The 70,903-nt window shown below is 33.8% G+C and overlaps 15 protein-coding genes across 15 annotated transcripts in view; 9 read left to right on the top strand and 6 right to left on the bottom strand.

The window, feature by feature from the left end:
- Positions 1 to 6: 6 nt before the first annotated feature.
- On the bottom strand, positions 7 to 2,810 carry HELRODRAFT_178771 (hypothetical protein; the record flags this gene model as incomplete). The annotated part of the gene is made up of 5 exons (XM_009026840.1): positions 7 to 678; positions 885 to 1,090; positions 1,218 to 1,386; positions 1,566 to 1,814; positions 2,034 to 2,810. 5 exons carry the CDS (start codon positions 2,808 to 2,810, stop codon positions 7 to 9), a joined length of 2,073 nt encoding a protein of 690 aa, XP_009025088.1.
- A 4,117-nt stretch (positions 2,811 to 6,927) lies between these two features.
- Positions 6,928 to 9,367, top strand: HELRODRAFT_178772 (hypothetical protein; the record flags this gene model as incomplete). The annotated part of the gene is made up of 4 exons (XM_009026841.1): positions 6,928 to 7,327; positions 7,390 to 7,583; positions 8,567 to 8,792; positions 9,318 to 9,367. 4 exons carry the CDS (start codon positions 6,928 to 6,930, stop codon positions 9,365 to 9,367), a joined length of 870 nt encoding a protein of 289 aa, XP_009025089.1.
- Positions 9,368 to 11,348: 1,981 nt separating this feature from the next.
- On the top strand, positions 11,349 to 11,603 carry HELRODRAFT_86099 (hypothetical protein; the record flags this gene model as incomplete). The annotated part of the gene is made up of 1 exon (XM_009026701.1): positions 11,349 to 11,603. The coding sequence occupies one exon, from the start codon at positions 11,349 to 11,351 to the stop codon at positions 11,601 to 11,603; it is 255 nt and encodes an 84-aa protein (XP_009024949.1).
- A 2,292-nt stretch (positions 11,604 to 13,895) lies between these two features.
- HELRODRAFT_85956 (hypothetical protein) lies at positions 13,896 to 14,520 on the top strand (the record flags this gene model as incomplete). Its single annotated transcript, XM_009026678.1, has 4 exons — positions 13,896 to 13,977; positions 14,088 to 14,174; positions 14,285 to 14,304; positions 14,440 to 14,520. Coding segments are annotated over 4 exons (270 nt in total), but the record flags the coding sequence as incomplete, so codon positions are not given.
- A 2,986-nt stretch (positions 14,521 to 17,506) lies between these two features.
- On the top strand, positions 17,507 to 17,959 carry HELRODRAFT_178775 (hypothetical protein; the record flags this gene model as incomplete). Its single annotated transcript, XM_009026842.1, has 2 exons — positions 17,507 to 17,582; positions 17,667 to 17,959. 2 exons carry the CDS (start codon positions 17,507 to 17,509, stop codon positions 17,957 to 17,959), a joined length of 369 nt encoding a protein of 122 aa, XP_009025090.1.
- A 1,439-nt stretch (positions 17,960 to 19,398) lies between these two features.
- On the top strand, positions 19,399 to 19,602 carry HELRODRAFT_127558 (hypothetical protein; the record flags this gene model as incomplete). The annotated part of the gene is made up of 1 exon (XM_009026843.1): positions 19,399 to 19,602. A coding segment is annotated over one exon (204 nt), but the record flags the coding sequence as incomplete, so codon positions are not given.
- A 2,170-nt stretch (positions 19,603 to 21,772) lies between these two features.
- Positions 21,773 to 25,986, bottom strand: HELRODRAFT_178777 (hypothetical protein; the record flags this gene model as incomplete). The annotated part of the gene is made up of 8 exons (XM_009026844.1): positions 21,773 to 21,914; positions 22,058 to 22,151; positions 22,892 to 23,053; positions 23,235 to 23,387; positions 23,768 to 24,007; positions 24,178 to 24,381; positions 24,437 to 24,697; positions 25,758 to 25,986. The coding sequence occupies 8 exons, from the start codon at positions 25,984 to 25,986 to the stop codon at positions 21,773 to 21,775; spliced, it is 1,485 nt and encodes a 494-aa protein (XP_009025092.1).
- A 963-nt stretch (positions 25,987 to 26,949) lies between these two features.
- HELRODRAFT_102358 (hypothetical protein) lies at positions 26,950 to 32,701 on the bottom strand. The gene is made up of 13 exons (XM_009026845.1): positions 32,439 to 32,701; positions 32,143 to 32,264; positions 31,759 to 31,805; positions 31,553 to 31,594; positions 31,224 to 31,353; positions 30,651 to 30,799; positions 30,302 to 30,394; positions 29,887 to 29,987; positions 29,081 to 29,215; positions 28,640 to 28,705; positions 28,050 to 28,375; positions 27,706 to 27,785; positions 26,950 to 27,283 (listed from the first exon to the last, which is right to left on the bottom strand). The coding sequence occupies exons 1-13, from the start codon at positions 32,573 to 32,575 to the stop codon at positions 27,110 to 27,112; spliced, it is 1,602 nt and encodes a 533-aa protein (XP_009025093.1). The 5' UTR covers positions 32,576 to 32,701; the 3' UTR covers positions 26,950 to 27,109.
- A 686-nt stretch (positions 32,702 to 33,387) lies between these two features.
- HELRODRAFT_178780 (hypothetical protein) lies at positions 33,388 to 36,975 on the top strand (the record flags this gene model as incomplete). The annotated part of the gene is made up of 5 exons (XM_009026846.1): positions 33,388 to 33,466; positions 34,014 to 34,175; positions 34,558 to 34,610; positions 35,945 to 35,985; positions 36,834 to 36,975. 5 exons carry the CDS (start codon positions 33,388 to 33,390, stop codon positions 36,973 to 36,975), a joined length of 477 nt encoding a protein of 158 aa, XP_009025094.1.
- A 257-nt stretch (positions 36,976 to 37,232) lies between these two features.
- On the bottom strand, positions 37,233 to 39,350 carry HELRODRAFT_178781 (hypothetical protein; the record flags this gene model as incomplete). Its single annotated transcript, XM_009026847.1, has 3 exons — positions 37,233 to 38,115; positions 38,918 to 38,990; positions 39,338 to 39,350. The coding sequence occupies 3 exons, from the start codon at positions 39,348 to 39,350 to the stop codon at positions 37,233 to 37,235; spliced, it is 969 nt and encodes a 322-aa protein (XP_009025095.1).
- A 340-nt stretch (positions 39,351 to 39,690) lies between these two features.
- HELRODRAFT_102359 (hypothetical protein) lies at positions 39,691 to 48,988 on the top strand. Its single transcript, XM_009026848.1, has 15 exons — positions 39,691 to 39,723; positions 40,559 to 40,702; positions 41,196 to 41,346; positions 41,982 to 42,082; positions 43,109 to 43,223; positions 43,520 to 43,631; positions 44,021 to 44,119; positions 44,572 to 44,666; positions 45,092 to 45,130; positions 45,754 to 45,824; positions 46,295 to 46,736; positions 47,078 to 47,112; positions 47,637 to 47,717; positions 48,523 to 48,637; positions 48,969 to 48,988. The coding sequence occupies exons 2-11, from the start codon at positions 40,601 to 40,603 to the stop codon at positions 46,391 to 46,393; spliced, it is 984 nt and encodes a 327-aa protein (XP_009025096.1). The 5' UTR covers positions 39,691 to 39,723; positions 40,559 to 40,600; the 3' UTR covers positions 46,394 to 46,736; positions 47,078 to 47,112; positions 47,637 to 47,717; positions 48,523 to 48,637; positions 48,969 to 48,988.
- Positions 48,989 to 55,362: 6,374 nt separating this feature from the next.
- Positions 55,363 to 58,428, top strand: HELRODRAFT_178784 (hypothetical protein; the record flags this gene model as incomplete). The annotated part of the gene is made up of 5 exons (XM_009026849.1): positions 55,363 to 56,136; positions 56,471 to 56,710; positions 56,881 to 57,055; positions 57,125 to 57,330; positions 57,541 to 58,428. 5 exons carry the CDS (start codon positions 55,363 to 55,365, stop codon positions 58,426 to 58,428), a joined length of 2,283 nt encoding a protein of 760 aa, XP_009025097.1.
- Positions 58,429 to 59,207: 779 nt separating this feature from the next.
- HELRODRAFT_178785 (hypothetical protein) lies at positions 59,208 to 59,813 on the top strand (the record flags this gene model as incomplete). Its single annotated transcript, XM_009026850.1, has 2 exons — positions 59,208 to 59,241; positions 59,431 to 59,813. The coding sequence occupies 2 exons, from the start codon at positions 59,208 to 59,210 to the stop codon at positions 59,811 to 59,813; spliced, it is 417 nt and encodes a 138-aa protein (XP_009025098.1).
- Positions 59,814 to 60,277: 464 nt separating this feature from the next.
- HELRODRAFT_178786 (hypothetical protein) lies at positions 60,278 to 62,129 on the bottom strand (the record flags this gene model as incomplete). Its single annotated transcript, XM_009026851.1, has 4 exons — positions 60,278 to 60,380; positions 60,646 to 60,748; positions 61,105 to 61,588; positions 61,983 to 62,129. 4 exons carry the CDS (start codon positions 62,127 to 62,129, stop codon positions 60,278 to 60,280), a joined length of 837 nt encoding a protein of 278 aa, XP_009025099.1.
- A 353-nt stretch (positions 62,130 to 62,482) lies between these two features.
- The window catches only part of HELRODRAFT_193420 (hypothetical protein), a gene marked incomplete at both ends in the record, with an annotated part of 14,672 nt that continues 6,251 nt past the window's right edge, over positions 62,483 to 70,903 (bottom strand). The window contains 12 exons of the mRNA XM_009026852.1: positions 62,483 to 62,596; positions 62,865 to 62,877; positions 62,990 to 63,234; positions 64,366 to 64,653; positions 65,074 to 65,180; positions 65,637 to 65,781; positions 67,813 to 67,925; positions 68,350 to 68,469; positions 68,807 to 68,894; positions 69,469 to 69,535; positions 70,126 to 70,254; positions 70,676 to 70,721. Of these exons, the coding sequence (XP_009025100.1) occupies positions 62,483 to 62,596; positions 62,865 to 62,877; positions 62,990 to 63,234; positions 64,366 to 64,653; positions 65,074 to 65,180; positions 65,637 to 65,781; positions 67,813 to 67,925; positions 68,350 to 68,469; positions 68,807 to 68,894; positions 69,469 to 69,535; positions 70,126 to 70,254; positions 70,676 to 70,721 (1,475 nt within the window). The remainder of the gene's footprint in view (positions 62,597 to 62,864; positions 62,878 to 62,989; positions 63,235 to 64,365; positions 64,654 to 65,073; positions 65,181 to 65,636; positions 65,782 to 67,812; positions 67,926 to 68,349; positions 68,470 to 68,806; positions 68,895 to 69,468; positions 69,536 to 70,125; positions 70,255 to 70,675; positions 70,722 to 70,903) is intronic.

Consider the following 70,903-nt stretch of genomic DNA (forward strand, 5'->3'; position numbering starts at 1 on the left):
ATTATTTCAAACATCTGTTGACGTGTTGACGATGCCGATATAAGCAACGTTTGAACACACGCTACCCGTTTTGCACTTGAAAATTTGACAATCACCGTCATCATCGTCGTTAATAAAAGCATTGGTAAAGTCGAATGTAGCCAGAATATAATCATCATCGTCGTTTTCAAAAATGACATCATCCTCATCTTCTGCAGCATCGACAACAACATCATCAGTTTCTTCATCAATATTTGCTTTGTCGTCATTTTTATCAACGTTATCATCAAACTTATAATGAAAATAATTTATGACGTCACCATCTTTCTTTTCCTCATCACTGGTAGTATCAAAAACATCATCCATGTCCTCAAAACCATCAACTCTATCATTAAAATTGTCAGATGTTAAATTCTTCCGTCTATTATTTGTTGCATAATCATCAGCTCTGATATCTTGACGAGGCAACGCGTGCGATGCATTTGATGATGATGATGTTGATAATGAACTCTTATCATTCAGATACTTGCTCAAGTTGATTCTTTGTAAATAAATTTCATCAGTACCGGATTCAGTATAATGCTGTGCTACAGTATAAAGGCAGTTGCTGAAGAGGAAGGATGGAGAATGAATCACAGGCAACTTTAACTTCATCACAATGGACCACTGGCCAGTAGCAAAATCATACATCTCTCCTTTCTGCGTATAAATTTTTATAAAAATTGTATAATTAATTATTTTGGCACATCTAACCGTCAAATGAAATAAGTAAACAGTGAAAATTTAAAATTAAAAAAAACCAAAGCATCATCAACAAACGCAAACCCGGCATTACCAGACGTCATTATCTACAACAACCATTCAGCTACACAAACAAAGATGACAAATACAGTCAAGATGCTAACCGTTGAAGCTCTTTCGTTCGCGCCGCCAACTGCAAAGAGCGCGTTTCCAACGCTGGCCAAAACGTGGCCATAACGCTTCTTCAACATTGAAGGTTGTTCATTCCAACTGTCTGATGCAGGATCGTACTGCCACATCCGCTTTTCTCTTTTATCAGTAAAAGTATGGATTCCGCCACTGACATATAACTTCCCATTATATACACAACCTAAAAATGTAATGATTGCACATTATTCATATGAGATGATATAATAAAAATGTAATGATTGCACATTATTATGATTATTATTATTATTATGAGGTGATATAATAAATTAAAACAAAACTTAACCAACCTGCCAGGTTAGAAACGGGAACTGGCAATCGAGCCAACATGTACCACCTGTTTTCCTCTGGGATGTACTTTTCAACTGCTCCCGAACTTAGTGAACCAGCAACTACGTACAACTGACCGTTTACATTACCAAAATAAAAGTCATTTCTTCCGACCATCATGTCAGACAACTGGATGAAAATTGATTTGGAAAAATGTTTTTTGTTAAAATATTGAAAATTTTTTTACGCATTAACGATTTTAAATGAAAAAACCAGTTAACAATTCTAATGCCTTGCGTTCTGGTGTTAGGTATTCTTAAAAGACTGCATTAAAACGTTAGTTAAATGAAACATTGAAAATAACTAACCCTTGACCATTTGGAAGATGTCAAATCGTAAGCAAAAGTTTTCTTATATTGCCACTTTTCATATTTCTCTCCAATCATATACAAGACATTATTGAGAAAACATAATTGACAATCTTCGTAATCAACAGGGGGACCTCTCTCGTCGGTCAGTTTGAACCTGACATCAGGTGGTGTTGTGCTGTTTCTATTGCCACAACTTTTAACGAAATCGAACAGGGATAGTGAGTACCCTTCCATATATCTTTGACCCTGTAAAATAAGTTTGTGTTTTGGTATTTTAAATTAGATGACGGCAACAATTTTATAAATTACAAAAAATAATGTACGGCGAAAGTGACAGCAGTACTAATAAGAACTATTCTCTTATTAGGACCAGATCATCCATATCGGAATCAAAACATGAAAATGAATGAATCAGAAAATATTTTCAAAATATGTGATAATCAATATTAAGAATGAACAGCCTACCAAATTTTCTGGATCCAACACGAATGCAAATAACGTGCCAGAAGTGTGGTAACGATTTGCACTTTTTCCTGTTAAAGAAACATTTAATTCCATTTTATTGAGCAGGTCAGCACTTTTTTGTTTTTCTGTAGTCGACATCAAGTTGAATCTGATTTCTTTTAATAACATTTCTGCACACGGTCTTCTTGAGTCTTCAGCAAAAATCCAATCAATGATTAATTTAAAAATATCAAACTCGCCGTCCGCATTGACAATCTCTGATTTAACCAAATGGTGCAAAACGTCAAATGGCATTATTTCGGGACACTTTGCAATTTTTTTGAAATTTTTCAAAGCAAAGTCATAAATTTTTTCGATCACCTCTACAAGAGCGTACGTTTGTGAAAAATCGAAAAGACGTGTATACGAAGAGTCATTCAAATGTTTCAAAAGATATTCTATATATGAACTCGTCATGCCCATAATTTGCAAATAGGACGCACCTTTCAAACCCTCCTCTACATTTTTCAATTGTTTCCTCTTTGGGAGCTTGATTTTAATTTTTTCTTTGTTGCATTGAAATTTTGATACAAAATCTCTAACTTCTTTCAAGCAGACATTGGAAAGGTATCCCAATGGAAGTTCATTGAGGTGTGCATCTTTCATTCCACTATTGACCAGGGCTTGGTAATAATCGCTGGTCTGCAGAAATGAGGCCCTGGGAACCACGTTTCGCCCACCTGATTTTGAGATCAATACGATTGTTCGCAAATCGTCCTCAGCGTGATCCTTCTCCATTTCGATGTTGTTTTTTTCGATATAAGTTTTAAATTTTATTTTAAATTTCAACACAAATCTTGGTATTCCAAGTTATCTTTTAACTGATCCACGCGTGCTTCAATAGTTAAGAGCCGGGTGCAGTGAGATTATTTATATAATCATTCACAAAGAAAGGATTGTAAATACTTAACTTTGGCTCGCTTCATCCATAGATACAAATCGACTTTGCTCATTTTTTACAAGGTATTTACAACTCTCTCTGTGTGCAAAGTGCTTTTATTCTACTTTGTCCTGTGCATAGTATTTATATTCTGCTTTATCTTGTTCGTTTATTATATCTTGGCTCTGTCCATTTATTATATGTCTTTGCTCTGTTCATTTTCTTGGCTTGTAAAGTCTTTCAATAATATTCGTCTCGTCGGTAATGATGTTGCTATTCTCTGCTGCTTGTTAATTTGCGGTTTTCTTTGGTCAATGAAGATCGCTTCAGAAATTCTTAGATGGTTGTGGTTTTTGTTACTGCATATTATACCAGTAAATGTAGATGACTTGTAGTAGTTGTTGTTGGCTAAAAATTTGATGATTCTAATTAATTCTGCTTATTGAAGTAGAGTGTGTATGAATGCTCTATTTACAAATGCTTTTATTGTGCTGCGTTTGTATTTCTTTGTGCACTCATATTTTCCATTAAAACATATCCCTTCGTTTGTATCCTTCATGAATGTTTAGCGCATCCAAAAATGGTAAGATTTTGTTGTTTTTGTATTCTATAGTAAATTTCATTTTAGATTTATTATGAGTAAAAGAAAGATTTGTAAGTTGGTCAGGGTTGTTATACGCAACATATCTTGCCTAAATTTAGGGTTTTAGTTCGGGATTCCTTGAGGAAAGTTTGTTTTTCTATTTTCAAAGAATACTCCGAGTGGGAAGGAAACCTACGGCGATTCCGTATTTTTTAAAAATGTGCAAACGAATAGGTTATATCAGCGGTGGGCAAACCTTTTGCTTTGAGGGCCGCATTGAAAACTGTTTTACCTTTGGAGGGCCGCATATGTACATTCTTCGACCGTTGACAGGGGAGGGAGAATTTTTTAACAACATATGATCATTTATGTGGCTTACAACCTTTTCATTTTTGGTCATGATATTTTGCCTATGATATTTTTTGTGAATTTAATTGATTATTTCTTTTTTTTCTGGGTTTTATAATATATGTATTATATATTTATTTGAATACAGATTTAAAATTTATACATTTGAAATGTATTTTAATGTGTGTAAATTTAGTTATTAATGCAAAATATTTAGAGATACGTAATATAATTATGAGTAACACCTCACTTAGTGAGACATGCTTAATATTCCGTAGTTGAATTATCTTTTTATTTTTTTGGGTTATAGTATTACTCTCAAACTTCTTGCAACTTATTAAAGAAATGTCTATACACTCCAAAAAATATTATATGACATTTATAACTTATCATTAACACAACACAACAGCGTATTGCATAAATGGACACAATTTGCTATCGTGTTAAATATCTCAGAGCACATTTTGTATAAGTTGCAGATTCATAACTTGGAATTAGATAAAAAAATTTAAATTTCAAATGAAATATGTTAAATATGCAAAGTTAATAAAAAAAATGAGCTGGTCTCGTAAGCTTGACACTGAATTGCATTCGTAACATTCATAAGCTGAACAGGACGAGTGATATGCAGCAGATGGCGCAGTTTAGTCGGATCACTGTCATCAATGGATATGTAGTTGAATGCGTTGCAGGTTAGATTGCCGTTAGCTGGAGAGACATGATGAGAACATTTAGTAAAACATTCAAGTAATAATCTCACGTTGTGGTATACATGGATCGGGTTGGAATTGTAACGTCGGGGATTGCTTAAGTGTCGCACGATTCGAAACTGCTAGTCGACCGACACAACAACATGCTTCACCAGCGGTGACAATAAACTGATTACAAACAGGATTATTGCAAATTGCATTCTTATTGTCTTTAATCATAAAATTCTGCAAAAAATTATCTTTTAAATTTTGATTATCGCACTTTTTTCAAATTAATCAAATAAAATTTTTTTCTGCCGTTGAAAGAAAAATATCACGTATTACGGGCTTATCTGCAAATAGCTTTAATATAACAAGCAGGTAACTTAGAATTCACGCCGCTAAAAATTCATTTGAAAAGTTGATATTCCAAGATTAGTGAAATTAGTGACAGAAATATACTAATGCGTCTTCCTATCCAACGTTCTTCCGGAGATTTTAGTGGATCTTTGTGACAGTTTTGTTGTTGGATGTAAAAATATTCATTCATTTTACTGTACATAAGTAAAAATTGTTGCTCATAGATAATTTTTTTTTGTTTTTTGCTATTTTCACATTTACATTAATTTCATTTGCTGTTGGGGTGTAATAACTTATTTTACCAAACACATTTTTATAATAGCAAAAACTTGCATAACTCCTTTTCTAACGGTTTCAAAATAGCTGCTGGTGAAGTGCACTGAACTTCAGTTTCACTCCCCTGAACTTCAGTTTCACTCCCCTCTATTCATCAATAACATTTCCACTCTTATAAAATTGTTGCAAGTTTCATAATTTATAGTTGGCGAGAAACTTTTGATGGGTGGAAGAGGTACTAGGATATTTTTATATACTAGGATATTTTTATATACTAGGATTTAAAAGTTGACAACAAGTTTCAAGCAAAATTTGTTAAATGTATGTATATATTTTTATTTTTTATTTATTTATTTTTTCATTATAGAGGACCAAATAAATTTAAAATAAACTTGTGGAGAGGCCATTCTTAACTAAGTCATAAATAAACATGAAAGTTCAAAAGTTAGAAATTAAGAAAATCCATTTCAGCGTTCAAATGCATTCAAATACTATATCAGAATTTTATAAAAATGTTTACTAGAATGAAATACATTCAGATAATACTTATGAAGGAGTCAAATAATCATAATAAGAGCGAACAGACAAAAACACACACGCACCACACACACCTATTCATATTTAAACAACAGCTATATATTAATGTATTTAAATCGTTAGATGGTTGTGTCGGGGTGAAGTAAGTAAAACTTAGATCGCAACCTTTTTTTAAAGAGTTGCTTGTTTGTTATGTTATGAATGGCGTGGGAAACAAATTATTTCTAAATTTTAGGGCCAGTTGTTTTTAAACTTGTAGAGATGAGTTTAAGACGAGTTTTTACTGAGTAAAAGATAGTAGTGTGTCTAGTTTTGAGAGTTTGAACAGATTCACTGAGTGTATTAAAGTTAGAAAAAATTGAGAAAAGTAAACTATTTAAAAACTTTAAAACAAAAATAGATGTAAAATAAGTAATATATATATATATATATATATATATATATATATATATATATATATATATATTGATAAATTTAATCTTTACCCCAACAAAAATGTTTATTGTTGGAGAGGGCTTCTCGATAACTGTTAATTTGGTTATATATATACACACGCACGCAGTTCTTATGTCTGGAGGCTTATAATTATCATTAAAATTAAATAAAAAAAAGCACGCCTGCACCTTGGATCCGAATTCAGATTCGTATTTGTCCAAAATCCAGATATTACGAATCTCCATTTTTGGATCGGTCCCATCCCTAATATAAACATACATGCAAAACGTACAAAAAATTTAACAAATGAATTTATTACTAAAAATATTTCTGATGCATTTGCATTGATTTTATATCCATTGTTCTGGTTGCACCACTAATTTCAGTTCTGTTGTCCCAAACAAATTTGATTGATTGATGCTTTTTATTTTATTTTGCCTTGCTGAATAAAATTTTTTGCATTACTATATATACATTTGCAATTATTTTTCAAATTTTAGAACAATGTAGATATTATGTACTGTTGGCAAAAGTGTTTTCTTTAATAAAGCACAATTCTTTCTCGCATTTTGTTGACAGTTGCGAAAGTTTTTAAAAAAAATTACCTGAATATTATACATAATATTATTATATTATATCAGATATCTAATTTGAAAAATTGCTTAGCCAGCAAGTTTGTTAACTGCAAAACAACTAATTTGCGAAATAAAATATAAGTTTAATAGAATAAAATTTAAAAAAATTGAGATGGTTCTCATGCTAAAATTAACGGCGGTCTCTATAATCATCCTGGCTAACATCTCATCATTAAAAGCAACAGCGGCACTGAAATCATCAGCGGGCAGAACGTACAGCAAACTAACGAGGAACAACTTGACCATCTGTTCAAACTCATCCAACGGAACACTGGTTTTCAGCGAGGGTGGTTTGACTGTAGAGCAAGTTAGGAGCGGAAAAGTTGTCAAACAGTGCAGCATTGTTCAAACGTTGGGCGAACTTTGTTACGCCTTTCAAACGAATGTGATGAAGTCCGTGAGTGTTGTTGATGCGTACGATGTGGAGTGCAGTCATTTCTTCCATGGTCTTCCTGCCAACCTGCATGCAAGCATCAATGACAACTCGTGCGCTTTTTACATGATGGCTGAGAGTACGTTAACTGAAATTTACGTTAATTTATTTGAAAAAACACATTTCAATATTTTCTATTAGACCCTGTTTATTTGAACGTTTCCTCGTGGGGGCTCGATGAAACTTCAGGTGGTTCACAATTCGATTGTAATAGTCAGAACAGAGGAGTTAACTTGTACAAGTTGGACATGCAGAGTCACCTGCTGTATGACTTTCAAATCTTCGATATCATTGGTTCGGTTGACAACGCATATAATATGAAAAACTATCTAGAGGTGACACTTTATATTTGCCTTGTAATTTAGTTAATGAATTTGCGTTGTCACACATTTTAATGTTTATGATTTTCTAAAGGTCAACCAAAATAATTTTAATGCGATCCATGTTGATTGTAATGATGCATTTTCATTGTGTTATTGTTTGCATCAATACACGCAGCTCAATAAAACACATATTATTGATAACATTGCGTTGCTAGAAAAGAAATACTATCTGCATTGTTCGCGGCAGCAGATGCCACCGATGTTTCTGTACATGCACTCTTGGACATAAGCGCGGCCTTTGACTGTCTCGACCACTATATTCTGTTAGAGCGGTCAGATAAATCTAAAAGTTTTTTTTAGGATTCTTTAAAGTCGAATTAAACAAACTGAACGCAGCAAGTGATGTTCGAAAACAGTTTGTCAGAGAAAGAGGTGGTCGTTTCGTGGGTTCCCGTTCTTGGACCAATTTCGATTCTACTCTATTAAGCTGATAATTTTAATGCAATAAATTTGTTCGGGTTTTGTGGACATGCCTACGTTGATGATGTTCAGATTATTGTCAGTGGTTCACCTAGTGACTCCTCAGTTATGTCAGATAAATTTGTTGACTGTTTGTCCGGGATAGATATTTGGATGGCGGTAACCGATTGCAGCTGAATCAATGCAGATGCTTATGAAGTTAACATTAACATACCTTTTCGTACAACAAACATACACATACATGTTAGGACATATTTCTGCACAATAACGATTTACCAATGATTGATTTCTATTATATGTACTTTTACTTACGTAATATTTTGTGTTTAAGTTATATGACACTAACACTACCTAAGAGTGCTTTTGTGGGACTAATTTAGAGGGCAATACATAAATAATACCAAGATGATAATATTATTGAAAATATGATATCCTAATCATCCTCATCATCTTATTCGACATAATCATTTTCATCATCATCATCGCTATCACCACAATCACCACCAACCAATCAGAGCACACCAGCCGGGACGATAGTTGTAGGTCGGACATGTGACGATGCACACCAAAACATGGATGTGATATCAACTTACTTGGAAAACATCAACTTGGATGTCACTAACTTGCAATACAGGAAGAAATGGCTGTTTGTTTGGCAGCAGGGTGCCTACGAAAAAACAATTTCTTTTCTTGACAATTCCGCAGTTCCTTTAACGAAACAGTTCATTGTTTACAATTCAGGTGTGTTCTTATTTATTCATGTCAGACTTCAATATTTGATTGTTCGAAAAAATGAGTTTACAATTCTTTTAATTATTAAAAAATTAAATCAATCTTTTTACTTCTGATAAATGATAAAGCAACATATCTTGCATTTTATCCGAGAAATCAATCATCATTTGGTAAATAATTACCTAATTGTGATGAGTGGTTACGAAATAGCTCACTCACACGCTTCCAGGACAGCTTTAAGTTCAAGTTCTAACTTTCAATTCCTATTGCAACATAATGCAAATTTATTTACTTTCATTTAATCCTTCCTCTTCTTCTTATCTTCTTCTTCCTCCTCCTTCTTCTCCTTCTTATCTTTTTCTTCTTCCTCCTACTTCTCCTTCTTCTTATCTTCTTCTTCCTCCTACTTCTTCTTCTTCTCCAGTATTACGGCGTTTTAGCTCTGATAGGCTATTTTTACGCCTTTAGTCTTTGTTTGGAATCTTTTTGAGCACCGGGGCAATTAATCCAAAATATTTATATTTAATATATCAGGTGTGGACAAGTCCAACTGGACAGCAGTGAAGATGCAGCTGATAAACTGAAAGATGTCGTCAGTACTAACAACCGACAATTTTGTGTTTGACAAAATTATATTTTATTATATATGATAATTATTCTATAGTTATTTAAATTATGAATTATTTCATATATTGTATTTTATTTAAATTTATACGATAAATTACTTACAATTAATATTTAATATAGCTTTAATTATAAAAAATATATTAATTATAGAACAATTTTTAATTTATATATTATTTCCTGTTATTCATTTTAATACATATTATAAATTCATATTACATACTACTTATAAAATAATATTTAATATAGCAATAATTTCTTGCCAACTTTTTACGTAGAATAAGCTATTTATTTTAGATTAGAAGAATTGATAATTTTTAATTTATAAATGTGATATTGAATATTTGTTAATTTTTTAATTAATTAATTATTAATTAATTAATTAACAATTTATTTATTAATGTGATTGTGATATAAGTTAAAAATTTATTTAAGAATTGTCGTTACATCATTCCCATTAATTATTCCTTAAAATAACAGACGAGTTTATCTACCTAGATCAGTCTATAGATACATTATTATTTTAATTAATAAAATAAAATAAATAAAAAATATTGATTGTGCAATTAATAACGTTTTAACATGATTTCTCAAATAATTGAATGCTTTGGACAAATCCGCAAGATTTTGTAGCATTTTTTACCATTTTTTAGACCCAATTGAATTTTGTGACACGGGCTTCACATCTGTAGCAGAAGACACGCACGTGCAAGCATTGTGCCACACGCCGAGAATGTATGATAATTTTTGAGTTTCGGACAGATTGCATTCGAAACAGGTCGTTCGACAACAGTAACAGCACCAGACATGGCACTTCTACAGTCCGAGCTACCCTCGTCAGCCATCTTGAAAAAAGTCATGCAAAAAATTAGGATTGTGAAGAGAATGTGGAACTTTCTTTCTTTTCGCGACCTTCGTTCGTCATTTTTGGCAGGACTCCTGTAAATGTCCATTTTTGAATGTGGTGATCAGTCAGTCGTTTAAGACTTAAAAATATTACTTAAATTCGAATTATGTTGAAATGGAAAAGTAAAAGAAACAACAAATTTTTTATCAGATAACATTCTATAACTCGACTTTTAAAAAATTCTAGAAGATGTGAATCAGTTATAGTTAAAATTTTTAATCTGAACATGTTAAAAAATTGTGGTATTATTTAACTAATAAAGTCCAAACGCAATTTTTTGTCCAATATACCGTGGACTACATGTTAAAAGTCTCAGAAACGTTTTAAAATTAAAAGAAATTATTAATATTTTGTGTTAATTTAGGTTTAAAAAACTTTATTGTTACTTTACGATGTGTTAAATTCACTTTGAATAGAATTCAAACTTTGCCGACTTCACTTTGCCTCCTTTACTTTGTCCACATCACTTTGTTCATTTTACTTCGTCTATTTCACTTTGTTCACAGCCCTATATATTAGGTCATTTCCACGTACTATGAACCATTCAAACATCTTCTCGATTTAATGCTATACTAATTTTATTCTTAAATACCTGAGGCACAACATTCAAAAATGAACAATTCAAATAATGAAATAGAAACACGTATTGATGAACTAGTCACAAAATATGTGAAAAGTTTTGATGAAGAAGAAACCTTGAAAGAAATCGAAATTATCAACAGCTATTTAAAGGACAACAACAGCAACAACTTGTTCTCTGATGAAGACATTGATCACCTATCCAAATTTCTGTCTTCATGCAACGATGAGACCTCTGACAATGAGAAAGAATGGCTGAGTCGATTCCACAGCCTCACCAAAAGTCAACAGTACAATCTCGTAAAGGAGAGCCAGAACACTTATCTCTCAAAAACGTCAGAGCATTTAATTAGAGAAAAACATTTTGAAGATCCTCTATTACTTGCTGAAATCGTGCATAGGGATTATTTCTATGTTTCTGATTCTGGACATATAAGCTGCCGTATGTTGATGGGATGTTTTTGAATGAGGAATGCCCAATCTGTTTGGAGAGGTTTGAAGAAAGCTGCTTCGTGTGTGAGTTGTTCTGTCGTCACACCTATCATCTCAACTGCCTTGAAGAGTGGCTGCACGAGAGGCCAGCCTGTCCACTGTGCCAGAAGGAAATTAAAATAAGCCTTGAAAGTAGTTACGATTATGAGGAGGAGATGATGGGGGATGGTCGTTTGAAGGTCACCATCAACCTGGTCACCAATGCTTCATCAAATTAATGCTTTTCAATATCAGGATTCAATATTCCATAAAAAATTGTTTTTCATTGGATCATTTTCTACATAAACTTCATGTTTTATTTTCAATATGTTTTGACTTTTCGGATGATTTCAAATATTGTTGATAAATTTTTCATACAATTTTTGATGTCAGTAGTCAAATCTTTGTCTGGATGAGCACTATCATCTTAATTTGCTTAGATAGTTTAATTTACCCAATTTAAATAAACTAAATAATAGTTTGAAAATGATATAATTCTAAAGAATAAATATTTAATGAAAAAATAGGCAAACTTAACTAAAAAATAAACGAATTTAGCAAAACGACCCGGAAGCCAAAAAGTAATAATTGCTTACGTCAGCCTTGAATTATCAAACAAATTTTAAAAGTTCATAAGTAAAGTTGTTCTAGTAAAGTTCATATGCAATATATTTTCATATTAACAATTTAGGTTTCATGCCTCATCTTAGACCGCTTCCACTAAGGATATATAATATATATAAATATAATAATTATAATATAATATAATTATAAATATGACATTACATATCCATAATTTCCACATTAAGCAGTAAAGAAGTAACACATTAAGTGTCGTGTTTCGTGGTTTGAAGAGTTGAAACTAATCTAGACAACAAAAAGCGTAATGCACGTATACTATTTTATTACGGTTAAATAAATATAACGAGTAACAAGTTCTATAATTAACGAATACAATAAGGCATGTTCACAATTAAAGTCACGTTAACAATCAATTGTCGCCAATCAACAATAGAATAATAATTATCTATGTGTCCTGCGCATAACATTAAAAAAATTTTGAATTACTCTGAATAAAATTTAGCAATAAGGTTAACCAGGGGTGAGCACATTTTTGCTGTGAGGGCCTCATTGAGAGCTATTTTACCTTTGAAGGGCCGCATATGTACTTGAATAGCAATTTTTTTCGACCCGGGAAAGAATTGTTTTAAGATTTTTGGCTTTTATTGATGTCATAATGTTTGGCTGATGACCTTTTTAAGCGAACAAGGCCTAGCGGGCCGCAAAAATAGCTCCACTGTGGTTTATCTACCCCTAAAGTAAACGGGTTGGCATAAAAAGGTCGCCAATTTTAAAGGTTTAAAAAGTTATAAAATCATCTCTTCCAACCACAAAAATCTGGAGCCGCTAATGTTTCGTTCCTGTCAGTTTCAAAATTTCCCACCCTAAATTTAATGTGAGGAGCAAATATTTCGAACCTAAAATTGCGCTAAAATGACCTATAATGATAAATTCTACAAATAATATGAAAACATCAAACAAACAAATCATATAAACGGCGTGAATGTGGTGAACAAGTTGAAGTCATTTCAGTTTTTAAAGGTTGTCACAAAAATTCATATCCGAAATTGATGTTGTATCAATAAAAAAGTGAAAAGAAAGAATGTAATCTTCAGTTATATAAACATGATCGCTGTTATCATTTGACTTTAGAAGTAAAAGGTAAAAACTTTTAATTTCGTCTGCGCGAGTGTTAAAATTTGTGTGATTTAATTGAAATAATAAAGTCCAAACGCAATTTTTAGTTCAACGTACCGTGGACTACAATGTTAAAGTCTCGGAATCGTTTCAAAGTTTACAAAATTATTAATAAAATTGGTCTGCCGAACGTCGCATTATAAATTTTAATTATTTATAAGCAATATTCGAAAAAAATTTTGATTAAGAATAAAGAATAATAATTTGACGAAGATGGGAATGAGAACTCTGTTTTGCCTACTCACTTTTGGCGTGGCAGTTTTTGCCGCAGGTTGGTTGTTCGTAGGTCGTTAAATAGTATATCGATTTAAAAATGCTAAAACAAAACAAATTCACTAAATTGAGTTGGCATTAAACTATTCATAAACGAAATGTTTTTATTGGCTACTATCGTTAAAAAAAATTGTATGTAAGCAATGAAACCTAGTCTTTGAGTGAAACTCTTTTTGTGATTTTTAAATTTAAAATTTGTTTAAAAATTCCATTCAGATCTGAACGAATATTGCGATGTAAGAAAATTTTCAATTAATTTATAATTTAAAGCAAATTGAAAAATTAGTTTTGTATAATAAATAATCAACATTCACATGCACGAGATCGATCACATGCAAACATTAACTTTCAGGCCGATACAAGCTGTGGATGGAATTTGAAATGCGACTACGAAAAATCAAAATGCGGTCAGTCAGCTGTTTGAATATTAAATAAATTACAACATTCAAATTTCTATGAAAGTTCTCTAGAACATCGAGAAATTTTGAAACAATTCAGTGTGTGACGACAGTATCTGTGCTAGAGGATGCCCGAGCGAATATGAATACGATCATAATGGGTGCAGGAAATGCTTGTGCAAAGGTTTCGTTGTGCTGATTTGTTTCATTTTTAATGCAAAAACAGACATCACCTTCTATGTTAAAGAAGTTTTTTATTAGGACTCATGATGATAAATTGCAACTAACAAACAGGCTGCAGTGGAAGGCAATGTAGGATGCGTTGTCCACTCGGGTTCACAACTGACGAGCAGGGATGCCAGTCTTTCTGCACGTGCAACAGTTAGCCTCGCATTCAATTGTGCATTATCAAACAGAAACAACTATCTAGTTAAATTAATTAAACGCTAATTATTATTGTTAATTAATTATATTTTTTGTATGTTATTCAGCTGAAGAAACAGTTTGCAAGGTTTGTTAACTATTTGACAAAGTTTAAATTTGTTTTTAACATAAACGTGCCGATATTGCTACGTTCAAATTTCATACTTCCTGCAAAAAAACAACTGTAAATGAGATAAAACAACCGCCTCCACCTTCATGACAGAACATCTGGTGCACTGCCCCTCGTGTGTGCAACCCTCGCAATGGCAGATGTGGTGAGTACAGTCATTTTAATTCTGCATAACTGCGCCTGAATCATTAATTTAAGCCCGTTTTTTTAACTGAAAACATAATTTTTCAAAAATTTCCATATCATACTATGAAATGTTGGTGTTAGGGGTGTTTTACGTCAAAGTCTGCCTTTACGCGTGAAATTTTAGCCATAAATTTACTCAATGATGTCTGTTCGAATTTTCAAAATTGAAATCAACCAAGTAGTATTGAAATTAATTTTTAATGTGATTAAATACAAGTTTTTATATTAGTTTTTCATAATTTATGAATATTCAAATTTAATTTCAACTGTATGGACTTTTATTTTATGAAATGTCTTAAATGTTTTTTGGGTTGTCGATGACAGATTTTTTGAAAACACTTGTAAAAACAAATTTATTTCCAGAAATGCCTCTTACGGGCTAGGATCCACCTCGTTTGAAGTACTTATCAACACATCTTGAATGTCACTCGTTTATTTTGTTGATACTTACAAACTTTTCAAATAAAATTTGAACCAAAGTTATAAATACATTTTTGATAATCTAATAAACAACTTTGGTAGTAAAAAAAGCTGACTTTACAACTTCTATTAATAATAACTTAACATAAAAACTTTTTCTACATAACTAAAACACGTGCAGACGAAATAAATTATGTTAATCAAACGTGCAAACGAAATATATTATGTTAATCAACTCAACGTTGAAATGATTTATTTATCATAAATAAAAAAGGTAACCTTTAAGCCCATTCACTTCTTCTCAAAAACTTTTTAAATTGAGTCGACGTTCATGTGGGATCAGACATCATTGCATTGTATTGTACGTTGAATAGCAAACAAAAGTTAGATAAACTATTTTATTAATAACTGTCACACGGTTTTGTCTTGGTAGTAAAGAAAATGACATCGGTTTCTTATCAGAGGAGGCTTTGATGTGATTCAGACAGAAGAAACCACAATGAGAAAGCTGCATGGCTTGTGTCAGTTACTTGAGCAGGACCAAGATTTGCTCTCTGCGACCACATGTCTCTCCGTTGGAACAGGTTATGAAGAATTTGACATTGAATTTATTCGAAAATATTTGCCAGAGTTGAAAACATTTGTTGCTGTTGAAATAAACGGCGAATGTTTAGCTGAACTGAAGAGGAATCTTCAAAATTAGTTTGGTGGTAGGTTGCAAGTTAAAATTTTTGAGATGTCTATGGAGAGTTTTCTTGAAATTTTTGGAAAAAGCAATAAAGACATTTCACAGGAAAGCTTAATACTTGAAAAAAATTTAAGAGTAAAAAACTTTAAAAATATATTTCACCAAAAAATTGATCTTGTACTCTCACTGCATGAAAAGAAACCAAACCGAACAGAGAACTGTCCTACAGACTCTGTTTTGATCAGTGGCTCAAACCCGAAAAAGGACAGTTAATCTAGGCCATGGCCAATGAAAACAGTTAGTTCACTCTTTTTCGTAAAGGAGATTTTGAAATCCATCTCATTAGGTTTTATTTCCTAAATAATAAAAGAAGAACTTTATAATGCAGGAGTTTCCGTGTTAAAAGAAATTCAATACAAAAGTCCGTTGAAAATGACGCATTTAGAGGATGGCTTCCGAATAATTTTTGGTGAATTTGAAGCAGATGATGCCAGCGATGAAGACTATTTCTCCAGATGGAGTGGAGGGGAACGACTGCGATTTGTGCGTTTGCGTGTAGATCAATGAGACGTAAAATAATTAATTTTAATGGTTCAAATAAAACTGTCAAAATGTTGTGACCTTAATTCGTATTTGGAAATTTTCAGAAATATGATTCGAAATTATTTTTCGGCAAATTTCCAATATTTTATTTGCTTGCCTGTTCAACATTCATGAACTTATTGTCTATCATAAATCTCATTTACGTGTGCGGTGCATACAAACTAAACAGATTGGAATTTTTTTTAATGTAAATATTTAAAATATGCACCACCTAAACAAAATTGACTGGAATCTCTTTGCTTAACTTTCAAAAAAATTCAACCAAATAAATATAAACGATTGAAATAGTTTGCCTGAAGTAAAATTTGAAAAAGAGAAGAGAAGTGTTTGGAAAAAACTAAAACATTGTTGTTTCAGCCATCTGCTTTTCAAACAGCACCTCTGAGATATGATGGAATACACTCATTGTTACTAATCTACCCAATATACTAAGAATTCAACTTTTAACCCCAGATCTTCTGTCAATCACAGCACAATCAAAATAAAAATATTAGTCGTCAAATTCACATCAACTCTCTACCCAACTCTTCAATTTTACGCAATAAACAGGCTGCCCCGTGATGACCAGGATTCTCAGAAAACAACAAACACAGCCGGCAATGTTAACAAATCAATCAGACCAATTAGTCATTCACCATTTTTATATCCGTCACACATTTTACATTCCCTTATTTGGAAAATAGAATTCAACCTCAATCGTATCATACACTCATTGTTACTAACAATCAAAAACACGTCCCATACCCTGCGTCTGGGCAAACACGACTACAGTATAGCCAAACAATATAGCGCCATCTCCTCCAAATTTTCAACGTACCAAAACAGTTTAATTTCAAGTCACCATAACTCTACCAATCCCCGAACGTGGCTGAGTCTCTATAAGAAATATAATTATATTTCAAATAAATTGATTAATTAATCGATAAAAAAATCTGAAAAACCTTTCAAAAAAGTTAGGATACAACAATTTGAATGGAATATAAACTTTACTTTATAATTCATATTTACTCTGGGAACAATAAAAAATAAGGCACATTCATTCCGCTTGTTTAAATTGTTTAACTTGAATTCATCGCAAAGTTCTTCAGACGATTCATCATTTAAAGTTTAAGCTTACTTGTTGTTAATAGAAACAAAAACGTGCAAAGTTCGAAGTGTAATATGCGTTTAATGTATAAAATTCATTCCAAACATAAGGTAGCAACAGATTGGTACGACACAACAACCATCATTCAACGGTCTGAAAGTGAAGATTTCACAAAGATGGACATGAAGATGATTGCAATTCTTTCGGCATTTTTTGTGGTTTGTTTGGCGTCAAGTTGCTCAGCTGCCACCGGTAAGTTCAGTTTGTTAGTTAGTTTAGGATCAATATATAAATTATTTAAATAAATCAATGTACATTTATGATTTATATCTCCAGGATCAAATTTGCCTACTTTGGATTTGATGGAGTTTCTCGAGAAAAAAAGGTTGTACGGAGAATCAAAAGAGTTTAAAATTTTTGATTTCATTAAATCGTACAAATTCTTGTGGGAATTTGAACGAGATAAAGATTTGAAGCTGACGACATTGGAACGTTACATGGTCAGCAATCAGCCTGAGAAACCACTCTACTTAATGGACTACGACGACTCCAGACTATTCAGGTTGAGTCAGGATGAACGCAAGGAATTATTCGACCTAATCAAACAAAGAGTAATTAAACTGGCCTGATTGTCTAAAGAACAACAAAATATTTTCTGTCATGAATCAGTCAAAATATAAACAAAACAATATTTGCTCTTAATTTTGTAAAAGATAGTTAAAACTATTTATTTATTTTTTGTCATTTATCTGCTCGTGTAAAGGACTAATAGTTAAACTGCCTGAGACGGTCCTCTGTTGTCTTGATCTGGTTCTCATGCAAAAAGAGGTTTAGCGTATGATACTCAGTAGATATGATGCTTAGTATGATACTCAGTAGGTAATGATACTCAGTAGGTATGATACTCAGTAGGTATGATACTTAGTATGATACTCAGTAGGTATGATTGCTAGTATGATACTGAGATACATTCACACAAATGTATAATCTTTGACGGTGTTGTATTATCATACTACGCATCAAGTAAAAAACGTACATGCGGCTTTTAATCAAGTGTAAACATTGTCATGATTGTTATCGTTGTCGCCATTTTATTTTGATACGCGCCAAGTAGAGTTGTCTACATAACTCAAAAACCGTATTGCCAATATTTATAGCCGTTTTAAAATGTATCGCCAAGACCATCACCGATATTCATTTCCGAAAGTACCTATTGCCAGTCCAAACCAATAACGGTACTTTTGTTTTTCACGCGTTGGTACACAAAAGCAGAACATTTTTCCCCATAAATAATGCATTTAGTAATTTGTATGTGGTATGAAAATGATTGAGTAACGAATGTTTGAATCATGAAATATAAAGCAAGTTAAAATATAAATTTAAGTTTATGACCGGATTTTGAGCAATGAAAGCTCAGGCAATAAAGGGAAAAGGCATGATTATGTGGATGCAAAGGACGGCAGATTCAATGTTCACTAAGTAATTTTTCATTAGATTATATAGGGTTTTAAATGTAGCAGCAGTTTTCTTATTTTCAATATTTTTTTATTTTTCAGACTTTTTTGGAGATTTTAAATAAAATTTTTTAAAAGATTACCTCATCAGTATGATTTCGTCTACAAATTCGAACGGTTTAAACCGCATGGTGGAAGAAGCCAATAACTATCCAACTGAATGAACGAACGAAAATGATAGGTTCATGTTAGAGAGCTACCAAAAATTTTTTAGTGAAAATAAGCAAAAGCTATCAGAGCTGGAAACTGAAAACTTTATCAATAACATGGATCAGATGAAAATTTCAATGGAAATGGATGACAAGAAACCCAGTACGGCTTCCAACAGATTTTACGGCAAGATGAGTTATGACTTGTCAGTGAAAGTGCAGGACTTCTACTTTGAAGAGTTGAGTGCCAGAAATGTTACAATACGCAAAACTCGTTTGAATCTGGTCGTCAGCGGTGTTTCCATGAATTGTACAATTCGTCATCACGATTCATTCATCGATGCTTTGTCAAACTACCGCCACCGTATATATCACCTTCCGTACCACAAAAAAAGATTTCATTACAGTGAATGTGTAATCTGTAAGGAACAATTAATGGAGAGTTCCTGCGTGAAAGAGTTTCCATGCTACCACGTCTTCCACGATGATTGTATCAACAGTTGGCTGGACGTAAAACCATTTTGTCCAATTTGTCGTGACTTCATAGCGGTCGATCCGATAGATCACAGAAGATACAGCAGAGAGGAGCAAGAAGATGGCACAACGCAACTCTTCATCAATATAGTCACACCATTCCTCGAGGATTTGAAGAATTCGAAGTTAACATAGCTATAACATCATTGAATAATGGATGATAGCAAAATTTTGAAACTTGAAATAATCTGAACCAGTACATATTTTAATAACGATATACATATTATAAAATTATGTCGATATAGTGCATATTACTAGAATAGAATCATGGAGATAATAGTTTGAAATTTAAACAATCCTTTGTCTTGCATACCGAATTAATTTTTCATTTTTCGAGTTTTTGAATGTGCAAAGTTGTATAATAATATAATTTGTCAATTGAATGAATAACTGGCCTAGATAAATATTTAAAAAATTGTTTTATATAACCTGACGATACCAATTGAGATTGAATGTTAATTCTTTTGAAGTTTTGTTAATATGTATTAAAAATTCATACGTATTATAAGTTTATACGTTTATAGATATTTCAAACTCTAGCGAACAATTTAGTTAATCGATTGTTCTCAATGATTTATTTTTTCGACCCGCGGAGAATAGTTTTAAGACTTGCGGCTCCTTTTATTTGGTCATTATGTCAGGCTTAAGACTTTTTTTGGCGAACAAGGCTTCGCGGGCCACATAAAATAGCTTCGCGGGCCCAATCAATCAATCAATCAATCAATCAATCAATCAATCAATCAATCAACCAATCAACCAATCAATCAATCAACCAATCAACCAACCAACCAATCAATTAACCAACCAACCAATCAATCAACCAACTAACCAACCAACCAACTAACCAACCAATCAACAAACCAACCAATCAATCAACCAACCAACCAACCAACCAATCAATCAACCAACCAATAAATCAACCAACCAACCATCCAACCAACCAACCAACCAACCAGCCAATCAATCAACCAACCAACCAACCATCCAACCAACCAACCAACCAGCCAATCAATCAACCAACCAATTAACCAGCCAACCAATCAACCAACCAACCAACCAACCAATCAACCAACCAATCAATCAACCAACCAACCAATTAATCAACCAACCAATAAATCAACCAACCAACCATCCAACCAACCAACCAACCAACCAGCCAATCAATCAACCAACCAATTAACCAGCCAACCAATCAATCAACCAACCAATCAATCAATCAGCTTGTAAAGCGCCATTTCCGCGATGTTCAACAGCGCTCCTCAAAGAATTTTACAAAGAGATGGGTCGTGATCCATTTTGAGCTTCGCAAGTGATGGAGAAGTAATCAGAGGAGGTAAAAACATCTAGAGAAAAGGGACAGAAGAAGCAAACGCAGATTTAGCAAAAGAGTTAAAACGAGTTAAGTAAAAGTGAGAATAAGAAGAAATTACAAAGTCTTTGATAGTTCATTAAAAATTAAATTAAAAACTGTCGAAACCTGAATTTGTTAAAGAGTAAAACGATAGCTGATTTAAACTTCGGGCCTCACGAATGAATGAAGCAGTCAACTTCCTCAACATAAAGTCCAATTTCAATGAAACTGAGTTTCACCAAGTGTAACAACATGCCAGGCATCAGTTGGAAATACAACGGCAGTTGCGTCATTTCGAGCGGTCTAAAATAGTGTAAGAGCAAAATAAACTGATAAAATATGAAAACTTTCCCAACTTTTTCTTTGAAAAAATTGGGATTGGAAAAATAACTTTTTTTTAAATAAATTGGGATTTAATTTTTTTTGAAAAATTAACACCAGAGAAACCAACAAAAATTTACTAAAAGATGTGGGTTACAGATATTATTCAAAAACTTTTAAGACAAAGAATTTCAGAATTTCACCCCAGGTATTATCAAACAATTTTTTGTCAAACAATTTTTTGTTTTTTTTTTCTTTTTTTGTTCTGCGAGATGTTGTTTTCGGAAATTAAAATTTGTGCAATTTATTATCAGTTAATTCATGCGTAAATTTGATTTTAAAAATGTACTAGTTATTGTAATATTTATTTGAGCTGCAAATAACAAGACACAGGGTGACCAAAAAGAGTCCAAAAGGACCCACCCAGCAGGGCCATCTTAACAACAAACTCATAAATTTCATAAAATTAAATTAACTTGAAAGAACGTTGGAATGAAATTTTCTCAACATGAAAAGTCCGCTCAATGTAGAATTCATTAAGTCTCAAATACTGGACGTCAAGAAATTATATTACTAAGCCCGGCCCTGACTAGGAGATAAAGAGATATATGGATTCTCGTCATTAACAGCGTTGTTCTTGTTGAATTTCGTAAAGAACTCCGGGGTGACCTCTTCATAGGATGGGTCAACTTGCATCTTAAGACCTGTCAGTCTTCTGAATAGTATAAAAATATATATCGTTTATTCCGCTTCAAACGCGTTTTATGGAAGTTTTTTTATCACAAACATTTGTTTTGTTATTGTTTATCTAGTTTAAATTATCTAAAATGACAAAATTTCACAAAATCCAATAAATACTTGGACTGTTTTTTAAGTTTCACCAGCATGGATGCTAAAATAACGATAGCCATTATCAAGGAAGGCAATATAATTCCGAAACTGATGGCTAAACCTGTGCAAATGTCGACAATTTTATAAAATAAGAAAAAATTGAAATCAAATTACGATGTTAATTATTAACTTAAACAAAAACTGATGCACCCGCAGAATATTTTATTTGTGAAAGTTTAAATGTTTAACTTCTGGTTTGCTTGTTTGTTCTTATTTTTATAATTCGCAATAAATTTCAAAACTTTTCAAATTTTTTTGATTTCTTTCATTCTACAGGACACTAGAAGTTTATTTCGGCTTATAAACTATTTTGGGTTTGAGATGCTCGGTAACTAAGGCAACAATTACTTTTAAAAACTTTTCGTTCAAAATTTAATTAGCGAATTGAATTTCAATGCTTGAGGTGGCGAATTGGGGAAGACAGCGTGGAAGGGCAGTTCTCACGTTTATCTTAATGACCTTAAACTTTTATACGTTGATTAAAGCATTGATAACAAGTGCATTCTAAAAAAACCAGACATGAGCAAATTTTTGCATATAAAAAGTCATTTTTTTCTTCTCATTTTTTGACACAAACCCATCAATAAAAGCATATAAGCCCATTTCATTGGCCAAATATGGAATTTGGATCAACGGTGAAAATGAAACAAGCACGAGTGCTTCTAAAATATGAATTTTTCAGTCAAAAATTATCAGGAGAGGGAGCTAAATGACACCTTGCCTCTTTGAAGAAGTTGGGTGGGGCCTACGGTTAGTAACATTTTTAACAGCTGGCAATTAAAAAGCGATATTCGTACAAACTTTGAGTGAATGCATCATCGTTAGACGTGTATGAAGTGTTTGCGTTGGGATCTTGGGGGTCGAAAATGCCGGAAGCTGAAACTATCGAACTCTTCGACGATGGTTTCATCAAGTCCGTTGTTGTCGTTGGTGATGGAGGTGTTGTGGCGAAGTTTTTATTTTCTTGATGATTAATTATAAATTAAAGTGTTTTACGTTATTTAATAAGCATTTTTTTTTTCAATACGTGACAAATTTTTTAGTTTATTATTAATTTATTAAAATCGAACCGCTAATTTATTGATCGGTGGTGATTAAATAACAGTGAAATATTAAATTTCAACCCAAAAACGTTTAGTTTAACCTTGCATGCAAATGACGTTAAATATAGGTGGTCTAATACTGCAATCGTTCATAATAGGGTTGTTTTCTATAAACGTTGTTAAAAATATGCGATAATTGTACAGCAAATCATTTGGAAAACCATCTAACCAATTGGGGTTGTTTAGAGGCTGTTCTATTGTTTGGAAATTGAAAAGTTAAAATTTAAAAAGCTAAATTTTTATCGAATCCATTTTGTTTTTGTTAGAAATGAAAATTTGAAACCTATAAATATGAACCGTACAAATGTTAAATTACAAATTTAAACCATAATCATGTGCATTTATTTACCTAACATTACATTTGTTTGCTCATCTGCTAGAATTATTTTTTATTTAAAAAAATGTTCAAGTTGTCGGTAATTGTAAAACAAAATGGAGCATCTGCCTGCTCGCACGAATACATTCAACACTGCTTTGAAAAAATACACAAGCGGTAGGTACGTCGTCAATATTTCTCAGTCCAGTAAACAAAGACAAATAATTTTCTGACAAACTTTTTGTAACATTTTCCAACCTGTTTTTTTCCACGTTAACAACGTTCTCGATAGACCGATCCAATATCTATCATTAGTTAGATCCAGCTGATTCCACATTTGCTTGATATCATCCGCGCTCAACTCATCCAAAACAGCCAAACCTCCACCCAACTTGGCACACATGTAATGGCCTTTGTACCAGCTTAACCTTCCGTCTAAAGGAAAATAACATGTTTTTCCACGAGACCAAACCCGAGCTGCAAGACAACTAGTGACATCTGGATATTTATGAAATTATTTTGAAAGCCATCATGGTAGGATTGGATGCCAAAGTAAGTGGAGCTCTTAATTGAAAGTACCGTTTGTTATAATGTTCAATACCGTGCAACGCATGAAAATATTTCAATAAGAAAATAATCAAACTTGCTTTTTGTAGAACACAAAATACTGTTCAAGCTTCTTGGATTATCAGCCACGTATCTCAGAGTTTCTTCACTATCCACACTCGGATGTGCTTTGATTAGGCACACCATGGTATTTAAGTTGTCCTCTTGGTTGGCAACTTCACCGGTAACTGAAAATTTCCATAAAACAAATCGAATGTTTATTTCACAACCTCCACCATGAAATACATGAACACAATTTAGCAAACCTAAAAATTTTTTGCGAGATTTAACGAAATAATTTTGAAATTTAAACAAACTAACACGAAGCACCATTGACCCACATCATCTTATTTGGAGACATTTCTGTCCCCAGGAGGAAAATTTTACGCTGTAAGCCTTTACAAGCAACAAACTGATCAACCAGTTGTTGAACATCGTCGTCGTAAATCTCCAACAGCCATCCATCGCGGTTATTTTTAGAGCACAAATTGGTTGAAACCTCGTTGTAATGATGCCATTCATCATCAGCCAGGTACAAGCAGTACTTGGAAGTGGAACTGCAAGTTAAATCAGAACAGCTCACTAGGGACGACAATAAAATAGTTGAAAAAACAATCACTAAAATCTTAGAGGCCGGCATTTTATAATTATCTGTGAGAGAAACACACTACTTCTTCTGAAATATGTTCACACACTGGCCAAGTTTTCAAGAAATCAAATATACGAACATCTTGATGATACATGTGTGCTGGTATGGCAGTGATGATCTATTCTGGGTGATGTATGATTGCGCGTATGAGTGTGCGTGCTGTATGTTTGTGCTTTTGTTAGTAAGCTTATGTTCCTTACAATACATTATATAATATTTTACAACTTATTACCCGATATAAAGGAATTCTACTCCTGTTTTATCAGCATATTAACATTGTTTTGTTACTCAACAGTTGTTATCCTGCTGTTATTGTCTACTGGTGGTCTCCCTGAAATAATTTTTCATGGTTTTTGAGTCTTACAATCTATCAAGCAGGTGTGTAAATAAACGAAATCAACTCATGTTGCATCGTGATGGTATTTTTTCTGACAACTTTCGTTATCAAGTTCATAAATTTGTATATTGTACGATATACATATAACAGTTGAAATGATTCTTAAATCTTATCAACATTTTATTATTATTATTTATATTGTTATATATATATATATATATATATATGTGTGTGTGTGTGTGTGTGTGCGTGTGTACATGAGTGTAAGTATGTATATGTGCATATACAATACAGAAGTGGTAATAACAAAAATGCACAAAGACCACATTAAAGCTTAATCTTTATAATGAAGGCATTTGGCTCGAAAATATATATTATATTGTATATTTTATCTATGTTATATTGTATATTATATCTATATGTATATAGAAAAAGAAAGATAGATAGAGAAAAAGAGAGAGAGAAAGAGAGAGATTCATATCCTGCTTCATCTTAAAGCAACAATTATTTTAATTATCCTTAATCACCTGTTCGACTACTCAGTTATCTTCAACGAATCAAAATTTTCTCAGACTTTAAACTCGAGGTAGAGGTGGACGAAATAAGTTTCCACTACAATTTCCTTTCATCTAAATTTTTAATTCCCCCCTATTTACCATGCTCTGACTTAACACATTCCCATTTCCTTTCCATTCCCGAAAAGACATTCCTCATGTTATTAAGCTGACAAACGAGGTAGCAAGTGTGCACATAATTAGACAAACAACTCCGTATAAGTAATAGATAAACTGTCTTTTTCCCCTCCAAAATGATACTATGTCTGTGCCTCTGTTGACCTTTAATAAGAGAATTCTCCTCTACAGTGTGTCGAATCATCCGAACCATGCATCCGAACCTCTCGAATCGGCAACGTCATCAATTCTGAATTTGTTCGCAATTGTTAATAAACATCCCCGTATTTTCAGCCTTATTGAGTTGGTTGCAATTCAACTTCCTGTGCAGTTCTGTAATTTTACAATAAAATTACGACACCTAGAATGGGGAAATTAATTAAAAACCAATTAACGCTGAAGCGCAGATGTTTAACAATCGCACGTATGGCAGTAGACATTAATATAAAAAAAATGGCTTTAATATTTTTGTATATCTTCTTGTTTAATGTTACCCCGCCTGCCACACGAGATCAGTAAAAATGAAAATTTTGTAGAAAGAAAGGTCATCAGCTTGACATTTTGAGAATCATCCCCCGCCGAAACGGGAATTAGCCAAATGACATCATTTTAGAGCCTTGAAAATCATTACCTCTCACCGTGAAGTTATGGATCCGCCACTGGATCCCACTTCGAGTTATTGGCTAAGGCAAAATGCCTGATACTCTTATTCGTTTACTGGGTAAGAATATGCCGTCGTTTTACTGTTAAACTTAAGATGCCGCATACATTTTTTTCCTCCTACATAACCCGACAGGACCTTGCTAGTTGTCGAATTGTCCAGTTATTTAACAAGGTCCAACTAGCGAAAAAGCACTTTTAACATGGGCAATTCACAAGCACATTCTTGTCATAAACGTAGGGCTGCGTGATGGTCTAGTGGTTAGGGTCGCCTGGTGCTTTCGCAGTGCCTGCAGTGACCGGGTTCGCACGCTAAAAAATCCCCGCTTATCACATGCTTCGAGTGGGGCGCGTCGTTTAGCATGTATTCATGTATTTCGTTGGTGTGTTGTGGATCTCTCTGAGCCCAGAAAGTGAGAAAGAGAGAGAGAGAGAGAGAGAGGAGATAGAGACCTTTTGTCGTAGCTTACCGTTCCATCAAAGATATGCAAATGCAAAATTAGGCGATAGCCTAAGTCAATTAATAAAGAGCTTTTTTTGTAGAAAATATTATAAATATTATAAATTATTTCATTTTGAAAATAACTTTATCAAGTTCACAATTTATTTACAGATACCATTAAACAAGAAGATATACAATGGAAACAAGACACAATATTTAAGAGGTTAACGTCAAATCAAGTAATCTTTCTCTTCAGTTGGTTGTCTCGCTTGCGAAGTTCAACAACGCAAATGGAATTTTTAACGTTTTTCAGAGGTTTGAACCACCGGCCCAGCCTGTGTTCTTGTCCCACGCCAACCACCAAGTAACTGCCATCGTCAGAAAATTGTAACGAATTTATAAAGCCGTCCTGAAAGTTATAAATGTTTTAATTTCAAATTTATTTAACGAACATTTTCTGGAAATTGCGTTGAAAGAGTTAACATACAGTTATAAATTTTTAACATAACAATTGAAAATTGGAGCTTTTAAAAATTATAAGTAAAAATTAACTGTTAAAAAGAACCTTCTTCATAAGCCCTTAAAATAAAACTTATCAATTTCTTAAAGTCAGAGTGAATGTTTATTGTTTATTTCGATCTAAATACAAAGACAAATGAAGAAAATTGTTTGAAATTTTACAAAAGAAATTATTTACAAATTACTATTTAAGTAGAGAAAAGATTGATGAAATTACTTCAAAACAATAATTCGTCACGTGTCAGTGATGAATGATTCAACGACCGAACGGAAATAAAATAATTGCATAAAATAATGCAAACGCTATCCTACCAGACGCAGTGTGAACAACCTCTCCAGCGATTTGAATCCAGACGAAACCTTCCAGAACCTCAGCTGTCCATCTCTACTTCCTGCTGGTCATTTTTTTTATAAATTTAGATTATCATTATCAATCCAAGAGTTGCCTACAATTTATTTCATTTCTAGAAGATACTAAATAAGCCAAAGATATAAGATATATCAAGTTCGCCGTGCCTCTAAAAACGCAAAACTTATCCAAAAAAAACTGTTTATTGGTTGCTTAACGTTTGTTACTTGACGTTAAGTTATAAAAAGAAGATGTTCTCCGAAATGACCCAGCAACGTTTTAAGAATGTGCCTTCCCCACCGCCAACCTGAGACGATGAGGTCAGACTGCTTGAAGGCAGCCAGGGAAGATATCCACTGCTCGGATGGATTGTTGCTCTTCAAAACTATTTTATGCCCATTCCCAGCGGATTTCATTTTCCAGATGTTTCTTCCGCTGTCCTTCTCATCCTCTGGCCCACTCATCTCCTCACCATCATCGCCACCACTACCACCAGCAGCAGCAGCGGCGCTACAATCACCATTGACGACGACTAGATGGAGGTTGTTGTTGTTGTTGTCATCTGTGTTGTTGTGGGCGTTCTTCACTGTGAACACTGGCTTCTTCCTGTCCATTGTCCAGAGTGATAGCGAACTGAGAGTATTTTGATATTTGCGTAACAATAAGATGAGATTGAATAGATGAAAATCAAATGATGAATATGAAATAACGGATGAGAGGTAAGTCATTTATTTCATTTGCGAATTGTATTGTAATCAGTGATAACAAAAAATATGATGAATTTGACGTTGTCAACATTTGGTAATCAATGATCATGAAATACATCATCAACTCAACAGCAACAAAGAGAATACACTTCCAATCTCTAGACATCTAAGATAACAAATGCTAACTAACTTGTCATCAGCAGCCGAAACAAAATGATGATTGTCGATGAGTGTTATGCAGTCAATACAGCAGCCTCTGTTTAATGGATTTTTTATTTTGAGCGTGTTTTACGAGATAATATACAATTTACACAAAAATACAAATCGGTCATCTTCATCATTATCGGTCACCCTCATCAATTACCACCACAGACATTCTCATCAGTAATACCAAATCACCATCATCAAATGTTACTACACTAATCACCACTCTTTAATTTTATTATTTGAATAAATACGCCGTAGTTTCAGCACTGTGCAGAAAGCGTATTCGAACCATGTCAGTGCCAGTAACAACACAGCACACCTACTGCCTGAGCTACGATAACTTGTTATCATCGTCTCTACCAGTTACCATTACCATTTCACTAACACCTATCCCAATCCCATCATCATCATCATCACCACTAACTGTTGGCCCCGGAACACGAGATGTGATTCTTCCGGAACCTTCCAAAACCTCACCGTCCCGTCCCTCGCTCCGGACGACAGCGCCCTCTCCTGGGACAAACAATCAATCGAGATAACTTCATCCTCATGTCCGAATCTGAAACGTTCGAGTTAGTGGTCTCCATCATTACAGGCCAGTCAGCAAATGACTCGCATTGCATTGTGTGTGTAACGTGTCTGATACAGTTAACAGATTAAAAAAAAAAACTAACGACTTTTTTCCAGATTTGCAAATTACAAAAGTAATAAAGCAGAAACACGCATGAAAGCTGTAGATCTAGGCCACAGAACTTTTAAAAAACATCGCCCACACAAATTGTGGGGCGTGATAAGAATTACTCGAACAAGACTAGAGCAAAAGACAAAATAAATAATTGCTAGGATGTGAAAAAGTGAAGACGTAGGCTGAGATGGGGAGGGCCAAAAGGACAGTGGCACGCGGGTTTGTGGTCATCTTTGAAAGAGAACATCTTGTAAAAAAACAGTAAAGTTAGATCAGGCAAACTTTGTAGGATGATTTGGCATTAAAATGGAGAGGTTGAAGAGGTTTGCAGGGATTGCTCTAGTCAGGATTAACTATTGTTGTTGACTCCTTACAAACTATAACATCTCATAAGCTAGTTCTATAAATCAGCAATGAAGATAAATGGCCAATTAAATCGTTAATTCAGAAAAAATTATTCATTACCCTGAAAAAAATAATTCATCATTTTTAAAAAAAATTCATTATTATGAAAAAAGTAAAAAGAAAGATGTCAGGACACACACAGAGTTTCAACGTAGGCCATCTCGTCCAGGTTCCAGATTTTAATGCTCTTGTCCTTTGATGCTGAGAACAATTGGTGGGTACCTTGTTGGAAACATAGGCCCTGTGTGTGTGCGTGAGTGTGTGTGTGTGTCTCTGTGTGTGTGAATGCATATGTGTGCGTGTATAGCTCACAGGTAGGTGTATATATACATTTACATGTGTGGTTGTAAACATGCATGTAGATGTAGACACTCATTCACATGAATTTGAACATGCTTGTTTGTAAAAACACACATGTGCATTTCGTGGCATTGGTTTTGAATAAACATCTACAAAATGAAATCAGCCGGTGTACAAATTAAGTGAGATGATTCATTTATAAGCAGCAACAAACAAACAGAAACACACAACAACAACAACAAACACAAAACAGACCATAATGGTAGATCTGTGACCTTGAAAAGTGTGAAGGTGAGCGAGCGTGTCGGCATCCCACACGTGAATGACCTTATCCATGCCTCCAGAGGCCTTTGGATGACATTATAATATTATTGTTGATGTAATGTCATATAAGTTAATGTAATTGTAGTGTAATTGAAATGGAATGGATACAACTGATCGTCTAATTTGGCTCAAAAAATTGATGGCAAAAAAACAACGTCCTACCTCAAGGAACTGGGTCTCTGGACGCAAAACGAAGATTGATAGATTTATAATTGTAGTGTAATTAATTAATTAATGTCTTATATGAGGTTTAAAGGAAAACAAATTATAATAGACCAACAAGATATTTTCCATCTTTTGATAGTGCCAAGGCAAGTACGCTGCTTTCGTGCCCGACAGGTTTGGTTGCTGTTTCCGATATCTCTGTTGTTTTCCTCGTCTTGTTTACTCGTTTGATGATTTGGTGTTTTGTGCATGAAGGTAGTGACCCTGTGTACGTGCGTGTGCGTGTGTGTGAGAGAGAGAGGGAGAGAAATAGAGAGATAAAGAATAAGAGAGAGAGTTTATCATCGTTGAAGATCATTGCGTTGACAGCATACCCTAGCCCATGCAAACAGTCAAATCAAGAGAACATTTATCTAACTACCTTCAAGTCAGCATCAACAATTTAACAATAACATCATCTCAATCATTATCTTCATCAACACCACATCATTATCATCATCATCATCATAAGCACGTCATCGTTATCATCATAAACAAGTCATCATTACATCATCACCACGCCATCATCATAAACATGTCATCATCATCATCATCCTCACCACGTTATCATCATCATCATCATCACCACGTCATTATCATCATCATAACTACATTATCATCATCATCCCACATCATCATCATCACCAACACTTGACAATTGTTCCATCTTTTGAGGCGGAGTAGAGCCAGTTATTATTTGATGACACAACGACACAGGTCACGACCTTTAACTTGCTCCACGTACACATCTTCATGTCACTCTCAACAGGCACCAAGTACTTTTTAAGGAATTCGGTTGGAAAAATTTAACTCAAGTTATGAAAAAAATGTAGGTGGAATTTAACAAATTCTTTTGAGGTTTACTTTGATAAAAACTCAAATGGTCATTTGGCTTCGGATATTTTAAGGCCAAATAGTGTGTGTGTGTGTATGTGTGGGTGTGTGTGGAGTGTGATCGTTATATAATAATGAGCTAACCTTATCTGCAACATTGTGATGCAATCTTCCAGATCTTTCTAGCTAGAAATAAGAAAAATATCATTCAAATAATCTATTGCAATTTCATTAACACTTGTGTCTATTTATGTTCATGTGTGTGTGTGTTTGTTTGTGTGTGTGTGAACAGTAGATTTGCGGCATAATGAGTGAGTTGAAAGAAGTGAAAGAGATGACGAGATACTCACTACGTCATTCTTAAGGTAGCTCTTTACATCCTCGTCTTCATTGGACACTACGAGGTCAATGCATTTTGTGACACGAGATAAGAGTAAAAAATTTTAATCATGAATTTCAACAAAAAACAATAATTCACAGATGTTTCAAAAAAAAGATAGCATAGAAAAATAATTAGAAATCTAATTATTTTTTTATTTTTTATTAATTATTATTAAATAATTATTTATTTATCTAATTGGACACTACGAGGTCAATGCATTTTGTGACACGAGATAAGAGTAAAAAATTTTAATCATGAATTTCAACAAAAAACAATAATTCACAGATGTTTCAAAAAAAAGATAGCATAGAAAAATAATTAGATTTCTATGTAGCAAAAAATACTCTCTCACAATTATCTTTAATTTTTTCTAGCATGAGTTTTGCAAGTCTGTTTCTCTTCTCGGCTGCAGTTTCATTTTCATCTTCTGAGGATGACGATACGTTGTCTTCATCTACCTTCTCCCCTTCGCAACTGGTGGTCATTGTGAGTTTGTTTGTTTCTTGGTTAGTCAATGTGTTTGTTTGTTGGTCATTGTTGGCGATGGATATTAATAATAATTACAAGCATTATGAAAAAAAATGAAGCCACAACACAAACGAACGAACCAACAAACAAACGAACCAACAAACGAATGGACAAACAAACCTGTCATCATCATCACTCTCGAGGATTTCTTCCAAGTCAACTTTTTTAACTTTCTTCCTCTCCTCTGCATTTTTTTGGGCGATTTTTCTTTTCTTTTTCTTTGGAAGGTCTCGATTCTTTTTAGTAACTTTCGGCATATTAAACAATAATAATCTTCAATAAATATAATATTATATTAATTATATTATATAATTAAATATTTTTAAAGAGCAAAGCGAGCGATATAACAAACACAACACACGTTGTTGCGGCATGAAGCGAGACGGACAGAAGTGTGTTTACATAGATAAAACAGTATTAACAATGTTTGAGAATAAATAAAATACGGAAATTTTTTGGCAAAACTGTAGATATAGTAAACTAGGAGATTTCTAAATTGTAGATTTCTAGACCTATATGAAATATTTATAACTTAGTTTTTGTTCGAATGTGCTCGGGTGTTAACACGCTGGCCATCATGGAATTATAATAAGCAAGGTGTGGTCTTAAACTATTTTGAATTTTCCACGAAAAATTTGAACTGTGTGCGTACATAAATAGCAATGATTACTGTTGTTTTTATAATGAATTTATAAAATATATAAATATAGCGAGCAAAATTTTAACATAAAAGCGCTTATAAATCTATCCATATTGGCTCAGCTTGGCTTGGCTCGGCTTGGAATCGGATGTTAAGCAAGGTGTGATCTTAAACTATTTTGAATTTTCCCCGAAAAATTTGAACTGCGTGCGTACATATATAGTAATGGCTACTGTTGTTTTTTATAATGAATTTATAAAATATATAAATATAGCGAGCAAAATATTAACATAAAAGCGCTTTTAAATCTATGCATATTGGCTCAGCTTGGCTTGGCTCGGCTTGGAATCGAATGTTAAGCAAGGTGTAGTCTCAAACTATTTTGAATTCTCCCAGAAAAATTTGAACTGCGTGCTTACATATATAGTAATGGCTACTGTTGTTTTTTATAATGAATTTATGCATATTGGCTCAGCTTGGCTTGGCATGGAATTGGATGTTAAGCAAGGTGTGGTCTCAAACAATTTTGAATTCTCCCCGAAAAATTTGAACTGCGTGCTTACATATATAGCACTGATTACTGTTGCTTTTATAATGAATTTTTATTATATATATATAAAGTGACTGAAATCCATGTATACAAATAATTAAATTATATTATATTATATGTTTATATGAAAAGCAATATAGCAGATTCAAACAGCCAACCAGAAAGTTTCGAAGGCGTTCGTTCGATGATGTACCGGCAATGGTTTACTATCCGGACGGCAATGGTTTACTATCTGCACGGTAATGATTTACCATGCGGCACGGCCATAGTCTACTACCCGCACGGCTTCCGGACGGCAAATGGTTTACTATCCGCACGGCAATAGTCTACTATCCGCACGGCAATAGTTTTCTATCCGGTGCCCTGGCTGTCGGTGAACCTCTGTGCAAGGAGGAAGAATGAAGGGGGACTTTCGAATATCGTACCATTAACAATTTAATATAGATTAGTTAAGGTAATTGAATAGGTAGATAGGATTATTTTTATTAAGCAATTTGAGATGCAGGCACCGCTAAGCTTTCTGATGAGAATCTACTCTTTCTCTATTTTTCTCCATCAACACGGGCTGTGTTTCAACAACAATCTCGAGAAGGACTGGCACCAGTTTTGGAGGACAACGTAGGAACCGGACCGCATTCAACATTCTGCCTTTGTCGAATGGACGACGGTAAGTTTTTTTACATTTTACTTTATTATTTTAAAACTTTATTTATTTGACATTATTTTCATTTTATAATTTAATTTTTTTTGCTTCCCAGATTCTAACATTCATTTACTACTACGCAAATAAAAAAATTTTGTTTACAGAATGATGAGAGGTGGGCAGTGGTGGGAGTCAGCACGTTTCAGATGGTGGTTTCATGATGATCGTTCCGATGACAAATCAAGATAATGTTAAAGGTAAATTTGTTTTTGTCTCATTGTACCTTTGAAAGTACTCGAATTTGAACAAAGATTGAGTGTTATCTCAAAAAGATAAGTTGCCTATTTTTTCCAATTGCTTGTTTTTTATTTTAGTGAATTAATTTATTTTTCAATTTATTTTTCAGTATCCGGTCAAATTCATTCCATCGATGCGTGTCGGATGGTCGGTGCAATGGAGGTTCGTCGGTAGTGAGTGAAGTTTCTGGAGAGTGCGCGCCCGCACATTTACATACACACACATCAATACAACACATACATACACAACATCCATTCATTCGGTGTCGTTGTTGCTATGTTTCTCTTCAACTTTATATTTTCTTTACCGTGAACCGGGCTTTAATTTAATTCATAGGTAAGTTAGGGACTGAGATGAGTTAAACAATTGTAGGTAGGCTAGGGCTTAACATTAGTTAAAAAGCTTCAAGTAACATAAAAACGCTAAAATATGTAAAATAAAATACTTGAAACATCTAAAACGAGAAATACAAATTTGTAGGTAAGTGAGTTGAGTCAATGTTTATAAGTAAGCTAGGGACCTGAGAGTAATTTTATTATAGGTAGGTGACTGACTATTATTCTTGCGACTTCTTACTAGTTTTGTGTGATGTGTTTGTTTTCGCTTCACAACACCACACCAACAAAACAAACAACATTTCATTCTCGTCGTCGCCTTGAATTGTACCTTTTTGAACAATCTTTTTAATAATGTCTATTTATTTATTCATTAAATGTTGACTGGTTTTTAGTTTTTTTTTAAATTGGTTATATAATTTTTGGATATTTCTTGATTTACTTTGTATATATGCATGTATAAATTATTTCTGTTTAGTATGTTGATTTAGTCATTATGATATGTTGTGAACTGTTCTTACTAAATGTTCATGTTACGTGGTTTATTATCCTTCGAGAACTTCTAAGGAGTGTGTATGATAATAATAATAAAAATGGATAATAATTATTTTTATCGGTCGATATTTTGTTATATTTGTTTATTTAAAATACGAATTTAAAAAAAAATTGACATTTTAAAATTTTAATTAACCGTCACTTTTCATTTTTGAATGAATTCAAATAAAAGCAACTACTGTGTTTTTCTTTCTTTACCAAAATCTCGAAATTGTTTGTAGATCTGTACGGTTAACTGTTTGTTCGAGTTTGAACAGGCCTTGCAAATTTTTTTTATTTATTTTTGTTTTTATTTTTGTTTATTTGGTTCATTCAATTTAGTTGATTGATTGATCGGTTGATTGATCGGTTGGTTGATTGATTGATTGACTGACTGGCTGGCTGGCTGGCTGACTGACTGACCGACCGACCGACTGATTGTTTGATTGTTTGATTTATTTATCTCATAGTATTGTATACATGAGAAAAAATCTGATTAAGCCAACCTACGGCTTCAGTAAGCCACTGTTTTTCACCTGACAAAAGCAATTTCTATATTTATACTGAAAAAAATAATTGTGATATGAATATATTGATTTATTTACAGCATTATATGTACAAAAAAAGTGCTATCGTAAGAGTTCTATGAAACCCTGTAAGCCACTGCTGTAAGCCAACGTATGATTTCAGCAGCCAGTTTCTTATGAGCACCAGCAGAATGTAAAATATTCATTGAATATAATGAAGATAGTTGTTCAAATAACAATTTTGATTTATTTAGGCCGTTTATTTCATAAGCAAACCAATTTTTAACATGATCGAATAGTATAAAAAAAGGGTGACTATAGTTCAATCCTACTAAGCCAACCTTCGGCTTCAGTAAGCCACCGGATTTCACCGGACCAAAAGCAATTTTTATATTCAAATTAACAAAAATAATTTAATACAAAATTCTATTAATCATTATTAAAATTAAATAGAATTACTACAATGTTTTAAGCATATTAAATCAAGTAAATATTTCATTTAGCTTGCTCGTTAAAATCCATGCAATTTCGTAAGCCAACAATCCAAGCACGACAAATAGCCCGACCGATAGATCGATTAGTCCTATTATTCTAGTTATGTGGTTTGGAGCAAGGGGAGACATTACTGAAAATAATTAAAAGTTGAAAAAATTGAGGTTCTTTGCATATCCCTGCTTCAACCCATAAGAAGGTGTATGCTGGTAAATAGGCCTCCCCTTGAGATGTCACAACAAAATAATCAGTTTCTAATGATGATCCAATGGCGTAAAAATAGCCGCATTTTGTGCTGAAACGCCGTTAAACTTAAAAAAAGTTAGTTACTATCTTTAAGTACGTAAACACTTGTGGTTAACCTGGTTAGTATATATGATATAAATTTTTACAAAAAGATAAAAATAAGTTTAAAAGAAGAGGGAGACAGAGACATGTATATGGATGGATAAATAGATATAGATTCAGAGTCACTGGATTGATAAATGACATCACAGAAGAATGGAGTGGTGTCAAGTGAAGATCAGAACCGCAAGCAAAACATCACAAGGGAGTAAAAATGTGGCAAATGATGCTCTACACGTTGCCAAGCCAACTTTACGGATACCAAACGGCACCAGACTAACCGGAAGCTGGTGATTCAATTTTAGATGTTTTTAATTTTTTTTAAATTGATTAGATAATTATTTGGCAATTTTCACTCATTTATTTTTTATGCAAATTGTTATCAATAAATATTATTTGTTATTCGTGATCTTTCTATATTTTTTCAAGCTCTAACATTTACAAATTTCAAAGTATATTACATATTTTGAATATGTAAATACATATGTTATTTTCAATAAAATTTGCAAAATCTGTCAAAATTTGCAAAATTTTATTAATAAAGATATGAACTAAATATTTTTATAAAACGGGAACAATTCAAGATCACTACAATTTTTTGTGATATCTTTATAAAGAGTATTTAAATTTTTATCAAGTTTGTGACAATGCTGCCTCGTCGAACATGACTCCTTAAATGATAGATCTCTAAAAAAATAACCAGTTAAATTGTGAGGAATGTAAGTAGCCTCGCCTAAAAACTCCTCTCTCACCAAAGGAAATATAACATTAGCTTTGTATGTATGGTGAAATGTTGAACCCCTCATATCAACCACTCTTCCTCCATCTTTTAAATACATAAGAACATCTATGTAAGGAAAAGTGTGGCTTGGAACTTTTGATGTGAAATTTATAAAATTTGAAATTCTGTAAACTCCGAATGAGATGTAGTTCATCCGAGGTTCAGTTAAATTGAAAAGTTTTTTGGTAGAATTTTTCAAGAGTTTAACTTCGTCTTGAAAGGCCTTTAAACATATTTGAAGATTGTCCTCTGAGATGACGACATCAATGTCATCGTCCCATGGAATGAGTCGTTTGTTGTGGCGAACTTGTCCAATCAGCGATCCTCCATTTATATAAAATTCGGTGTTCGATTTTTTCGTTACATGCACGAAAAACCTGTACAGTTCAATTAACGTCAGCAATTCATCTTTGTACATTCTAGGCAAAAAGTACATAACATTTCTAGAACATATACCCATATCGATGTCTCTCATGTAGTTTGTATCCTTATTCACTGGAAACTTCAATGTGAGCATTTGGAAATTTAATCTCTTCAATTCGGTGTATTCGACAATGTTTTGTTTCAACAGGTGTTCAATACAGAGCGAATTATTGTAAACGACTGGGTAATAATTATCGTGAAATATATAAAACCGAAAAATATATCTAGAGCTGAAAAGGAAAATATTTATTGAAATAGATATCCAGCAGGCTATAACGAGGTAAAACAATTTTATTGTCAACATTTCATTAACTTTGGACGTTATAATTCAAAACGTTTAAAAAAACAAACAAAGAACAATAATTTCAAAATTTAAACAATTTTATTATTTTACTCTTATTATATTTTTATTTTCAAATTGGAAGTTTTATTATTTCTTAATAAAAACAGCTTTAAAAAACTTTTGCATCTACATTTTAACTATTTATAACTTACAATTTTATTTCGATAATTCAAAAATCCCCTCAAATCATTTTCCGTTCATCAAATTATTCTTTCATCCATCGATTCACCTGATTAATAATTAATAATAGATTTACGTTTATGCGACTCTTAGTTGTGTAGAATCATCATTATACATCGGCATCATCTATAATTCATGGCAAAGAAATAAATAATCCGTCCTTGTGTATAACTCTATGATGATTTTGAAATATTATCCAGCAAAAAAATAAAATAACGATTGTTCTGCTGGTCGATTGCTTGAGTTGTCAGAATTCAAAGTTTTGTATGAGTTAGAAGGATTTCGTTGCATATCTTTTGTAACTGAGGGTCGCACACACATGCGTATTCAAGCACATTTAAAATCACAGGCCCTGTTGATTTCGAAGTATGGCGATGGTGGTCCTGGAGTAACAGTGCCTTACAAATGCCTTACAAAATGAAGTAGGTTTTAAAACCGTTGGCGTGTTTTTTCACAGATATATTCGGAAAAACTGCAAATAAATATGTATATTGACGGTATAAACAAACTTGTAACAGTTGCTAAACCATCGTGATTTGGGTATTTTTATCTTCATTGTGAAGGCTCCTTTTTCGGGAAGCCCTGGACGAAAATGGTTTTTGACAAATGTCTGTGTTGTTTGTATTTACATGTGATATTCCTTTTTTACAGGTTGTGTTTGTGTGTGTGTGCGTGTGTGTGCATGTTTCTTTTGTATATGTGCTTTACGTGTGTTTTGTTTGTACGTTGTATGTATCTATCCATGTTTCGATGTATATTGTATATCTTTATTGTGTACGTAATGTTGATATTGTATATTTAGTATGTATGTATGCACGCATACTTTAAATTAGTGTTATGTGTGTGTGTGTGTGTGTGTGTGTTCGCATGCACGTTGTATATCGTACAGACGTGTGATCTTGTGAGTGTATTTTGGAAGAACATCCTACCATGGCAACCCATTGTATCGATGCCAATATAGTTGAAGGGTGTTAATAATTAATACACTCAAGAATGCCTGAAAGCCTTATTTTTTGTATAGAAACATTTATTAACTTCATCAAAAGATAGTAAAACATGAATTGTATAATAACCAAATCTTTCTTATATAGCAATAGTAACAGTGCATGGATGGGCATCTTGTATTGTAACATAGAGTGTTATATTTGATATAGCAAGAGACCATTTGAAAGTAACGTCACATTTGCTGATGCCTTTTTGCGGTTGGTTCATTTTTTGCAAGTTGACGGTTGGATAAGTTGAAGTTAGGGTAGTTTGGTTAGTTAGCATGGAGGAGTGCAATAACATAAAAGTTGCTGTTAGAGTCCGACCCTTTGTTAGTAATCTTTTTTCAGTTTTTAACAATTTGCAGCATATTTTTTAGCGGTTCAAAAATTTGTTAAAATATTTGTGACTAGATTTAAGCTTTACGTTACCAGGCAGTTGTGAAGTTGCATTCAAGATATCACACACAACATCACAAATAGAATTTTTGCCTAAAAAATTTTATTTCCATACACAAATTCTCATTAAAAGAGAGCCAACGTCAATATCCAATGCACTATTAAACATTCGCTCAAATTACCAGCACTGAATACAATTACAACAATTGTTTCAGCGTAAACAAAAAATAAGATAAAATAAAAGCAACACATTCAAGATTAGAAACATCAGAGATGAAAATGTTTAAAAATGTCACCGTTACATATAATCCTTCCTTTTCAGACAAAAAGTATTTCATCAATATTCATCATGTTTTAATTGTTATATAACTGATAATTGGAAGTGACTTTGTTAGCAAATGAAGAAACTCATACAGCGGCGAATCTACAAAGAGGAGCAGATTTTTTTTACAAGTCCTTAAAAAACATTGCTTTAACAGAAAAACAGAAAAAAATCTATCAAAAATTTACGTGACAAGCAAATGAAGCCGTCAGCCTAGATTTGGCCAGACCACAACAAATGTTGGCCCTCTTGTTGTGAGCAGTTTTTATTTTAAATAAAAGCCAAAAAAGGATCATTTTATATGTAAAATCAGCCAAAAATTAAACGTGATAACCAATGTTGCCCCTTTTAACATTTTTAAAATTTTTTCCCCCCTCCCAATCAAAGTTGTCTAGATCCGCCACTGCACCACACCACACTCTCTACAAATACACCCACCCAAACAGAACAACAGAGAATGGAAGAGGAAAGCCACATTGATAGTGTCCATGGGCCGACGGACGACATTCATCCAACATCCACAAAGAAGCGACGACGACTCCGTCAAATCATTCCAGTTCGATTTCTCCTACTGGTCACACGATGGATTCGTGGCCGACCAAGATGGCTACCTGGAGAAGGCGAATGATAATTCGGCTTATGCAAGTCAAGTAAGTACTTCACATTTTAGCTATTGTCGCCTTTTTATTTTAAAGATAAATACTCCACGGCCCGTCTGGTAATGAATACATTTCAAAATTTTTTCAAATGCGTTTTTTTTAGTTTGTATTATTTCTGACAAAAAAAAACAATTAGCAGTAGTAGTAGTAGTAGTAGTAGTAGTAGTAGTAGTAGTAGTAGTAGTAGTAGTAGTAGTTAGTAGTAGTAGTAGTAGAAGTAGTAGTTGTTGTTGTTTTTGTTGTTGTTGTTGTAATAGTAGTATTAGTAGTATTAGTAGTAGTAGTAGCAGTATTAGTGGTAGTAGTAGAAGTAATAGTAGTAGTAGAAGTAATAGTAATAGTAGTAGTAGCAGCAGTAGTAGTAGTAGTGTTGTTACGATAACAGAATACAACAACAACGGTAGCAACAAAAATATTAACCAAGCAATACATCGCTACACAGTCCCTCATATTTAATGATCTCGGCTCTGACATCCTGCAAAATGCCTGGCTGGGATACAACAGCTCCCTCTTTGCATACGGACAAACTGGGAGTGGGAAATCTTACTCCGTGATGGGTCATGGAGTTAACAAGGGTTTGTGGATTTTTCGCTAACTTTTTTTTTATTTCACATTTTATTTATACTTTTCGTAATTATAATAGTTAAAATTAAAGAGAAAACTTCATAAAAAATTTTGTATAATTTAAAAAAATATATAAAACGACATGAATTATCAATAAATAAATAATAACCGTAAAATATGATAAAACAAGCTATCGTTTCGGCTATCTATAAAATGTTTTTGTCATGATATTTTGAAAATTTTCTTTAAAAACGCCCCAAAAATTGACTAATTTAGAATAAACAATCTACAACAAAGTATTCAGATAATGCATAAAGATTAAAGGTGAAAACCGCGCATCATACTCGGTGCATACTCGGGGATCTCTTTGTATTCGAACCCAGTCACTGCAGCGGTAAGACCAGACGCTTGTTAATCATTTATTTTTCCCAAAAAATTATTCCATACTTTCAAGCCATGTTAGTAGAAAGTGGGGAATTCAGTGGTGAAGAATTGAACGGAGAATTTGTGACATAAAATACCTTTTATTACTACATATCTAATTTTGAATATCGATATATATTTATTTTTTTATCTAATTTAATTATATAATTTATTTATATAATTTATTTATATAATTATTTAATAATAATTTGTCCGGTGTCAGGTTTAATTCCGAATTGTTGCGAGGAGTTATTCAAACAAATTCAAAACAGAAACAATTTGAAGAACGCTGCTGGGAGTGAATGTGATGATGCCAATACAGACGTCATCATTGAGGTTTACAAAGATGCACGTGTATTAATTACATACCGCTGTGCCATTTAATCTTGCCTTGAAAGTTGATGCAATCAATGACAATACAATCATGTATTCATTCAGTTGTTGATGTTTTGTTCACTTCTAGTCGAATGTTCAATCAATGAAATGTGTGTGGAGATATTTCTACTGCTTTAACGCTGCTGTAAGGTATCGGTCGACTGACAAACTATTCAAAACTTCAAACGCAAAAGATTCCTTTCAGAAACATAAATAGGTCTACGTGATTTTTGGCAACATAAAATGTTATGCCATTTACCGAAACAAGATTTTCCAGTTTTAGTACATGGAAATAAAAATGTCTCTTTGAAAATTTTTTCGGAGGTAATTAATTTTTGTTCTCCAACTTTGTATTTAAAAAAGCAGCAAAGTTGGATAGTTTTGTGACGGGTATCACTGAAATCAAACCCGGTTGCTACGAGTAGGACCAGGCAACTTTCAAGTGCACTTCCATTTCGGAAATGTCACTATATGGATACTGACCAATGACTTTTACCGCCAGTCTATATAGCTGCACACTCATTTTTTGATTCATATTTCAATCGTCAAATCATGATTTGACTTGCCTGTTGGAACCGCACGTACTGAAATCCCCAAAATTTTTGCGTCGTTGTGGTGAATGCTGGGTAGTGGTTTAAAAAATTCTCTTGGGACTGCTGATTGTTTTAATTCTTTTCAAAACCAGTACAAGTCATACCTACGGCTTAACGCATGTCAACACTATTCTTAAGGCAACTCTAACAAACGAATGAATGAATAAATGAATGGATGGATGAATGAATGAATGAATGAGTGAATGAGTGAGTGAATGAGTGAGTGAGTTAGTGAGTGAATGAATGAATGAATGAATGAATGAATGAATGAAGGAATGAATGAATGAATGAATGAATGAATGAATGAATGAATGAATGAATGAATGAATGAATGAATGAATGAATGAATGAATGAATGAATGAATGAATGAATGACCAACAGGTGAAGATGAGCATGTTGGAGATCTACAACGAACGCGTGTATGACTTGCTCTCCACTGACCAGTCCACTGATAGGTACCTCAAAGTCAGAGAGGACAGGAACAAAGGATTTTTTGGTCAGTAAAGTTGTCATGGCGATGATAATGATGGTGATGGTTTTGGTCATAATGATGATGATGGTGCTTTTGATGATGATGGTGAGGATGATGAAAATGATGATGATGGTAATGATGGTGATGATGATGACGATGATGAGGGTGAGGATGATGATGATGATGATGATGATGATGATGATGATGATGATGATGATGATGATGATGATGATGAGGGTGATGATGATGATGGTGAGGATGATGAAAATAATGATGATGATGATGATGATGATGACGATGGTGCTGATGACGATTGACAGTGGAGAACTTGACAGTAGTGGTGGTGACGTGTTACGCGGAGATGGAGAGATGGATCGAGGAAGGAAACAAGATGAGGACCATTGCCGCTACAAAAATGAATGACGCCAGCAGGTTGTGATGATGATGACAATGATGACGATGATGATAATGATGATGGTGGTGGTGATGATGATGATTTATGGGGGTGGTGGTGGTGATGATTAAGATGGTGGCGGTGGTGGTGACTTAGTAACAATTTCAATCATGACGTTGACATCACGGAAAAACGATGAAATCAAGCCACGAATCGACATGAAGAAATGAAGATAGAACAATTTCCGATTTCGAACGTGACACCAAAACAAAAAAAAACCGTCTTAAAAAATTTTCTCAAACAAACTTCCTCGTGAACTTTTCAAACAAACAAACAAACTAACAAACTAACTAACTAACTAACAAACAAAAAGACACTCTTAGCTACCAAAAACACAACAAACACTCCATGACACACTCCTCAACAGTCGTGCACACACCATCACAACGATCCAGCTGACCCAAAACTTCTTGAGGACGAAGAAAACTCTGCGCTCAGATATCAGTCTAGTGGATCTAGCCGGCAGGTTAGATTTCAAATTTAGTAAAATTCGCGTTCATTATTCACTATTTTTTTTATCATTTTAAACTCCATCAGCCACTACAAACCTCTTTATATCACACTTCACTACTCGCCAATGTTTTGAAAGCAAGTACAGTTTGAAAAATAAACCGACGCTAAAAGAAACGTAATTGTTATAAATCTTTAAAGTGAGGACAAACATTCATAGCTAATTCACATATTTATATTTATTCGACTCAACGTTACTAAATTATTGAAAATTTAGATTCAAACTATCATTATCAAACTATCTCTATGTTTATTCATTCATTCATTCTCTTCCATCCATCTTTACTTTCATTCATCGGTACATTTATTTATCCAATCACTCATCCATCAATTTATCCATCCGTCCGTCCATCCATTCGTCCATCCATCAATTCATCCATTTTTCCAACCATCCGCCACTCTTGCAAGTGAACGACAGAAGCAGACGGAAACAACAGGCGATCGATTCAAAGAGTCTAAAAATATCAACCAATCACTGGCCACCCTAGGAAACGTCATTCACGGTTACTACTTATAATATTATAATGCTAATCTAAAACTATTTTCATAGTGGGGTAGTGGTAAGTTACCGGTCTTATGTGTTGCAGTTGTCGTGTTCGAATGCACAGAAATTCTAATCCACTGCACAGAGCATCGTCATCACGAACTCCATCAGCACCATCACCTATAATTATAATTAAACTCTTGCGCCACAAAGGATGTACTACCAACACCACACCACACCACATGACGTACATACGCATTACGTAAGCACCGCATCACACGCGCAGGATGTATTTGAACCATGCCATCGAGTAACAACGGCGCGAGTCATGGCGCTTTTACCAACTGAGCTAACTCGGTGACCAAATATTATTTATTGTCGACAATATCGGATAAATAAGTGAATAATGAAGTTATTTGATTTTTTTAACGCTTTTTATTGAAGATCTCGTTGAACTGACGACGAAGAAGAAAAAAATCGCCGGTTAGATTTTTCATTTTCTACTTTAAAATTTGAAGTCAGTTAATGATATTGAATACATTTTTCATTAAATAAATTTTCCCTTCCTGTAACATTCTGTAACGTGACTAACTTGAATATATTGTACGTCTAAATGAAACTGAAAATAATCATCACTCACTATATTTTTAGAAGGCGACGTCATACATACACAGTTACACAAACATAAATCACAGAGTTTCACAGAAAAGGCAGGCATCAGCTTAACTAAACAAACATTTTATTTTCTTAACTAAGCCTCAATAAACGCTTGTGGCACTAACTAGCAGAATAACAGTTAGACTGTTGAATCTCAAAACTTGTAACACACACACACACACACAACACACACACACACAACACACACACACACAACACACACACACACAACACACACACACACAACACACACACACACAACACACATCTCTCCACAACAAACACAAAAATGATTAATTACCATGGAGACGCAGTCTTAGGAAAAATATTCAACTAAATATCTAAAAAAATTCCGACTCTCTCCCATACTGACTATTACATGTTGATTGAGCCTGCGTTCGAACCAGGTCAACGCGTAATGACGTAATGCATGACTATTTCATTTGAAGTTCGGTACAGAGATTCCGTGCTAACACAGCTGCTGAAGAACACGCTTGGAGGAAACAGCAGAACTGTTATGGTTGTATGAAAAGTTTTTTGTTTATTGTTTTTGTATCAATTACTCGATGACTATTCATTTAGTTATTTGTTTCAAGCACAACCATTCATTCATTTATTCATTCATTCACATATTCAATGAATCAATCATTTAATTATTTATCAAATGACCAACTAAAAAAACTACAAACCAACCACCAAACCAATCAACCAACCAACTGACCATCCAACCAACCAACCAACCAATCAACCAATTCACTGATCATTCAACCAACCAACCAACCAATCAACCAACCAATCAACCAACTAACCATCCAACCAACCAATCAACCAGCCAACTGATCATTCAATCAACCAACCAACCAATCAACCAGTCAACCAACCAATCAACCGACTAACCATCCAACCAACCATCAATCAACCAACCAACAAATCAACCAACCAATCAACCAACTAACCATCCAACCATCTGACCAACAACTGATCAGCTAGCTACCATCAGTCCAGATGCCGAAAACTACGAACAGACATTATCAACCCTCAGATATGGTTCACAGTTTCATTAATTTCTTTATAATCAATTTTAATTAAGATTAATTAGACATTCGGGTACACACTTGTATAAATACTGACTTGGTAGTTAGGCTTCTCACATAGGTTCAATAAATAGCTGATTAATATTAAAATGTTATTATTATTGAATTGATAAAAATTAATACCAACAAAAACAGAAACAAAAAAAACTTGTCGAATTTTAACTAATTAACCAATGACATTAAATCAGCGGATAGAGTGAAAGAAATAAAAACGAAAGCAACGATAAACCAGATGTCTACAAGGGCGATGATTGAGAACTTGATAGCTGAGAAGGAGATGCTGCTGAAAGATTTTGAATCCTACAAGAACATGAAAGGGCCGCACTACAATGCTGATGGTACGTCGTGTGGTTGTGTGGTGTGGTTGTGGTGTGGTTGCCGTGTGGTGTGGTTGTGGTGCGGTTGGCGTGAGGTTGTCGTATTGTGTAGTTGGCGTGTGTTGTCGTGTGGTTGTCGCGTCGAGCGGTGTCGCTAACTGGCCAACATTTATTGTTAGGCAATTTCAGACTGAAAATCGCCCTATAAGTTTTACTTGGGAGCAATGACGTCAGCAGTATTATTATTATTACTATTATTATTATTATCATTATTGTTGTTTTTATTATTATTATTATTAGTCTGATCAGATCTGACGTTCATTTAATTTTTCAAAAAATTCATTCAAACCGGATATTTTCAGAATTGAAAGCCATGAAGAACAAGCAATTGCAGGAGGTTACATCAAATTCATTTCAATAACAGTAATAACAATAATAATAATAATAACAACAATAATAATAATTATCATATTGAAAACTCTTCCATCACAGCCAAAACAAATTTTTAAATCAATAAATGAAATGGAATAAAAATTAAAATTGAATTCATTGTACAGTACAATAAAACCACAATGGCCATTTTTCTAGGATAAGTGCCCGAGGTAGTCTATCTAAAACTGGCTATACAGTGTTTCTATCGCAAAAAATGACAAACGACGATTTAATAACTGAGTTTATTAGTTTGTCCGTTAATGAAATAGGTCAATCAGTTTTTTAGTAGTAATAATAATATTAATGATAATAATAATAATAATAATAGAAATACTTTTATTGGAGCATCAGATAAAATGAAATGAAAGACATTTGAAGAAAATATGAATGAGCTAAGATACAAAATAATTAAAATTTAAATATAAAATATACGACTTTTAAATAATAATAACAATAATAACAATAATAATAATAACAATAAACAAGCAGATCGACAAGTACAAACAGCAGATGAGAAACATGCAGGCAGCTTATGAGGAGCAGCTGAAGGAGGCTGAGATGCAACTTAAGGTGGTGATGATGATGACGATGATGATGATGAAGGTGGTGGTGGTGATGATGATGATGATGATGACGATGATGATGATGAAGGTGGTGGTGATGATGATGATGACGATGATGATGATGATGATGATGAAGACTATTCAGATTCTTTAACAATCATTCAGTTTCTTATTAATAAATCTATTTAAGGGAGTCAGGACAAGTTTATTTTTAACCTCTTGATTGCCTGAATGTCAAATAAAATTTGAAATAGAAAAATGATGATGGTGATAAGAATTCTGTTGTCTACAGAAACTTTCACCCTGGCTACTCTATTGAATAATTTTGATACATGAAATATGTAATAATGATGACGATGACAACGCTGGTTCTTAACATTAGTGACTACCAATTCGATTAAAATGTTTCGTTAAACTCTAATAAACAAAAGCACCATCTCAAGAAACCTAAAAAATGGTCATCCAAATATTGCGGAGTAGATATCAATACAAACCTGTCGTTGGTCTCTTAAATGCCGAAAGAAGTTTACAACTTTTGGACTGTTTGTTGATTTCACACCACAAACGATTACTTACCAGATTTATCTGCGTAAATACATTTCAAATTTTGTCAATTGCGACATAAAAAAAGGGCTGCATAATCCGGCGAAAAAATAATGAATGAGCCAAAATTAGGTTTTTCCAATTTTTATAAAAGTCTCATTAGATAAATAATTTTCGATACCATAATTGTTGCCCCTTCTTAAGAAATTACAAAATTTTAGAATACTTTTTGTTTAAGTTGAGTCATTCCTTATCTTTTTATCACACAGGGGATGAAAGAGGAGGATGAGTTGATGGTGCAGAGGAGGAAACATCACTGCTACATCAGCAACCTCAACCAGGATCCAGCCCTCTGCGGAAAAATTTTCTTCTTCTTCGAAAAAGGTCATGCAACTGAGTTTTAGATTTTGTGTTTGTATGATTGGAATTGAGGTGAGTTTGCCAGAAATTGTTTTCACTTTCTCGCAATTGTAAAAAAAAACCCAAAACACTGCTTCTTATTTTTTTTGATGATTTAATTGAGAGCAAATCTTTTAATAAAATCGTCGGTTGGATTAGACTTAAAAAACATTAAAAAAATAATAAAATCTAAGCTCATTTTACGCATATTTTGAAACAGTTCCACCCGCTATAAATCCAGATTTGATTTCACCCGACCATCTTCACACAATCAACCTACTAATACTACTAATAATAGTAAGAACAACTCTCGCAGACGTGAACAGCGTCGGGAACGGAAGGAAGGAAAAGGTGGATGTGGTGTTGTATGGACCTGGCATCGTCAACATGCACGCTCTGGTCCTGACGTCATCTGCATACCAGCGTGACCATAAAAGGAAGAGCAACAGTAACAAGGATGCAGAAAGTGATTCCGGCAAAGATTTGTATGTAGTCCCGAAGTTGGGAGTGGTACTTCACAACGGAAGGGAGGTGCTGGAAGGAACCAAGTTGAAACACGGGGATCGGTTGTTATTTTTGTTGATTTTAATTGTTTTGAAAAGTTTTTGAAGGTCATTTGGAAATATTTCAAGCGAGCAACAACAATATTAAACTTGCTAAAATTTATAAGCTAAATAAATTTAACGCTGACAAATATCTCTAAAAAGGATTTTCATTTTCTGTATCAAAAATTGTTCCTATTTATTATCCTGGCAAACAAAAATTGGCAATAGACCCTGTTTCAATGCTTAGGTTGAGGTTTGGTTCCAGCAACTTTTTCTTGTATTGTGATTACCGAAATTTGAATGCCGATGAAGAGAGGATGTTCAAAACTTCAGACAAAAGTTTGATGAGCTACGAAGAGGCGCAGGAAGAAATCTTCAAATATTCCTCCTGGCTGAATTCTTGTGAAGGTCATCCGTGGTCTGGTGTTGTTGGCACTGTTCATTTGTTCCTTTCATAAAAAGTCCTTAAATCGATATTTGTTCTAGTTGGAGCTTTTTTTCCACATAACTTTTTTGTGAAAAAAAATTTTAATAGTTAAAAATTTTTACAGATTGTGTTTTCTCTTAAAACAAAAGCTCAATTACCTTTTTTAACAACTACCTACAACATTCTACAGAAGAACCTCTACTGAAGGCTGAACTTATCAGCACACTTGCCCTTGTCCAATCAGCGAACGCCATGGCACGTGACATGGACAAAAATGTTGAACTCTCCATCATACTCATCTCACCGGAAGCAAGAGGTTTGGAGAGAGGAAGAACTGAAGTAAGAGAGGATGATGCCGATGTTTGTTACTTTAGATTTAATTAAGATGATGTTCATGCAGATGTATGCGTTGAAACCTGCCATTGAATGTATTCCACAAACATTTATCAATTGGTTAACAAACATCAATAAAATTATTAGCTTCTGACATGTACGATCAGGCCATATCTTTCACTTGCCTAAGCATAAACACACAATACATTTCAAACCAGGTGAGCATAAAATTGACCGACCAACCATCTGGCAGGGAGTACTTGTGGTCCAAAGACAAGTTCATCAACAGGTACAAAATTATTTTATACACGTTGTAGAAATCTATCATAAATCTTATTTCCTAACCTAGGTTAGGAAAAATATAATTTAGTTGAAAACAATTTTCATAATTTATTTTTAGCAGATCTATACGTTTTAAAAAATTTGATTAAAGAGACAAGATCTCAGGTTAAATCACTTCAAGTTAGAAAATTGCAGCCAAGTGAATCAATATTAAAATATATCAAGTATAAGAAGACTAAAGCTCCCATAAAATATTTACTCTTAATATTTTCAAACTTATCTTGAAAACCACCAGATGTTTTCATTAACTTTGAAAAATTGAATTACATAGTAGTAAGTAGTTTATCTAAGTATGTCACTGTGTGGGTACGGTTTTCAACTTACCAGGTACGTATACATGGAGGAGATGTATCAGAGGTACACATCACCCAACAGCTCATCGGAAGATGTACAACAAGTTCTTGTTAGCTATATGTCCAGTTCATGTTTATTTATGTTATGTTATGTTATATATTTTATAGGCATTCATCCTTTTGTTCGTAAATTGGATAATTCATTCATTTATTCATTTTTTTATTCATTATTTCATCTTTAAAATTAATTTTTTTTCATTTTATTTTTATTTTTGAAACTCTTAGAAAGAGGCCGATCCATATTGGGAGCCGGTTGATTTGGAGGTTCCAATTGGTGTGGCTACGATACCGCTTTCATTTCTCTCACATCTAATTGGCTGTGACAGTGACCCATTAAATGTTCTCGATTATTCAGCTAATCACGTTGCTTACTTGAAAGTTCAGCTTGTTCCATGCGATCCGAAATCTAAAAGTGAAATAGAAGATGACTCACTACTTGTGAAAAATTCAGAAGACCTTGTGAGGTTCATTCTGGGTTTCATTTGCAAAAATTGCATTTTAAGTATTGATATTTCGTGTTATCTTAGATTTTACCAAAAGCTACTTAAATTTTGGTGACAATGATTTTCAATAGGTCGGCCAACCAGTTTGCTTTAAAATAAAAATCCTCTACTCGACCCAACTGCCAGAAAAGTATGAATGTGTTAGTAGCAGTTCATTTCGTTTAAATCTACTTTTCATTTTGTATTCATCCAGTATAAAATTATTTTTTCATAAAATCAATAGTCTGTTTATTTCTAAATGATGTTATTAGTATGCCTTTTTTTCATCGTTTTACAAAATTTTCCAAAATTACTAAGGTAGACAAAAAACGTCGTCGGTCTCTGAAAATGGTTGAGATGAAGTTGTTTTTGTACTGAGAACCTATCATTTCACTCCGAATGCAAAACTTATAATGACTATTTTTGAGTTAATGTCATAAATTTCAGATTCTCAGCCTCCAATCAGCTCCAAGCGTCGTTTCATTAAGCACTTTTTTAATCTTCCTACCATCCTCTAATAAAACCACATAACCGATTTCCACATAGTAGCAATGTTTATTTTTGAATATCATTACATTTTGTCACATCAGTCGTGGTGCAAGTACAAGTTCCACACTGACGCAGAGTACAAAATGACCAACAAACTGTCAGGAACCAACCCTAGGTACAACTTTGAAGATTGTCGACTCTACGATGAAGCATCCGCTAAGGTAGTTTCAATTGGCATTAGTCAATTCTCATTTTTGGTGACCTAATGATAAGACCGCTGGTTACTGTCTTGCAGTGATCTGGTTTAAATGCAAACTGATCTTCATCATCCCATCTTGCACTCAAGTCTTTAATACGCTGTTTTTTGTTGAACTCGTCCAGAGTTGTTAAATCTACTTAAGTTGTTATTGGTAGCAGTAGTGCTGATAAATTTATTAGGCAGTAAATCGCTGCTGCTATTTTACGTTTGCAATTTTTAGGGATTGTGCAAAATGATTGACAATTTTCCAAATTAAGAAACCAAAATTAAATGACGTTGTTCTGCTTCTATATCGGCTTATATGGGTTGCGTGATAGCTCAATGGTTAAAGGCGCCTGGTCCTGCTGTTGCATTGACTGGATTCGAATGTAAAAATGTGTGTTTGATGCGTGATTTTCACGCGTTTTCATATGCCTACTTTGTGTGTGTTTTTCGTTGATACCTCCGAAGCAGGCGCAAAACAGAGATTGACCATTAACCTTTATAACCTTTGTTGCTATAGTTTTGTTGTTTCTTCAGTGTGTTTTTCATGGTGTAACTGGGGAAATCCGTGGTTATAACTTTAGCACGTGGCTTCATTCAATTTCAGTTTCTCACGGTGTAACGGGGGAAATCCGTGGTTATATCTTTAGCACTTGGCTTCATTCAATTTTAACAACGGTGTTTCAATTTAATCACGTGATTTTATTTTAATCGTCTTAATCATAATATAATCACGCACGTGGTCCTAACTTTACCACGTGGTTTCATTGTGTGGTTGTAATGCGTGTTAACACTGATTAACAACTTTGGACAAATATTTGCTTTGATTATTGAAAATTCTTCTTTAAGTACAAAATAAAAAATTTCAGTAAAGAGAAACCTCTATCCTTGGTTGGTTTATTAACTCTGAGCTCCTTTACGATATATGATGTTCATGTACATTTGTACTGGATCTTCTTTACATGTTAACAACCAATGTTCACTTTGTGTTCATGTTCATTCCAGTTTACACACGGCCTGAATAATTAATATATTAATTCAACGTGTTTTAAATATTAAATATGTTATAAAACAAAAACGCAGTTGGTGCAGTACTTGCAAGAAGAGAGCCTGATAATTGAGTTGTGCGGACAGCAAAAGGACAACGTATCCAACATGAAACCATCCCAGGAGGCACAGGTTTAGTGAAACTTTGCTCATTCAAAATATCACAGCAGTTTTTAATTTTCTACAAAATTTTTATCGCTGAAAGTGTTAAATATTACAAATTATATTAGAAAGTATGATGCAGTTCTAAAACGTGAGGTAGCATTATTAAATATACATACATATATATATGTAAGACAATAAGAATTGCTTCAAATGTTTTCGGAACAACCAGATTTCGCAAATGCCTAACAAATATTAATTTACAACCATTCAAGGAGAAAGCAAGAAGTTCTGATCAGAAAATTGTGAGTGTTAAACCCGAAAGTTGTTCATTAACAGACATTCTAAAAATGTGTTCACGTATTTTGCTTTTTGTTATGATCTGGTTCTTCGTGCCACAAATATTTTGATTTTTGCTCCTTTCAGCATTTTTACGTGTCTTCTTAATTTACTTGATCAAATAAATATTATAGTATAAAGAATGAATACTTACATTGCTCTCATGAAAACTACAGGATGAAATACAAAAGTACCTGAAAACGCTGCCTAAGAACCACAAAACGGTCTGCGTCAACTTTTACTTCTATGTATTTAAAATTCTCATATAATGCTCCAATAAAAGTTACTCTTTTTTATTAAATTATTTTTCAATCTAATGTTATATTAGAAAGAAATGAAAATATTTTTAAACTTTCACACAGAGAAAAGAATTGGAAATCATCTTAAGCACTTGACTACCAATTGACTGCAAACTGAGAACCAATTACCCCGTGGAAGTACCACCTCACATTCTGATTCCATTGTGATATCAACCCATCAAAACATTTATGATGTACATTATGCTAATCATTTGTTATTAATTAACAACATATATGTGATAGCATTTTATTTCTTTTAGTCAACCATATGTATGAAAATTTTAGCTGAAAATGACAGCTAGATTTAGTTTGACTGGCTTGCTACAGCTGTTCATCAATTTTACTGCGGCATTTCTACACAACGAAAATAACGTTAAAAATTGTTGCCACGTCAAAAGAAGGAAACTTAAAATATTAAAATAATTTTGTAAATAACCTTTAGAAAATTTATAAATTGCTGAAAACTTTTGTCACTGTTTTAAATTTTTGTTCATGTTAATAGAGCTAATTTTTTTATTGAAAATGTGTTTTACTGTCTCGTCGCAATGTCCTGTTAAATGGCAAACCATCTGTTACTGTTTAGAAGTTAATTAAGCTAGAACGACGATGTAAACGTTTGAAGTACTCGAATTGCTGAGTCCGTGCTTAGCTGAGCAAATGAGCATCACCGAAATTACACGTTCGGCGATCTTCAACGTGCAATTAAATTGACCTTGCATTTGTAGAATAGACTCGCCGCAAAATAATGAGACACGATTCCTGTTGCTAAGTGGCAAGTGAACGGCAGCAGTGACGCAATAACCTGGCATCGAAACAAAAATTAATTTTTAAAAATTAATCTTTAGATAAAAATTTAAGGCAAAATATTTTTCTCACAATTTTTGTTATTTTACATAATGCAGGTCTGTCAAACGCCGAACTACATACAAGTTATTCTATACCTCTCATTAAACTTTCGTGTCACAAAGGCTGTATGTATCTGCACGCACGATGTATGATAATATGAGTTTTGGACAGACAGTATTCGAACCATGCTATAGCACAATAGCAGCTTAAGACGTGGCGTTTCTACCGACCGAGCTAACTCGTTGACCATTTTAGAATCGTAATAATTGACATTTTTATTAATATCTTAGTCATTGTGGCCACTGAAATTATTGTTATACTCATCATCGTCATCGTCGTCATTATTTTATAGTAATAAAGTAGTAGTTGTTGTAGTAGTAGTAGTAGTTGTTGTTATTGTTGTTGTTTGTTGTTGTTGTTGTTGTTGTTGTTGCTGTAGCAGCATTGATAATAATAAATGAATTGTTATTGTTCAACTATGTTATTATTTACTGGTCATCATCAACTTTAAAATCAATCATTATCGTATCACCATCATTTCATCATCATTATCGACAATAACATCTTCAGCTGAGTGATTGAAAATAGATATAAAAAAAATTGAATAAATAAAGTACTCTAAACAAATTAAAAAATCTTGTGTTAAATTGTATCTTTGGATGAGCCACGTTATTTTAGATATTAAGATCTTTTACTATCCTTTCTTTCTGAATGCCTATATAAATGGCTTTGCAACTGTTCACTTTCAAAAAACGCGGGTGTTGATTATAAGTTAATTCAGATCAATTTGTAGCGCATTTAAAAAATTGTGTTAAAGCATCAAATACAGGAGTGAACAGTTGGCGAGGAGATCGAAGTGAACAAAATGGAGAAAGTTAATGCCGTGAATGATTTGCGAACGATCGTATTGATTTCAAAAACAAATGGTCGTTACGAGGTTCCCAGGGCCTCATTACTGCGGACCAGCGATTATTACCAAGCGCTGGTCAATAGTGGAATGAGAGATGCACACCTCGATGAACTTACATTGGGATATCTTTCCGATGCCTGCTTGCAAGAAGTTAGAGAGTTCTTATCAAAATTTCAATGCAACAAGGAAGTAATTGAAGATAAGCCTGAAAAAATGAAACAATTGGAAAATGTAGAAGAAGGTTTGATAGGTGCGTCCTATTTGCAAATTAATGGCATGACGAGTTTATATCTCGAATATCTTTTGAAACATTTGAATGAATCTTTGTATACACGTTTTTGGGGTTTGGCAAAAGTTTATGCTATAGTTGAGATGACTGAAATAATTTTTGATTTTGCTCTGAAAAACTTCAAAAAAATTGCAAAATGTTCCGAAATTATGCCATTTGATGTTTTGCTCCATTTGGTTAAATCAGAGCTTGTCAATTCAGACAGTGAGTTTGATATTTTTAAATTTATCATTGATTGGATTTCTGCTGACTATTCAAGAAGACCATATGCAGAAAAATTATTAAGAGAAGTCAGGTTCAACATGATGTCAACTACAGAAATACAAAAAAGTGCTAAACTACTCAGAAAAAGGAAATTAAACTTTTTACAAACTAGAAGAATTGGAAATCGTTATCGAAGTGTCGGCACGTTATTTGCTCTTGTGAGAAATTATAAAGAGGTAAGTTATATTTTACATTGATTGTTTTTATAAATTTTTTAAATAATTTTCCACATTTTTTATATTTTGACTTGTCTTTAATCATTCTCGATCCGAGGGTATGCTGCATCATGAGCATGTTTTCTCCAGCTAACTCTATACTGCGTCTTTCTCGGCAACTTTTAAAATTCGTCCAATTCTTTGTCATCGATCCATTTCCTACTTTATTTAAAGTCGTTTTAAAGTGACCCAGTCATCGCCAACTGATTTCTGCTAATTCACACACCACACATCCATTTGTAATCTTTCCATTTCGGTTTCCATTATAAACAAAACACTATAATTTGTTTTGCAGTACAGAAGTTATAATGAGTGTTGCTCACTGTCCGTGTATGATTTTATTAGAACTTGCAACAATAGAAAAAGCGTAACCCCACCTGTCGTCGAGTTCAACCATTCTGACGGGTCAGGTCCACCTTCCTTTTACAGCGGTTGTACGTTGTGCGTTCTCAATAACCGACTGTATATGGGTGGCGGATATGTCAGAAGTGTAAAAACTTTCTCTTACGATTTGACATTTTCTAAATGGTCGAAGGTTAGAACTTTAAAGTTTCATTTAACTCCTGAATATCATATATTTTATTTGTAGTGTTTTACGATTACATTGCCCCTGAACGCAAGGCACTAAACATTTTTGCTTGGTTTTTGTTATTTAAGTTTTTTATTATTAAATTTAGAAAAAAAAATTTAATCAATTATATTCAGTTGTCTGACATGAACGTTGCGAGATGTAAGTTTTATTTTGGAAATATAGGCGAACACTTGTACGCCGTTGCTGGTTCTTACAGTTACAAAAAAGGGGCAGTTGAAAAGTACATTCCAGAGGAAAACAGATGGTGCATGTTGGCTCCTTTGCCAGTCGCTACTACTGATCTGGCAGGTTTGTTACATTTTGTTTGAATTTATCATATCATGTCATGTCAGAAACGTGCAATTATTACATTTTTAGGCTGTGTGCATAACGGGATGTTATATGTTAGTGGAGGAATCAATTATCGTGGTATCAAATCAGAGAAGCGAGTGTGGCAGTATGATCCTACATCTGACAGTTGGACGGAACAGCCTCCAATGCTGGAAAGACGTCATGGGCACGTTATGGTCAATGCTGGAGGCGTATTCTTTGTGGTTGGTGGTGGGCTTGGAGATAATTTGATGGTTAGCACCTTACCTATATTTGCGTTGTTATTGTTACTGAATTGTTTTGTAGATAATGATGTCTGTTAATGTCTGGTTTTGTTATGATTGACGATGCTTTGGTTTTAATTTTAAAATTTGATTTCACTAATATTTTATTTTATTTGACGGTAAACTGAACATTAACCTGTTTAAATAATTAAATTTTATACAAAAAAAATTAATATGCAGAACGGGGAGATGTTTGATTTTGAAACTCGTCAGTGGTCATATGTGATAAAGTTGAAGTTTCCTGTGATGCAATCTCCATCCATCCTTATCAACAACTGCCTTTATATTTTTGCAGAGCATTTTACCAGCTTCAGTAGTAATGAAATTTTTGTTCAAAAAATCGACTTGAGCAAGTATCTGAAAGACGAGGGGTCATCATCATCGTCATCATCAAATGCATCACGCTCGTTGCCTCCTCAAGCTATCACAGCTGATGATTATGCAACGAATAATAAACGAAAAAGGTTAGCATCTGATGACGATGATGATGATGATAATTTAATAAACATTAACCGTAAAAAATTAAAAACTGATAATGACACTGCTAATTTTGATAGTAGCATTGATGGTTCCGACGACGATCGTGACGATACTGATGATGAAGATGATGACGGTTTTGTAACCGTTAATGAAGACGATGATAACGATCATGTCTTTGATCATATCTTTGCTTCTAGGAGCGACAATAGTGGTGACGGTGACAGAGGAAAAGAATTTAGTATCAATCACACCATTAACTTTCCCAGTAAAGACAACAGTGTTGTTGTTGTCGATAAAAGTGTTGTTGTTGTCGATAAACCGGCTGATGTCATTGATAACGTCATTAGCGATGATTTCAGTGATAAAGAGGATACTGCTTACGATGATGTTGATGATTATGAATCTGATAAGGATTTAGCTAGCGCGTATGACAAATATTTTTTCAAGGTTGATTTCAATGTTGGTAACGATGACGATTGCCAGGTTTATAAGTGCAAGGCTTTTGGCGAATTTTCAAGCATCTGCTGGGTCGGCATTGTCAACGTGCCAGTGGATGTTTGCAAACATTGTCAATCGGGTGAGCGTTAGGTCTTCATATTTATATTTGTTTGCCGTATGTGTGTGTATTTTTTATATTTCTTACAAATTACTCAGCAGATATGTGAATACTTTAAAATGTAATTTCGAATGAAAATTAAAGATTTCTCATGATTTGTACGTAAATGAATAAGCAATTTGCAAGAACTATTTCAATTCCTATTCGTTCGTTTTCACAAGATTATTGAAATTCTGAGCGAACTCGTTTATATCAGATTTTTATTAATTTTACTTTTTCATCTCGTTATTTGAGGTTTTTAGAATATATAAACATTTTTTTCCGATTTTTCTACAATTTGTACATTTAAATAATTTTATTCGCAATGTGACCATGGATATGTGAATGTGACATATGTATCTTTATGTATTTAGTATCTGTGACGTATGTATCTTTTGGACGATAATAAAACGAACGGAGATATCGTAACGCACACTCGTGTTGAATTGAATTTATATTAAATAAAACATATAAAACATCACACGCAGCATGGCGTGTTTTTTTTATTATCTCAAAACGAATTTCCTCTTTTTGTTTCGAGGGTGCCTTGTCAACATCATCATTTTTTTCAGCAGTCTTTATATTTTCTATAAATGTATTTACAATAACATTCACAATGAGTAATAAAAGAATTTATTCAATTTATTTCCGTTTGCAGTGAAATGAAATAAGTTCATTATATTCAACCTATAATTTCTGTCATAATCAATTAGTTTATAAAGCGATATTTCCGTAATGTTCAACGGCGCTCTTCAATGAATTTTGCAAACAGATGGGTCTTGAGATCTGCTCTGAATTCCATGCAGGTCATTACAAAATTTGTTTCTCCCAGAAAAGTGATAGTAAAAGAATAACGACCACATAATAAAAATGTATTTCTTTTCTAACTCAGAAAATTATTACAAAGGGCTAGTTGGTAGAAATAAGTTTGTCAAAAAATTAATACTAGTTGTGTTAGATCATTAGGATTGGTGCCAGGCGTGCCATATTATCAGGATTTATACTAAGGAGTGCCACAATATCAGGATTTATACTAGGGAGTGCAAGGAGTGCCACATTATCAGGATTTACACTAGGGAGTGCCACATTATCAGGATTTACACTAGGGAGTGCCACATTATCAGGATTTACACTAGGGAGTGCCACATTATCAGGATTTACACTAGGGAGTGCCACATTATCAGGATTTACACTAGGGAGTGCCACATTATCAGGATTTACACTAGGGAGTGCCACATTATCAGGATTTACACTAGGGAGTGCCACATTATCAGGATTTACACTAGGGAGTGCCACATTATCAGGATTTATGTTAGGGAGTGTCAGGAGTGCCACATTATCAGGATTTATATTCGGGAGGCTAGATTACAAAGGGTAATTAGGTAGGTCTTGTATATGATCAACATGAATTGCTGGAGAGAAAGACAGGGAATGTCCGCAGACGGATGGGCCGGCAGCCGAATGTCATCAAAAGATCAAGAATGTGATAATAAATGTAAATTAAACGCTACATAATACGGAAAACATAAAAAACCAATTAAATGATGTAGACATAAAACGAGTTAAAGATAAAATATTAAAAAAACGACAATGAAATAACGGTAAATAAGTGCCGATGTCGTAATATTATAACACGATAACAATTCTAATTATATAATAATAATAAAAATAATAATAATAATGTGAACTCTTTTATTATCAGAAAACCTCAAGACTAATCAAAATAAAATCAAAATATAGTAGAATTAATTATAATAGTAATAAATAAAATAAAATAATAATATTAACAATAATAATAATAATGTTACGTTTCAGTAAAGTATATGGAAAAAATTATTCAATTCATAATTTCAACTGCCCGCTGAACAACGATCGCACAACAGCTTGTACGGTTGTCACTACGGTCTTCAATCTCACCTGCCAGCACTCTTCCAAGTTGTCCAACCTTACCATATTATTATCATCATTTATAATATAATTATGTGGTATTATATTATGACTTATATTATTATTATTAGTAGTAGTAGTAGTGGTGGTAGTAGAAGCAATAGTAGCAGTAGTGGTGGTGGTAGTAGTAGTAGTAGTAAAAGTAGCAGTTGTAGTAGTAGAAGTAATGGTAGTAGTAGTGATAGTAGTAGTAATAGTGGTGGTAGTAGTAGTAATAGTGGTAGAAGTAGTAGTAGTAACATTAAAAAAATGCCCCACCCCACCTCTGAATGTACTTCAAAATGAGGAAGACTCGGCGAGTGTCATGTGACTCCAGAAGGGACATCAGGTATTCAGTGAAGTGACAGACGTCATACTCGTTTGGAGCTGTTGCGTTTATTACGAATATTAAATTGTAGCATTTTAACGATAGCCTCTATACAACGAAGTACGATAAAACGAACTCCTAACTTACTACGTAGTGTTGAGCCTGCCGTTAAAAAAGATACTTAACTCGAAAAGGGTAGCGATTCTTAATAACGTTTGCATCAAATCGAATATTAAAATGTATATCGAAACTAGTGAGGTACAATTTATAATTTACAATACGTAATGAATAGCTTAGTGTAAGTTGCACTGTAATGAATTAATAAACTAGAAATAGGTAGAACATACGGTATAGACAATGCTTAAAAACTTAACAAGAGTTGACAAAAACTAACAAAAAGTTAAAAAAAATAAACCTGAAGAAAAGTCTGTCCACATCTTGATCTCATTCTTGATGTCTTGCAGAGACGTAAATCTTGAAAAATGATTTTTGTTTTCATCTAATTCACTTTTAGCTTTTAGAGAGTCCAGCTGCTGATGCTGATGTTGATGATCAACGTCCTGATGTAGTTGAGGATCAAGACGACTATCACGATTTTGATTACCTAAAAGATTGTTTGACGTGGAAAACACTTTCGATTCACTCTGATCCTCCTTAACAGGATTGTCGTCACCGCCCTTCTCATAAACAATGTTCAGCCTTTTCGATCCAGGCAGACGTGAGTGGTGCAGATTTTGTTGATCCCTATGTTTTCGTTGTATTTGTATTTGTCGTTGCTGTTGCTTAACTTTTGGCTGTTGTTGTTGTTGTTTGTTGGTCTGTTTGCTGATTTCGAAACATTTCCTCTTCCTTCCCCTCCTACTCGTTGTCGGCATCAGCTTTTTCGGAGATTCCAAGTTCTAAGAAGAAAAATCAAACAAAAATATACATACGGTCGACACATCTGCCTCAAGTAATACCTTGTAATTAACGTAAAATATCCATCAAACAGACGGCACAAATTTCAAAAGTTTATCTCATTCAAAACCACAACGCAATCAATGCAGACAATTATTTAAAATAAATTATTTAAAAAGCACAGAAGTGAACGCGTGAAGAACTTTGGCCCCACGTGCATTCAAACCAGGTCGTCATGTAATAAATTGTTAGCTTAAAAGCTTCCAGCCGATTTACTGAATTATATTTTATTCCATATCCATATATTCCTTTTTCAAATCGTCATTCCTTATAAAGTCATCGCCACCTTTGAATAAGAACAACCAATACACGTATCACTCAACAATTCAAACGAACCATTAATTTAATGAATGGTTGAAGTTGTTGAGGTTGCTTCTGCTGCTGTGGTGGTGGTGATGGTGGTCGCTTGATAAACTGTTGTTTGCGGATGAGTAGTTCTTTCGTTCTTTCGTTCATCAGTTCCTCCCTTATGTCGGTTGGCATGGCATTTAAGAAGCTGCTGTCAACCTATTGTGTATAGTACATATACGTCTGGACATGCGTGCATGATGTACGTATGCATAATGGTGTATTGCGTATGCATACGTGTAGTTAAACATATATGTACGCATGCACACACACACACACACACACACACACACAAAATGACATAGGCTTGTAATAGAGCGTGTTTAACGCTGAGTTCTCAGATTTGATGTTTATTTTACGAGAGGAATTCTACGATACGGTGTTTCTTGCTGCCATCAAATGCGTTAATGGTCCTGCCCTGTCATCGAGAAGTTTCTACTGATACTTCTGGTTGTTTCTGCACTTTAATGAGAACGTTGTGGAACAAATCAATTCCAACGTGATACGCTCAGTTGGAAGCTCGGCTTGGTTTGGGCCTTCAAGCTGATTCGATTCGACTCGATTCGACTCGAAGCTTCATCGACTTGAGCCGAGCTACGCCGCTAACAATATTATTAGGGAAACTTTTTTTAAAGCCAACAACAACGTAAAAAGTAATTAACAAATGACAGGAAGCATATTCACATAGGAATGAAACAACCAGTGCTTGCTACAAACTACAAACCTCAAATTCCTCGGAGTTTGTCATCAGTTGATCATTAACGTCATCATCATCATCATCATCATCATTATTATTATTATTATTAAACTTCGTAACAATTTTGAAATCATCATCCTCATCATCATAAATGTCACTCCAGTGAGAGCAACCTGGTTGAAGATGCTGTTTTTGTTGTTGTTGTTTTTGTTGTTGTTGTTTTTGTTGTTGTTTTTGTTGATGTTGTTGTTGTTGATGTTGCTGTTGTTGTAGTTTCTGTTGATGTTGTCTTTCGAACTGTCGCAGCAACAGCAGTTGATGTTGCTGTTGAATTTTTTCAACATTGTTGAAACTATCAATTATATTTCTTTCCCTTTTATCGCTAACGTCGTTTTGCTTATTATTATTATTTTTGTTGTTGCTGACGATATTGTTGTGAACATCGTTTTGTTGATGTTGTTGTTTCAACTTCTTGTTGCACAGAGCCTCTCTGATTTCATTTTGTATCTCGGAAGGGAGTTCCCTCATTGTTTCCAAATCGATCTGCATGAGTTTATTATTATTATTTATTATTATTATTAATGTTAATATTATTGTCGCTGTCATTATTTTACAGAAATGTGGAATGAACCAATTTTAGAACTGATTAACTCTGGTCGTACTCTCTCGATTCGAATGATGAGCTTCGCAGATTAATACTCTATTTATTGTATTTGACACTTTATTTTATTTCATTATTTCATTTTATTTGTACTGTCATCTTCATTCATATTATTGTTAAATAAAAAGATTGTTCCCATCATTATTATTGTTATTATCATCATCATCATCATTATTATTATTATCATTATTATTATTATACACACTCCTTAGTAGTTCACGGGGATAATTCACTAAAACATTTAGTAAAAACAATTCACAACATATCATAATGGCTAAATCAACATATCAAACAGAAATTATTTACACACACACACACACACACATATATATATATATATATATATATATATATATATATCAATAACTATATACCAAAATACCAAAAACTATATACTATATAGACTGGTGTGATTTTTTTGGTTATATCGCGCTGCAGTTCTGACGGTACCAGCATAGTTCGTCACTCAATTTGAATGCAACTGAACAGCTCTCGTGCCGTGGAGTTTGCAACGCGCATACTATAGATATATAAACACAGACAGACGTATATACACGTGCTCTGCTCTGCATCTCATCCCACAAGCATCTCACTACACGCATCAATGCATAGCCTCTGACAGTCTTAAAATGTTGAAGAGGCTGTCTTTCAAATCAGTTCATGGCGTGACACGTCAAACGCTAATTCGTCAACTGATGAATGTTTGTGAATGAGTAGAATGATGATGATGATGATGGTGGTGGCTATGATGATGGTGATGATGGTGGGGGTTATGATGATGGTGATGATGGTGGTGGTTATGATGATGATGATGATGGTGGTTATGATGATGATGATGATGATGGTGGTGGTTATAATGATGATGATGATGGTGGTGGTTATGATGATGGTGATGATGGTGGTGGTTATGATGATGGTGATGATGGTGGTGGTTATGATGATGGTGATGGTTATGATGATGATGATGGTGGTGGTTATGATGATGATGCTGATGATGATGGAAATTAACCAACCTGAGACATAGAAAGTGAAAACTCGTCATTATTATTATTATTATTATTATTATTATTATTATTATTATTATTATCATCATTAAAGTGAAGAGTTTCGTTAACATCTGCCCCACTTTCGTTTGTAATATGCCGCTGCAAAGGTGCATCCATCTTCGTCGCGTATTTCCTGATGTTGTTCGTGTGATTGGTTGATGTCGACAATGAGGAGGAAGGTCTGCTGCTGCTGCTGATTGTGAGATGCTGCCGATGCTGTGCAGTACTTTCCAGTGATGAGATCTGAATACCAATCTGTGTGTGTTTGTGTGGTGTGTGTGTTTGCATGTGTGTGTGTGTTTGCATGTGTTTGTGTGGTGTGTGTGTTTGCATGTGTGTGTGTGTGTTTGTGTGGTGTGTGTGTTTGCATGTGTGTGTGTGTTTGTGTGGTGTGTGTGTGTGTTTGTGTGGTGTGTGTGTTTGTAATGTGCGTGTGTTTGTAGTGTGCGTGCGTTCAAGAGGTAGTTCATATGAATGTTTGTTTTTAGTACGTATGTATCTTTGAATGTGCGGTTATAACTATTAATCTAAAAATTTATTTATTTATTTATTTATTTCCTCAAAAACAAATTTAATCATTAATCAATTTAAATACCCAATAATAAATAAATAAATAAATATTAATAAATAAATAAATATTACGTGACGTACTCCTCTAAAGTCCTCGAAAGGGACCTTAAAGGTCCTGAAAAGGTTCGCACACTCCCTGCTGATGACGTCAGCCTGGTTGGTCGCCACCTTTAATGTAGATGATCTGCTGACGTTATCACATATTCCGTGTCCTGTGTGTGCGTGTGTATGCGTGCGTGTTTGTGTGTACGTGTTGTTTCTGTGTGTGTGTGTGTGTGTGTGTGTGTGTGTACGTGTACTCTCTCTCTCTCTCTATGTATGTGTGTGTGTACGTGTTTCTCTCTCTATGTGTGTGTACGTGTTTCTCTCTCTCTCTCTCTCTCTCTCTCTATGTGTGTGTGTGTGTGTGTGTGTGTTTCTCTCTCTATGTGTGTGTGTGTGCGTGTGTGAGTGGGTCGGAATAGAAATGAATGATTTCCGTGATTGATGGATTGCAGTCAGGACGATGATCAGACCATGACGACTAATAACATCACGATGGCGACTCTTACAAAGAAAAATAAGATGATGAATTATGAAGACGTCGATGTACCCAACTATGATGAAAATTGTGATGATAACGACAATGATTAAAAAGTGATAACGATGATGATGATCTTAAATCTTACCCATATATTTGTAGGACTCTTTAGGTGCACCAGCACTTCTCACCTTGACCTTCAACGTGATGTGCTTGCCCTTTTTGTTTATCAAGGTCAGACGTCTGCTGACCTCCTTTGAGAGGTCGGCTAAGAAGCTGTCCGCTTCAGACATCTTGTAGGTTTATTTTTTTGGTTTGTGTTTTGGTTTGTTTATTCATATGCCAACAATCTATTCATTCATTCATTCATTCATAAATTCATTCATTCATTCATTAATAAATTCATTCATTTATTTATTCATTCATTCATGCATCCATTTATTTATTAATATTATCTTAATTCATTTATTCGTTTAATTAATTACTAAAACTGAAAATCGGATTAAATTCAAAAAGAGTCAATCAATCAATCAATCAATCAAACAATCAATCAATCAATCAATCAAACAAACAAACAAACAAACAATCAATCAATCAATCAATCAATCAATCAATCAATCAATCAATCAATCAATCAACCAACTAACCAACCAACCAACCAACCAATCAATCAACAAATCAACCAACAAATCAATCAATCAATTATTCAACCAATTAAACAAACATCCATTATACGAGCAATAAATTAATCAATCAATCAATTAAAATAATAATAACACAATAATAAACAATATTCGAAATTATAAGAAAATATCACGCCTTAGTGAATCTTATCCCATAATTCATTTCAGCTGAGACCGACTTCCTACTTCCATCATTTGCATCACCATCATCACCATTATCGCCACCTGGATCATCATCATCACAAATATCATCATCAGAAAACGGTAAAAGCCTACTCGTAACCATTATCATCATCAACATCATCATCGGCGTCCAATCATCATCATCATCATTCTCATCATCACCAATCCATCGAATCCATAATCATACTCTTAAACACACGACCACCCACATCATCATCATCATCACCACTCTCATCATCATTTTCATCACCATCTTCATCATCATTGATGAAGATGGTGATTATTATTATTATTATTATCATCAACATCATCATCATCATCCTTACTCGATATCTTGATCTGCCTACCGTCAACGCCCCTGACTTGGTTAAAAATCTTCAGACCTGTCTTTGAATCAAATAAAAATTTCCTATTACTGAACCTCATTCATCATTATAATTATTATTGCTGCTATTATTATTACTGCTATTATTATTACTGCTATTATTATTACTGTTATTATTATTATTACTGTTATTATTGTATTTTGTCATTGTATGTTTTTTATGGTGAAAAATAAAAGATGTTCCCATTATCACTATTATTATTATTACTGTTATTATTATTGTTATTATATTATTTAATCTCAACTTTGAGTTTATTTGGTTTTTCTAATTTGTCACTAGTAAACATAACGTGGCCTGATGTCTCTTGTAATAACCTTATTGATCCGGTAATATCATCATATAGTAACCCGTTTAAATGTGACGGAAGTGTTGTCTGAGACTAACTTTTAAAACTTATCTCTTCTATCATTGGTTTTGTTTTTAATGAAGGTGCAAATATATTTCACTTCACTTCGTTTCACTTCATTTCATTTCATTAGCTCTGGCTGTACTCAATCACTCTGAGTAGTGACGAGCTACGCAGATTAATTTATTCATAATTTTATTTAATTACATTTTTATTTAATTTATTCCATTTTATATAATTTTTCACTGGATGCATTTTTATTGTCATTGTTTTTATTTTATTTTATCTAATTAATTAATTAATTAATTATTACATTCAGGGTGTCACGAGAAATGCGTGCACGATTCGAATAGTTGTGAATACGGCGTTAGGTGTTAAGTTTTTAAAATCTGTAAATATTTACAGCGTACATTTTCTGCTTTTTTGGCTGTATATTTTTAGAAAAACATTAGTTATGTATAACAATATAAAATGCACTGAAATGTATATAAGTAAGGTATGTACTGTAAAAAACTGTGTAAGCTTATTTAAATGAAATGATGAAATGATGTTATATATTATGTTTCGGACGCTGGTCCAGTCAGCAAGGCGACCAGTGCACCTGAATATCTAAATATCGTACGCTGGGTATTGTTCCACCAACTAGACAACAACATTTGGCAGAGCTTTGTCAATATTATCTGACTGACGTAATGGACAATAGGTCTGAATGAATGGTTGGTTTACCTTGCTGCCGAATGTTTGTTGGAGCTGGTGGAGGGTGGTTCTCTGTCTGAGCACATCGCCACACGTCACCAGGTTCATTGATTTGAGTTTGTCGTGCAACGAGTAGCCGATGCCTTAGTGATCGAATGTAATAAGAAGTGCAATGAGCAATTAACTACCTGATTCAAACGCACGCTGATTCACAAAGCATCGCTCGTTATATATGTGTAACTGATTTCATGTGTAACCAAAAGCAGTGAAATAATGAAATGTTTTCAAAGTGAAAATGGTGCTGCTTCGAATTATTTCATTGTAATAAAATTTCAGCAGTTTATTTCAAAATGGAATTACGTAAATAAATGAAAACAACTGATCAAACCATGAAACACATTAAAAGGTAAAATGCAATTAAACAACACACATCTAAGCCAACTTATAAGAACTGTAAACAACAAACAGTTGCGTAACTACCAGGCTCAAACGCAAGCTGTGCAAATTAAAAAAAAACAGCAACGCTTCAATAAACGAAAGCAAGCAAGAGGCAGCAGCAAATCCTACCGGGCAGATCTTGCACCTGGACACCCCTCATGAATTCTCTCTCACCCCCTCGCTCCACGAAATGTTGACCGTCCGGTTTGGCCTTCCTCGTGGCTAGCCTGGCTACCAGCATGTTGCTACCTGCATGGTGTACAACAGACATGCGTGTTGTACTGCATTGAATTGAATCGCTGGACTTACTTGTAGTACGTAACGAATTTTACAAACCAGTTATGTACATGAACTCTAAGCATTGATAGATATAAGGCATGAAATGTGGGGTTGGAATGTAAAGTAACGAATGCGAATCATGACAGGTCAAACGGTAACTTAACACAACTTGTAACGTAGAAAGTATTAAATCATAGAAACGAGAATTTTAAAATACCGACAACAACAGTTGAAACAAACAACAACAACAACAGTTGAAACAAACAAACAAACAAACAACAACAACAGAACAGCAACAACGACCCACCGACGCCACAGGAGCAGGTACATTGCGTCATCTCAAACACGTCCTTCCTCATACAAGTCACAATCTCTTCGGCTGTTGCTGAGGTTACCTGCAGTTATTTTTCCATCAACATCATTGCATCCTTTCCAACTCCATCGCCCTCATTTTTCTCATCATCACTATTTACATCGTCATCATCAACAGCAGCAGCAGCAGTAGCGGCAGCAGCGATTTTTTTGCCATCCTCGCATCATCTTCACCGGCGTTTTTACGCCCTCGACATCCTCATTGCCCTCATAATTACCTACATCATCGCCAACGTTGTCTCATTGCCAAAATTTCACCATCGCCATTTCAATGTCACATTATCAAAAAGAAGATACCGCCGAAGGGGAGCATCAGTAACGTTAGCATTATATGAATACCGGGGATTAATAAGATTGACAAGGCGGTGAGTTGTTGCAATAGTTAAAATGTTAAAATGGCAGGCCCTGATGTTGCAGTAACCAGCTTCAAATGCAAACAGATCCCAGTAAATTGTAAGCAACGTAGGTGAATCGTGAATTTGTGCGTGGTCACATGCATGCGACTTTTAAGTGGCTTTTTTAGTTTTGAAATTTGTAGAATATAAATAAAAAAAAATAATTTAATTGAATATAAGCAGGCACAGACGCCAGTGATACCTTCATAAGTTGGGTGAGCTCGACAAAGAGTTCATCACAGCTGACTGCCTCAACGTACAGTGTGAAACTGAGTCGTTGATTGGATGGTAAAGCAAAACATAGTTGCAGAAAAATACTTATTCAATCAATCAACCAACCAACCAACAATCAATCAATCAATCAATCAATCAATCAATCAATCAATCAATCAATCAATCAATCAATCAATCAATCAATCAATCAATCAATCAATCAGTCAGTCAATCAATCAATCAATCAATCAATCAATCAATCAATCAATCAATTAATCAATCAATCAATCAATCAATCAATCAACCAACCAACCAATCAATCAATCAATCATTAATTAATTCATTCATTTATTCATTCATCCATCCATTCATTAATTAATCTATTCATTCATCCATTCATTAATTAATCCATTCATTCATCCATCTACACAATCATTCACTGACTCATTCATTTATTCACTCATTCATTCATTCATTTACGCGTTCATCCATTCATTTATTTATTTATTCATTCCTGCTCTACATTATACATTCCTGACTGATGAACTCAGAACAGTTGCGTTGCATACATTTCCAGGCACACGTACACCGCACATCTGAGTACGCGCGCAAACACAGCACCATAGGTACACGAAGCCTTTGAAACCTTAGGATGACATCGTAGAAAACTTTAGAAACTCTCTGATAGGCCTCGAAGTCGTAGGGCACAGCCACCAAATCGTTGCACAGCTTCTTTGCATGGCCAAACAGCATTCCATTCTGTACACCTGCTTGTCTGAATGTGTGTGTGTGTGAGTGTGTGTGTACGTGCGTATGTGTGTGTGGTGTGTGTGTGCGTGCGTGTGAGTGAGTGTGTGTACGTGCGTATGTGTGTGTGGTGCGTGCGTGTGTGCGTGTGTGTGTGTGTGTCGGAACCACACCCAAGTCATTTTATCGCGTTATTCAATCAAATAAATGATTTTTTTATAACTTTTGTTTAGTCATTTCCATAACATTAAAACCAAAAACACTCTTTACGAACATAAAATAAATAAACTTTTATATTACAAGTATTAGAACGTTCCAGATGGCCATACACACAAACGCCAACAAATACACGCGCACACGCACACACACACACACACACGCACACACACACGCAAACACGAACGTAGGCATGCACAAGCACTCAAATGTAACGACATGCAAAATCAAACCTCGCTTCATAACTACAACACGCTATGTCGGACTTGGAATTGAAACCTAGAATATGGAAATAAATTATTTTAATTTTTGAAAATTCATTCCAAAAAATTGTTACAATTGTGGGAAATTTACCCACCAAAATTTTTAAAAATATGAACCAAAATATAACTTACGAAAAAACATTCAAGTTGAAAATACATAATAAGGAAATAAGTTAATGATAATAAGAGAAAGCAGAC

The sequence above is a fragment of the Helobdella robusta genome, assembly GCF_000326865.2.
Source record: "Helobdella robusta unplaced genomic scaffold HELROscaffold_49, whole genome shotgun sequence".
Lineage (NCBI taxonomy): Eukaryota > Metazoa > Annelida > Clitellata > Rhynchobdellida > Glossiphoniidae > Helobdella > Helobdella robusta.

Excerpts from the sequence above, each read along its gene's own strand:
- HELRODRAFT_102359 (XM_009026848.1), top strand. The coding sequence starts at position 40,601 with ATGGGCCGACGGACGACATTCATCCAACATCCACAAAGAAGCGACGAC. Across the intron at positions 40,703-41,195 it reads ACTGGTCACACGATGGATTC|CAATACATCGCTACACAGTC; the intron begins GTGGCCGACCAA and ends ATATTAACCAAG. Across the intron at positions 44,120-44,571 it reads CTAGTGGATCTAGCCGGCAG|TGAACGACAGAAGCAGACGG; the intron begins GTTAGATTTCAA and ends CACTCTTGCAAG.
- HELRODRAFT_102358 (XM_009026845.1), bottom strand. The coding sequence starts at position 32,575 with ATGCCGAAAGTTACTAAAAAGAATCGAGACCTTCCAAAGAAAAAGAAA. Across the intron at positions 31,354-31,552 it reads ATCACAATGTTGCAGATAAG|TACTTGGTGCCTGTTGAGAG; the intron begins GTTAGCTCATTA and ends TTCCTTAAAAAG. Across the intron at positions 28,376-28,639 it reads GTTTCGGCTGCTGATGACAA|TTCGCTATCACTCTGGACAA; the intron begins GTTAGTTAGCAT and ends AAATACTCTCAG.